This window comes from Rattus norvegicus, chromosome 15, assembly GCF_036323735.1.
Source record: "Rattus norvegicus strain BN/NHsdMcwi chromosome 15, GRCr8, whole genome shotgun sequence".
Lineage (NCBI taxonomy): Eukaryota > Metazoa > Chordata > Mammalia > Rodentia > Muridae > Rattus > Rattus norvegicus.
The window spans coordinates 103598682-103670770 of NC_086033.1; the positions used below are offsets into that span (position 1 = coordinate 103598682).

The 72089-nt window shown below is 42.6% G+C and overlaps 3 long non-coding RNA genes across 5 annotated transcripts in view; 1 reads left to right on the plus strand and 2 right to left on the minus strand.

Annotated features, from left to right (window-relative positions):
* Nucleotides 1-21413: 21413 nt before the first annotated feature.
* LOC120097084 (uncharacterized) lies at nt 21414-47349 on the minus strand. Of its 3 annotated transcripts, XR_010058072.1 has the most exons (4): nt 46136-47326; nt 39367-39466; nt 38505-38761; nt 21414-21514 (listed from the first exon to the last, which is right to left on the minus strand). It is a non-coding gene; the product is annotated as an uncharacterized LOC120097084 (long non-coding RNA). The 3 variants fall into 3 exon arrangements; XR_010058071.1 differs by lacking the exon at nt 21414-21514 and having other exon boundaries at nt 38447-38761; nt 46136-47349; XR_005494305.2 differs by lacking the exon at nt 21414-21514 and having other exon boundaries at nt 38447-38761; nt 46005-47341.
* LOC134482023 (uncharacterized) lies at nt 33941-34986 on the plus strand. Its single transcript, XR_010058073.1, has 2 exons — nt 33941-34584; nt 34775-34986. It is a non-coding gene; the product is annotated as an uncharacterized LOC134482023 (long non-coding RNA).
* A 12630-nt stretch (nt 47350-59979) lies between the features above and the next one.
* LOC102547244 (uncharacterized) overlaps nt 59980-72089 on the minus strand; it is an 18151-nt gene continuing 6041 nt past the window's right edge. Inside the window, exons 4-6 of the long non-coding RNA XR_001841468.3 lie at nt 69510-72089; nt 65441-68038; nt 59980-60605 (exon numbers count right to left, since the gene is read on the minus strand). The exon at nt 69510-72089 is cut by the window's right edge and continues 493 nt beyond it. This is a non-coding gene — a long non-coding RNA (uncharacterized LOC102547244). The remainder of the gene's footprint in view (nt 60606-65440; nt 68039-69509) is intronic.

The window sequence follows — 72089 nt, forward strand, 5'->3', positions numbered from 1 at the left end:
CTATGACAAAGCTGGAGAGTTAATATATCCCGAGTTAAAAGTGGAAATATATTCTGCCGGCCTTGCCAACTGAGAACAAATTGCTTCTGGTGGCCCTTTATGGACAGGCACCCAGAAAAACTATTGATTTACTATCATTAGTTTCATACTGTGTACAAGGAGATGTGTTAATCTTCTCAAGTAAGGACACCACATCTGGTACAACTGTAACTGGAGTCACTACTTGATTAAGTTTTTGATAGTTAACTGTCATTCCCTACAATCTGTCTTCTGCCCTGTCCAAATAGGAGAATTAAAGGGAGATGTGGTGGGAACCACCACTCCTGCATCTTTCAAGCCCCTGACGGTGGCACTAACTTCTTTATTTCCTCCAAGGATGTGACACTGGTTTTGATTCTCTATTTTACTTGGCAAAGGGAACTCAAAAGGCTTCCACTTGGCCTTTCCAACCAAATCACCCCTCACTCCAGGAACCAAAGCGGGAATTCTGCCAACTTCCAAGACTATCTATCCAAATTATATACTCTTCGATTAGGGGAATAACCACAGAATGCATTCAAGGACAAAATGGACCTATTTAAGTCGGACTTCAACCAAAACTCTATCAACCAACTGACCTCCACAAGTCCTAACTTTAACTGGAGGACCATGATGTTTCTTGGAGTCTCCCAGAATCGGTGTCAATTCAAAATTTTTTCTTAGAGTTATCATTGCTCTGATGAAACGCCGTGGCCAAAGTAGCTTGGGGAGGAAAGGGTTTATTTGGCTTACACTTCCACATCACTGCCCATTACTGAAGGAAGTCAGGACGGGAATTCAGATGGACAGGAAACTTGGAGCTGGTGCAGAGCCATGGAAGGATGCTGCTTGCTGCATTGCTCACCATGGCTTGCTCAGCCTGCTTTCTCATAGATTCAAGCACCACCAGCCTAAGACTGGTGTGAGACCTTAAAGACCTAGAGTTATAGAGGAAGTGTCAAGGGGACTTCAATCCTGGACACCTCAAACATGATGGTGCAGGGATTGTCTACCTGCCCACTCCTAACCTAGCACCACAAAGCCAGTTCCCTCACCATCAACACTAGCAAGAATGTATTACCCTGACAGACGTCACTCCTTGTTTGGACCCCACAGCCCCTGAATATGTAGGTGAAGCAATTTCCAACACCTCTGCCCTGGCCTATGGTACACGACCCTACAAACCTTGCCCTAGAGACCCTGGACACCTCCCCAGGGACATAAATACCCCTCCCACTCCAACAAATCAAACCATTTCTCCGAAGCTGTCCCCAGGTGTGCCATAACTAGGGCATTCACTAAAAACCGAGATTCTGCACTACAAGCCCAGCTGAGCTTCCCTCCCTCCAGCCCAGCTTGGTGTCCAATGGCTACCCTGAGGGGAAATCAGACACAGGGCAGCAGAGTGGGCAGCACCCACAATGGTCTGGGCTCTCCCCCAAGGAGCACTAATTAAGAAAATCCCCTACAGGCTCCCTTATGGAGGTATTTTCTCTATCAAGTTTCCCTCCTCTCAGATGATTGTAATTTGCATCAGGTTGACATAAAACTAACAACACATTCCTCACCAAAGAAGCTTTTTTTCTTCTGCAGCAGGCAGAAATCACTACATAGAGCCACAACTGGTCAAAATGCAGAGATTAACTGGCCATGAATGGTACCTCCAATTAATACATCTGTAGCATAACCCTTAAATTTAAAACTTAAGGCTTAGGAAACAATGTAAAAGGGGGGTGGGCAGAAAGATTGTTAGAGCCAGAGGCCTGAGACATTTGTTTCATGATAATGTCTGAGAGGGGCAGGGGAAGGGAAGGAAGGAGAGAGAGAAAGGGGAGGGAGGGGGAGGGAGAGGGAGAGGGAAAGAGAGATAGGAGTGGGTGTAGTTGAGGGAAGGAAGAGGAGGAAGCATGGTCAAGATACATTGTACAGGGGTTGGGGATTTAGCTCAGTGGTAGAGCGCTTGTCTAGCAAGCGCAAGGCCCAGGGTTGGGTCCCCAGCTCCGAAAAAAAGAAAAGAAAAAAAAAAAGATACATTGTACAAAGTTATTAAAGGTTCAATTAAATGTTATTTTAAAATATATATTATGGGTTTGGAAGATAAGTCGGTGAGTTATCACTGTGTACGCATAAAGAATAAGGACCAGACTTCCAATCCCCGGACCCACATAAAGGCTAGGTGGCTAACAACCTCTGTGTAATCTCAACACTAGGGAGGCACAGACAGAGATCTTAGAGCAAGCTGCCTAGCCAGACTAGCGAAGTGGGCAAGCTCCGCTTCAAGTAAGAGGCCCTGTTTGATTATCTATGGTGGAGTCAGATAGAGAGAGACACACCGGAAGTCAACCTCTGGCCTCCACATACACGCAGGAACATTCATACATGCAACCAGCACACAATACCCACACGCATGCTAAAATGCATATACAGGCAAAAGCCCATACCAAAAAAATCGTGCAGATTATCTGTCTCCCACCCTGGAACTACTCCATTCCTACCCAGCACAACCCACGGCAGTGTGTAACTCGACAAAGATTGCTTTAAAGTCCTGGGTCACCAGTAAAGAGAGCTCCAGACTGGCTGACCTGAAGGGGCGCCTCTGATGACTCAGAAAGGAAAGGCACCCTCATCCTCAGGAATCATGAGTGATTCACCCCAACATCTCTGACACCTAAGAGGAAGGGCGCATTGCATGTTATTTAATATGCTGAACACCGAAAGCAGTGGGCATCTGAGTAGAGCGCAGTGAATTCTGCACTCTAGAGTGGTGGTTCGTGCCACTTGGGCAGTCTCTGACATCGTGAAATGTCAGAGATGAGTAGAACACTCGCTGCTCGCTGTACAAGCCGTTAATAAGTGCTCGTAGAGCCGATTTTTTTTATTTCTATTAAAATTTATTCCAAAGAGATGGAAAGATAGCTCAGAGATTAAAGCACTTGGCGCTCTTGAGCAAGGGGTGGTTTGGTTCTTAGCACCCGCATGGCAGTTCTAGGGCTTCTGGTGCCCTCTGCTGGCCGCCATGGGCATTGCAATACATGATGTATATGCATAGTGTACCCATAAAATAGAAATAAATCTTTAAAGCAGTTTCAAAATGACAATAGTTATCAAATACACTATTACATTTTGTTACTATATATACAAAAATGTAACACATATCGGCTATATTTGTTAAATTTCAACAAAGGTAATTTCCTTTACATGTCTTCTTTTTTTAATTGGATATTTTTTATTTACACTTCCAATGTTATCTTTTTCCCAGTTTCCTGTCCATAAACCCCTTATGCCTCCCCCTCCCCTTCTTCTAAGAATGTGTTTCCCCACCCACCCACCCCTTGCCACCTCCCTGCCCTGACATTCCCCTGCACTGGGGAGTCCAGCCTTGGCAGGACCAAGGGCTTCTCCTTCCACTGGTGCCCAACAAGGCCATCCTCTGCTACATATGCAGCTGGAGCTATGGGTCTGTCCATGTGTACTCTTTAGGTAGTGCTTTAGTTCCTGAGTGCTCTGGTTGGTTGGCATTATGTTCTTATGGGGTTGCAAGCCCCTTCAGCTCCTTCAATCCTTTCTCTAATTCCTTCAATGGGGACCCTGTTCTCAGTTCAATGGTTTGCTGCTAGCATTTGGCTCTGTATTTGTCATGCTCTGGCAGAGCCTCTCAGGAGGCAGCTATATCAGACTCCTGTCAGCATGCACTTCTTGGCATCAGCAGTATTGTATGGGTTTCGTGACTGTATGAATATGGGTTGGATCCCTAGGTAGGGCAGGCTCTGAATGGCCAGTCCTTCAGTCTATGCTCCAAACTTCATCTCCATATTTCCACCTATGAATATTTTTGTTCCCCCTTCTAAGAAGGAGTGACACATCTGCACTTTGGTTGTCCTTCTTCAGCTTCATATGGTCTGTGGATTCTATCTTAAGTAATTCGAGCTTTTGGGCTAATATCCACTTACCAGTGAGTGCATACCATGTGTGCTTTTCTGTGATTGGGTTACCTCACTCAAGATGATATTTTCAAGTTCCATTCATTTACCTATGAATTTCATGAAGTCATTGTTTTTGATAGCTGAGTAGTACTCCATTGTATAAATGTACCACATTTTCTGTATCCATTCCTCTGTTGAGGGACATCTGGGTTCTTTCCAGCTTCTGACTACTATAAATAAAGCTGCTATGAACATAGTGGAGCATGTGTCTTTGTTGTATGTTGGAGCATCTTTTGGGTGTATGCCCAGGAGTGGTATAGCTGGGTCCTCAGGTAGTGGAATGTCCAATTTTTCTGAGGAATCTCCAGACTGGTTTTCACAGTGGTTGTACCAGCTTGCAATCCCACCAACAATGAAGGAGTATTCCCCTTTCTCCACATCCTCACCAGTATCTGTTGTCACCTGAGTTTTTGATCTTAGCTATTCTGACTGGTGTGAGGTGGAATCTCAGGGTTGTTTTGATTTGTATTTCCCTGATGACTAAGGATGTTGAACATTTCTTTATTTGATATTCCTCAGCTAATAATTATTTGTTTAGCTCTCTACTCCATTTTTAATAGGGTTATTTGGCTCTCTGGATTCTAACTTCTTGAGTTCTTTGTATATTTTGGATATTAGCCCTCTATCAGATGTAGGATTGGTAAAGATCTTTCCCCAATCTGTTGGTTGCCATTTTATCCTAATGGCAGTGTCCTTTGCCTTACAGAAGCTTTGCAGTTTTATGAGATCCCATTTGTCGATTCTTGATCCTAGAGCATATGCCATTGGTGTTTTGTTCAAGAAATTTTCCCCAGTGCCCATGTGTTTGAGACTCTTCCCCACTTTTTCTTCTATTAGTTTGAGTGTATCCGGTTTGATGTGGAGGTCCTTGATCCACTTGGACTTGAGCTTTGTACAGGGTGATAAGAATGGATCGATTTGCATTCTTCTACATGCTGACCTCCAGTTGAACCAGCACCCTTTGTTGAAAATGCTGTCTTTTTTTCCACTGTATTGTTTTAGCTCCTTTGTCAAAGGCTTTCCAAACAGAAATCTCATGGAAACCAGAGAGACCATCAGCCACATTTGGGAAAGTGAAGGTTTCAGAACTCTGAAACTAAAAGTCTTTTTTTTTCTTTTGTATTATAAAAGGGATGAGGAAAAACCACGTGTGGCAGTTTGAATGTGAATGTCCCATATAGACTCATGCATCTAAACACTTGGTTCCCTGTTGGCTGTGCAGTTTGGAGAGATTCTCACTAGAGGACAAACTGTGCTGAGGTCAGGCTTTGAGTGTTTACAGCAGTGGTTCTCAACCTGTGACCTTTCGATACAGTTCCTCATGATGTGGTGACCTTCGACGCACAATATTATTTTTGTTGCTGCCTCATAACTGTAATTTTACTACTGTTATAAATCATAATATAAAAAATTTGGAGAGAGCAGTTATCAAAAAGGGTCGGGACCCAAACATTGAGAAACACTGGCTTATAGCCTCCACTTCCTGTTTCCTCTCTCTACTTCTGGCTCGAGGTAAAAATGTGATTTCCCAAGGTCCTCCTCCAGCTTACACATCACTTGTGAACTGACTGTGATGTCACCACTGAGGTCACCGCTGATCGTGGACATCTAGCCCTCAAAATCTAAAATAAATTCTTGTTTAAGCTGCCATTTGTCATGATGTTTTGTCCCACAACAGAAATGTAACTAGGTCACCGTACCACTAGGAAAGGTACAGACGAGATGTTTTTAAGGTACATTTTGGAATATCATTTTTCAGATCACCATGGGTGAAGTCACAAATCTTAGCCCACTGAAGACTGGGAAAAGCTACCAAAACAAGATCATCAGTAGTTGTTGAAACCATTTGTGCATGTATGTATGTGTGTACACGTATGTGTATGTGCACGTGTCCAGGCGTGTGATACATGTGTAAAATGTGATTGTAGATCCTCAGGGTAAACGTTATAGATTGTGGCCACAAGGTGGTGATACAACATAATCTTTACCTTTTCTCATGGTGATAAAAGTCAAAGAATCAGGTTGTAAATCAAGGCAAGTCTCTGTTTCTCCATTACTCAAAGGCTCGCCATTAGTCTTCTTTCTTCTTGGAATACAATGATAACTCTGACCCAATATGTAGCAGAGAAAATATGCTTGTCGGGAAAAGCATGTTTTATGAAAATTGTGGTCCTTTAGAAATAATTTCTGCAACATTACAATTTAAGTTTGCTTTCCAGTTCTAGAGCCCTGGTATCTGCATGTTCTGGCGCCCCTGCCGTACAAGTGTGGAGGCATTCTGGTCCCTTCCGGTCCCCATTTATCATTCTCATGGTATCAAACTGAGCCTTTAAATCAGGTGGTCCTTCAGTCTTCCTCTGTTGTTTCTCTATTTTGTTTGTTTGTTTGTTTTGCATTTCTCATCTTTTATGCGTGTGTTTAAGTTAAAAATTTTGTGTAATATTTAAGAAGTATTTCAAAATATAGCAGTTGTTTTCTTACCACTATGGCCTCCCATAGCTAAGTTTCTAGAGTATATTGACATCTATCGTAACCTGTTAGATACTAATTTGAATGTGCTGTGTCTCTGAAGTATCTATATTCAGACAAAACTGCAGCTTCCTCGTCTTTGTAATATGCAGGAAGTCAATGTTTAAACGCACATGCTATCCTTACTGAGAGCTACATCAACAGTTCTGATTTTAAAATACCTGAAAACTAGCGAGAAAAAAACTAACTCGGCCATGTTAAAACAAACAAGCCAACACCATCACAAAATGAAGAATCACTGGGCACTGGCCTGCTTCCCAACAGCAGAGACCAGAAGACGGTGAAATCTGTCCTTCAGCTCCCGTAGGGAGTGATCTCTAGCCTTGAATTCCACACGGCTACCTGAAACGAACAAAGGAAGAAGAAAGAACAGAATTTATGAGATAAAAGAAAAAGATCTTTTCTTCACCAGAGCAGAGGAAATAGAAAACCGTCCCCTGTCCCCCACCCATCACCACCACTACACCATCCTCCCCACTCCCTGGAAGGAAAAAGAAATGATGTCTCAAAAAGAATAGCCGTTCTCATGGAGGGTTTAAAAGAAGAGTAGGAGGGGCTGGGGATTTAGCTCGGGGCTGGGGATTTAGCTCAGTGGTAGAGCGCTTACCTAGGAAGCGCAAGGCCCTGGGTTCGGTCCCCAGCTCCGAAAAAAAGAACCAAAAAAAAAAAAAAAAAAAAAAAAAAGAAGAGTAGGAGAGGACACACACAGCCAACTCAGCAAACAAAAGTAAAAATAAGGCCTTTTTTAACCACCCAGAAAGACCTTGTGAACAAAGAGCCGAAGACGTTGAGCTAGGTGGGTGGGTCCGCTGTGATAAGGCCGAGCATCGCAGAAGGGAGGAGCCAGGCCACCTGACTCAAAGAGAAATAGGGTACAGTGTTTGAGGGTACCCTGAGAGGTGGTAGAAAACTATGTTTGAAGATTTCATGGTAAGAACCTATAGTTTTCTGAACTTTTTTTAATTAAAAAAAATGAGGTTGTTATTCTAAGACATGAGCAAACTCCTAAGGCGAGCTGAACGAGTTATAAGGCTCCGAATAAAAATGGGAAGTCCCAAGCAATGCGACTTGTCCTCGGACATATGGATACGGCTGAAGCCAGGACACCCCTTCTCCCTGAGTGATGGCGACCATCAGAGGTCTTCCTGTTGCGATAAGGGAATCCTCGGAGCAGATGTGCGGGTTCCTGAGGCTCTTTGTATAACCTGCTTTTCTGTTTGTTTGCAGTCGTTCCAGAAAATGTTTCTCATCAGGTTGAAGCAGGCCTGCTAGCTCCTGCCATAAAAGCTTCCAACTATTAGAAAGGCTTCTGCCAGAGAAATGCGAGCATCAGTGAGAACTTACTGGGAAAAAAAAAATCTAAAGAACTTAGCAGTCTGTGTAGGAACGCCCTCCCTCACCACTACACAACCATGTGTGGTTTCTCAATAAAAGAAAAAAATTACACTTCGTGATATCTTCTACTTCTATCATTTAATAATTCGATAGAAATAACTCTATAAATCACAGGAGCCCTCTCGCTAAGTGCCACTTTCTCTGGGAAGGGTTCTTAAAAATTAATATCATTATAATATAGTAGTCATTTGTATTTTTAAGAATCTAATATTGAAATTGTGACTATGATAAATCCGGTGCTCATATATTTAAATAAAGTAGGATTCAAGAAGGATTGAAGCTGTGCGTGTTGAATATATGCATGAATAAGCCAGATCGTTCTAAAATTGGTGGCTTTCAATTTTAATGAGATGGAAGAGTCCCCGATCAAACCTAGCATGCCCAAGTTATTATATCAGCAGAATTGCTGCTGCAGACAAGTTCTACTCAGAGCGGATCTCTGGGAAGTTCCTCCTCCTCTTCCTCGATTTTTTTTTAAGTCTTCCCTCCCCCCTTTTATGTCTGTGTAAGATCGAATGTTAACTTTGTCGAGACAGTGTGTTCAATAACAGGCTCATGAAAAAGAACAGCCACATCGATTATCTCTGTTAATTACTGTTGTGCCTGGGATGTTGAATGTACCCCGAGAGGTCTGAGCGTTAAAAGGTTTGGTCCCCAGAGTTGTACTAATTGAAGGCGGAACCATTACAAAGATGGGCCAATGGGCGTTGTACTAATGGAAGGTGGAGCCATTACAAAGAGGGGCCAATAGGAAAAGCCTTAGGTCATCAGCAATGTATGCCTCTGAAGACTGTAAGGGGACTGTGAGATTTTGAGGACTCTCTGTCTTTTCCTCTGTTCCGTTTTACGATGTAACTGTTTTGTAACTACCCAATTCTCCACAGGTGTCCTGCCAAGTGCTACCTTTACCAGAGGTGGGACTTCGAACACTGGACTTTGAACCACCCAAACAGTGAACTAAAAGAAAAAAAATCACTTTTTCTTTACAATTTATGTGACTCGAGTAGGGTGACTAGTGCAATGAACCTAACGAATGGGTTGGTAATCCATGCTATACCTCTATTGAAAAAACATTACTTGTTCAAGGAACTGGGAGATGTGGCCAAGCAGTTAAATGCACTTAGTGTTCTTGCAGAAGACCTGGGTTCATTTCCCTGCACCCACATCGTTGTTTAGAACAATACATAACCACAGTTCCAGAGATCTGACTTCTTATCTCCATGAGCACATGGTGCACAGCCACACGTGCAGGTAAAACACACATACCCATAAAAAAATTAAGTTAGACCTTCATAATTTCACATGGGTTATTCTTTGTCTGCTAAGTTCGTCCTCCCTTGTCTACCCAGTCTATCACCATCTTTCCAAAGTGGCTTTGCATCAACTCCTCTGGCATTAGGTGGTCTCTCTCGCTATTCTGCCATTGCCAGACCTAGCGACCCAACATCCCCTGCACGTGATCAGATGCTTCAGCTCACCAGCAAGGACTTCTGCTGGGTTGTTTTCAGAATATGGCTGCTTTCCCGTCAGAGCATTGTGTGAGTCGCTTCTGTTGCCAGAATACTACAATCCGATTGAATCTTCTACCAAAACTAAAGTATGTGGTGGAAAATATTTCTTTGAAAACTAGTTCAAATATCCTTTTGAGAGTTGATGGCAGATTAAATCTCCAAAATTATACAAAGTTGCCAAAATAGGGTGAAAATCGGGGGGGAGGGGGCAAAATAGCAGAACTGGAAGACTAGCCAAAAGAGAAAGAAATCGAGGGACAGACAACAGTCATGATTCTAAAGAGCCTGCCTTGTTCACACACTGAAACCCCAAAACAGGACAGACTTTATAGATGTTATGTAAGAAAGAAGCTTCAAGGAAGTCTGTCAGAATTGACAGAAAGCCATAAAAAATTATTTAAATTCATAATGTTTGTGTGTGCATTTTTAACTAAGGTCTTGGGTTAGCCAACCGCCCATGATAACTTCAAATTCTAGAAAAAATGACTTATACTTCCCCAGTCGCTCATGCCTCTCAGTACTTCTCTTGGACTTTGTGTTGAAACACAACAGCCAGAGCGGTAGATTCAGCAGTGGGCCTCTGAGAGGATGGAGTGATGAGGGATGCCCTTCCAGAAGCCCGAGGAAACATGTTTATCTACCTGACCATAAACATGATGGGAGGGTGACATCTTAGGAACACAGACGCTTCAGCAAAGCTACTGGTACCACTGTGGAAATTAACCAAACTGCTTTTGTCTGTAAAGCCACCTGATTGGAATGTATTTTGCTTTAGTGATCCAAAGGAAATAAGATAAGCTAATTATGCCTTCAAGTTATGCAGTACTGGGCTAAATTCTGAGAGGGTTGTATAAAAAGAAAATGTAAGTTCAGATTTGGTGGTGTAGTCATGTAACCCCAGCGCTGGGGATGTTAGCCATGAGTTCAAAGCTTGCCTCAGCTATGCAATGAATTTAAGACTAGCCTGGGATATTCGATGCCCTATCTCAATAAATACCAGAGAGAGAGAGAGAGAGAGAGAGAGAGAGAGAGAGAGAGAGAGAGAGAGAGAGAGAGAGAGAGAAAAGAGGGAGGGAGGGAGGGCTGGGAGGTGGAGAGAAGAAAATATGTCCTGCCTTGTGAAGCTTAAAATTGTTCATAATGTTACATTTTACCATTTCATTGAAACAAAAATATTTACATATGTGTTTTCCTTGCTGTTTAGACAGCCTCTAGAAGATAAAGGCTCCACATTTATATTTTCAGTGCCTTACAAAGTTCCCAGAATTTTGGAAGAACAATATAGATGTTGGGTGAATTAAATTAACAAATAAAGCAAAAAGTTCTCCTATCTATGGGTTATCTAGATCCATACTAGGAAATAATATGTCAATTTATTTCTACTAAACAAACGGTAGCTGAAGGAATAGTACAACAATGTTTTTATGAGAAAAATGGGACTCCATGATCAAACAATTATTTACTAATCGGAGCAGGTGTGCAGCCAGGGACTACGTTTGGAAATTCCTTCACAGTTTGTGCTTAGCAGGTCCAGATCCAAAGCTTAACAGTGAAACAGGTTCCCAACCAACCATCGGAGAGCTCTGTAATGAATTCAGTCTGCACAAAGGTTAAGTTGGAATGAGAGTTCCTTCCTAGCAACGATGGGCCTGCTACACCAAGACTCCACCAATGTTTGCTTCTCCTTCTCCATTGCCTGATACACTCATTCTGTAGCACAGCCTGCAGCAGACATAATTATTCCTTTGGAGAAACTACCCATTTAACAGGTAGTTTAAAATGCCTTGCTCTCATGCTGAAGGGGAGAAAAATACGGGAAAAGTTGTATATAAAACAATCCTGAGAGAAGCCATTGGTGTGAGAAAGCTATGAGCAAGCCGTCAGTTTTCCTTCCTGCCTTGCCGCCTTGACACCAGCCCTACACCATCCACGAACATCAGGGTTTCTCTAGCAGATAGAAGTTTCTCACTTTCTGTTTCTCAGTATTGCTGAGGTGGCTATCTGGGCAGCATAAAGCCATAACTGACTAAAAATACAGGCACCTGTGTTTATTTTCTTGAGAAACGTCAAAGTATAGATAAGTGCAAATGAAAAGTCTGAACTTACCTATTACTGAGTGTTGATTGAAAGCTGATACTATTTTGGTATATTTAATCCAAATACTTTTGAAAGGGAAATGCAGTAAGTCGTTCTGTGTAAAGCTGGAAATCCTTCTGGTTGCTTTCCCTAGTATACATTGTGTCCTTTCCTCTCTAAACATTGCTTTTGCCAGGAATTCCGTGTATATTTTGTAGCATAATAAAAATGTATCCATACATATAAACATAAACACATCTTTATTAGGAATCTAATCCATCTGCTATTCTGTATCTTTCTTTCCATATTCAAAACTCTGGCTATTTTGAGAGCTCTGTATAAGCATTCACAGCATTCCTTTCACTAACTGTATTATATTCTATTAATCTAATATTCTGTGATTTGCTTAGTCATTCACCTGTGGATAAATTGATTTTCAAGCTCTAGCCCCACTATAATATATTGTAACTGTTTGTGACTTTGTATATAGACTAGTTATTTCAGACTGAGGAGACTTCGAATATGACCCATTACACACTGCCACCACCTATTGTCAGGTAGAAGTCTGTGCAGAAAAACCCCAGTCACGTCTCACAGCTCAATTGTACTTCTACATTTTATAGCAAGACTCCCTCCCTCAAGAGAGAGATTGTGCATGAGTTTACATTGTGTTAAATGTGCCCTTATAGGTCATGTACTTGAACACTTCATACTCAGACAATGGTACTGTTTTGTGCAGTGGTTTGAATACAAACAATGGCCCCCATAGATTCAGGTATGTAAATCCCTGATCCGTATGGAGTGGCACTTTTAGGAGGTGTGGCCTTGTTGAAGGAAGGAAGTCACAGTGGGGGTGGGCTTTGGAGTCTCCTATACTCAAGCTATACCCAGCGTGGTTCACAGTCTCCTTCTGCTACCCTCATATCTAGGTGTAAAGCTCTCACCTCCTTCTGCAGCACCCTGTCTGCCTGCATGCTGCCATGCTCCCAGCCATGATGATCCAAAACGGACTAAACCTCTGAAATTGTAAGCCAGCTTCAATTAAATGTCTTCCTTTGTAAGAGGTACAGTGATCATGATGTCTCTTTCACAGCAATAAAACCCTAAGACAGGAAGGTTGGGGACTCTTTATGCAGAGCCTCACTTGAAGTGCGTCACTGAGAGCTTTATAGATTGGTCCCATTTCCTGCTCTGTCTCTGTTTCTTGACTAGGGATTTGATCTAACTTGCGGAACCTGCTCCTACCGCGCTTCCCCCTTCCTTTTGTCTCCCATGCCTTCCTGTACCCTGATAGAAGGAGGCCCTGAGCTGGAAGCAAAATAAACACATCCTACTTTAAATTGTCTCTTGTCGGGTATGTCATCACAACACTGAGACAAATAACACATTCTTGGAGAAGATGCTGCTGGCTTCTGTCATCCCCAGTAAGAAGGGGAAGCATGACCACTGGTGAACCACTGGTAACAGCAGCCACTGTCCTTGGGGACATGTCACCACTTTCACAGGAAGCTCAAGGTCTCATGCCAGACATGATTGTTTTTATTTAGTGACGTGCCCCATCTGTATCACAAAATCAATTTTAGTAAAAGTCACAAAGTAAACTGAATATATTTCACATGTGAACTATCGACTTATCGACAGGATGCTATTCACTGAGATTTTTCTCTGACCTCCATTTCTGACTTTCTGCTGAAACACAGGAACATACACTGGCACCGATGTTGGTGACAAAGGGGACAAACTCAAGCCTCTCCCAATCATTAGAGCCTTCCTCTCCAACAGGTCCCATGGAGCTGCTTCCACACATGCTGAGGGCTGACTGGGATGAATGCACAAGCATGAGGTCTCTGAGTTCACTGCTGTGTAAAGTGTAGAAGTTATTGAAGGGTGAGTAATAAATGGTGGCTTTCAGGTTTGAGAGAGGAAGTGGAGATGCCAGCTGAAGGGACTCAGAAGTCTGTTGTCTGGGTTCCTGAATATAATTAATCAGGTTCTATATTTTCAAATTACTCAGAAAGCAGACCTACAATGTCCTCATCATAAACATGACAAGGGCATGTAGGATGAAACATTAATTAGCTTCTGTCAATCATTCCACAACATACAGTATAAATATATCAAAACAAAGACATCAAACATCGTGGTCTCATAACAAAACATGACAATTTTCCAATTGGAATAAATAAAGACAAGTCAAAATGTAAATAAAGATGATTTGGGAAATGCTAAGTTACTCAGAAGTGGTAACCAGGAGAGATAACGTACTGGGTAGCGTGAGCTAGAGTCAACTGCAAGGTGAATCCACGTCAAACGACCATGCTGCCTATCAAAAATATAATTCATGCTATGGAGTTTGAAAAATAAATACATTAGGAAAAATCCACTAACGTGCGATTAAACTGAGAAGGACTTTGTTTGTTTGTTTGTTTGTTTGTTTGTTTTCCCTACAAAGCATTGCTCTAATGTTAATGTTGATTAGAACTACGGACACACACAGGTACTATGAAGAGACCAAGGCTCGGCTATTCCTACTGTTGTTTCTAAAAATGAGTACACGGTAGGTACCCTTGTGATTATATAGACTCTCGGTGAGCCCATTTCAGCAGCTACCCACCCAGCACACTGGAAAACTAAAAGACCACAACCACGACTTGAGCTATCTAGTCCAACCTAGCTAGCTCTCGCCATCACTGGGCCTTCTTTGGCAGCCAGGGCTCCCCACTTCCTGCAGCCCAGCAGAGAGTTGAGGTCCAGGAGCAAACAACTCCATCGTGCACAAAGGGCGAAGCTGTCTTTACCCAACCTCTTAGTTGATGTTCTCTCTCTCTCTCTCTCGCTCTCGCTCTCGCTCTCGCTCTCGCTCTCCCTCTCTCTGTCTTACACACACACACACACTGGCTAAATGAAATATTGCTAGCTAGACTGCTGAGAACATTTTACTTACCACATCTATTTATCTAGCTTCAAAATGATTGACATCTCTTTATTTTAATAAATTGCCACATTCCCGTATCAACGACACACTCTAATATGAACTGGACTCCCTCTAGAGCCCCGTACCTCCAAACAAAGTCCATATAGAAACAGAAAATCTTGAAGTTCAACTATAAACACTGAGAACTAGCACCCTTTGGTGGGGCAGTAGTTCCCTACTTATGAAACATAAAATAAATTTAGCTTCCAAGCTATGCCATCACTTATAAAGAACCACGTATGTCGCGCGCCCAACGTCTCGCCAGCAAGAACGATGCGCGGACACCAGGATCCTTCTGCAGCAAAGCGTTTATTACATCTTGAAGAGGAGAGAGCGAGGCCCAGAATGGCGCTGCTTATATACACCCTAATGTGGCGTGTCCACGCCTGATTGGTTGCTTACCCATGATCTCATAGGCACGCCCCGGAGTGGGCAAAGACCTGGCACAAAGGCACTCTTGCACATGCGCACACAGTTAACTTCTTGAAAGGAAGTCGGCTGGCGCGGTGAAGGCTGGCGCCATCTTGTAATGGCGGAGGCTATCCTGGCCTTCCATGTGGGGCGCAGTGGAAGCCAGCGCCATCTAGCGGTGGCGAATGTTATTGCGGCCCTCTACATCTCACCCTTATAATTTATATAATTTATAGCAGTCATGATCACCCTATCGCGTGCAATGAGGAAACCTCAGCGATGTGCAAGGGCTGATCAAAGGATCACTGAGTCTCTCTCATCCCAGTGCAATGGATCCACAGATCCATGGGGTGTAAGAGCAGAGAACTCAGATACAGAGAGAGAGTCTCTCTCCTCCCAGTGCAATGGATCCACAGATCCATGGGGTGCAGGAGCAGAGAACTCAGATACCGACTAATTCCTGAGCACAGATAACCAAATTCCAGGGGAGGCCCCTTGTACAATGGCCACAAGTGCTTGAGTGATAACGGCCTTGTCACGTTTCTGTTGAGATCTGAGTTTGCAAACCAACCAAGTATGAACACTGATCCACAGCATAGGGCTGCACTAGACAGAGCCACTCCCAATAAGTAGTGGGCACCTCATTTGGTCCTCCTCAGCTGTTACCACCAAGGGCTGTAGTCAAGCCGCTCCTATAATAAAATTTAGCATTCCAAATTGTTAGTAACTACTCCAGAAAGTTCACCCACTGTACTTGTCTAACAATACATTGGGGGAGGATAACTAAAGACACTGCAGACACAATGTCTGCAGCAGTAATGGCTGCTACAATAGCAGCGAAAGTATCAAGGTCTTTTCCAGGACAGTTCAGGATCAGTCATTTTTCTCTGGAACAACCAGCAGACAATGGAACCATTTCTGAGATCTGTATAACCAGGACAGAGTTCCCCAGTCCACTGTAGCTTTATGCAGGTAGCATTCCTGTAAAGCTACAGTCTGTAAAATGACCAGTTAAGGCAGCAAGAGTCACCAGGGAAAATGAAGGGGGAAGCAATGGCTGGAGTCCAGTCTTCCCCAGCAAGCAGCAGTGTACAGAGGGTCAGAGAGCAGGCCATAGTGGGACGGGACACACGCAGTGGTAACACTGACTGCAGCAATGGCAAAATCTCTGTGATGACAAAGGATGAAGGGGAATCTTCTATCTTCCTCTCAGGGCAGAGGAATGACTCCAGGGACCCGAACCAGGGGAGCTGAATCTTTATGCAAGCAGGATCAGCAAGTCTCAGCAACCACTCAGGCAGCTGGCACACTCTTGTAGCATCCTGTAGAAAAAACACAAACATTCCCTCTTCCCCATATAAAATATCTGGACAGGATCATATCAATATGTGGATCTCTCTATTTCACCTAGGCAGAAGTATGCCTAGTTGTAGGGTGCCATAAACTTTGGCATCCAAAATTTTAAAATTGAAATAAAAGGAGCATTATTTAGCATACAGGGATAACTCCCCCTTTTTATTTATTAAGATATAGTAAAGATATTATTTATTAAGGTAAGTCCTCGAGGATTAAATTGAGGACACTGAGCATTTGTACTTATAAATTGACTTGTATACCAAATTATTGTCTCCAGCATAATTGTATTGGATATATAAAGAATGAGATTTTTTCACTAATTGCTCTTATGTAAGGACTATAATCTGTCTGGTATCTAGTCCTCCCTTGCTAAAGAGCCCAGGCAATCCAGTTTGAGTTCTTAAATGTCCTATAAAGGAACAGTATTTAGTGTTCTTAACCACTAAGCCATCTCTCTAGCACCTCACAAACTTTATTTACCTAAACATAAGCATTAATTAGAAATGTCAAATCTTGTAAATATTGTCCAGATTCAGTCGTACTAGAAATCCCTGAGCTGGCAGGGTGAGGCTGGGCATTGAAAGTAAGCAACTGGAGTCTTCCTCTTTTCGTGAGGGTGTGTTATCAACTCCATTACCATTTTTAAAGAGCTGGGTCTATGGTTTTGTTTAGTTGTCTGAGCCAGAGCACTGAAAGGACAGTGAGTTGTCAGACAATTTACACTGAAATCACTCACTGATTTTAAGTAGAAAACCTGTCTCTAATAAAGCATTAAGTAATTGAAATCAATTGTAAACCACAAGCCACACATTGGCTATCAGTATGTGAATTGAAAGTTTGATTTAAAAACAGTGGCTAAACTACGGAATTTAATAATCTGTGTTGAAGCAATAGAAACTCAAGAGAATAAACAAGTGATCCAATCGTACCTGTAGCCTTTTCATTAGATGAACCACCTATAAATACAGTAAGCACATTTCCTATGGGTTGTATGCACAAATATATAGGAAGTACAAAAGCATGTAAAGAGTAAAATTATCAATTTCGTCTGAAAAATTTGTATATGTAATAGGCCAAATATCAGTATTTTGTAATAACCAATTAAATGTTGTTTGGAATAAGATATGTTTCACCAGGTTTCTTTTTAAAATACTTCCATGACTCTAGTCTACAATTCTGTATTAACACAGCTGAAGCTTTATCTCCAATGTGCATAACAAAGACCTAAGTCCTCTGGTAGGATGAGGTACTTAGCCAATTAACATATCCTTAGAAGCTTAAAATTAGCTTCAAATATTCTTATCTGGAGTAGTGTAACAGCTACTCCCCAAATATTAAAGCTCATTTTGAGAGCAAAGGTTTGTAGTAAAAATTTCCATATACATTGAAAGATTTAAGGTTCTAACTTCTTACATCGAAGAAGCAACAAAATTACATAATATAAGGCTATTAGCCATTCTTATAGATATCACTCTATGGGCTCTCTAAAATTATAAGCAGGCTCACGAAATGAAAACTCAAAATCAATCCTCTAAATCTATCTTGAAATGGCAGTTGGAGTAAGTAAACTCGCTGTAATGTTCTCACAAGTTCCAAAACCTCATCAATCCTTCGTAAATCTTGTAACAATCTCTACCTGTTTGATTTTTTTTAATTAAAAATAAGTTTGAGTTAGTCAATGTAACACTGGCAATCCTTAATCACAATCTTTAAGTTCTTTTTGTAACACCAGAGCACAACCACAAGGTCACCTGAGTTCTGAGTACTTGATTAGGCAGCTGTCCTTGGGGCAGTGGGATTAGCATTATAATACAGATAGCTTCAGGGCAAACCACAACTTTGGAAAACAAAACTCCAACAAACTAGTTCAAAGTTTGACTGCCAATTCCTATATATGAACGCACTATGGCGTAGTCTCTAGTACCTCAACAAAGACATTGTCCTAATTTCTTTTAGAAGCCTGGTTTCTAGAATAAGAATTCCATAAAAATATTATCTCAATTTAGACCTGTTTCCTTAGGTTGGCTCATGCCACATGTTGTCTAGAAATAACTTCATCCAAATTACCAGCTTTATGTCAACTTTCTGTTACCAATATTATACCTTTTTAACCATATCCAATAACTTGAAAACCAATAGTCCATAACCAAGGCAAGTAGAGCATATTTACACATTTAAAACCAATGAGAAACAAAATTGAAGTGGCTACACATATCTTTAATATTTAGACCAAACACGATTTTTACCTTTTTAGCTATGATTTTAAGAGAAGCACCTTGTCACCTGTTGAGTCAAATAATAAGTCAGGGATTTTTCTAAGAGAAACAGCTATCAACTCTTGTATCGAAGAAGCTGAGAAGCTGTTGGCGCCTTTAAGATCAGCTCGTGTAGACGCTTAGCCTCTGGGCAGCTTCTCCAGCTAATCTAGATACCTGGCTCCAGGCACAGGGCTCCAAAGACCTGATTGAAACTGTTTTTTATTCATTTGTTCCTTTTTGAAACGAGTTAAAACCAAGTCAAGGTGTGAACGACCGGCAGATAAAGTTTTTACCATTTTTTTCTTTTGAACATGAAACATAAAACATTTAAACAACGAGAAATAAAAACCACAGACATACACTGACAGACATGGGACATCCTGGTGCACCAGAGACAAACAATAGACAAAGAGGGAAAAAACCAGATGGTGTTCACCGCGACTATCCACTCGAGTGGAGTCGATATGGGCGATGGATTGTCTCAATTCCTGGACTAGTCCATCAACGTGTTGAAACCCAATTCCTGTAAGATACTGAGATATATTATCTGAGCAGCACGACTAACATTCACCAATGGTATGGAAGTGAAACACAGTCCTGAGTATTTTTACTCACAACCCAATTACATTAACTCCATCAAGCTGTGCACGGGCACTGAGATGTCCTTTTGTTTGATTCTCCCGAATAAATTTTCAGGCGGTCTACCTCTATCAAGTCTAATCAGTATGACTCTGCAAAGCTTATACAGCCTGATCACACCTTTTACCAGCACAAAGACAAAATTTTTCTCCCAAAATACTGTGTTCCTTTTATCTCCTTTTCTTTTTGTTTTTTCTTTAGAGACCTTTTCTCCCTCCGACATACTTTCTTGTTGTTCTGTAAGGACCCTCTGACCTGTCCTAACGGCTGTAACGGCTTCCCACACAAAGAAAAAAATAAACAAAATTACCAGCCTTGCCCACAAAGGATCCATAACTTTCGGTTTCTTCACAGTGGCTCTCCACCTAGGCCCATATCTTTCTTCTTCATAGCGAGCTGCCTCATCTTCTAAATCCTCTTCCTCAGAGGGGCTAAGCTCATCTGTTTCTGAACTATCAAGCCCCAAAGCCTCTAACTCCTTTACCGGATAAAGGCTTTTCCTTTTCGGGGCTTTCTCCTCCTTTCCCTGTTTCTCTCCCGGGGCGTCCTTTCCCCTATCTCTCTCTTCCTCGGATCTAAAGTCCTTGGAAGGGCCTTTTTTTCTTATGTGCACCTTTTCTCTTTGAGCTCTTTAATCTTTCATCCTGCTCTGTTTCTGACATGCTGTATCAAGACCAAACATGCCTCTCAGAGCTTACCTCTCGACCTGCAGTTCTGGACCCTCTCCGCGAGCGGAGGCTCTCCTCGGCACCGGCGATGGTGTGGCATTTGTCCCGGGTTTCGGCACCAAATGTCGCGCGCCCAACGTCTCGCCAGCAAGAACGATGCGTGGACACCAGGATCCTTCTGAGGCAAAGCGTTTATTACATCTTAAAGAGGAGAGAGCAAGGCCCAGAATGGCGCTGCTTATATACACCCTAATGTGGCATGTCCACGCCTGATTGGTTGCTTACCCATGATCTCATAGGCACGCCCCGGAGAGGGCAAAGACCTGGCACGAAGGCACTCTTGCACATGCGCACACAGTTAACTTCCTGAAAGGAAGTCGGCTGGCGCGGCGAAGGCTGGCGCCATCTTGTAATGGCGGAGGCTATCCTGGCCTTCCATGTGGGGCGCAGTGGAAGCCAGTGCCATCTAGCGGTGGCGAATGTTATTGCGGCCCTCTACACACGTACATATGCAAGAAGCAGACTCACATTCTGAAATGCTATTACCCGCGGCATAACCAACAACACTGGTTTTCATGGAAACAGAATCCTGTGATTTTCAATATAAAGTATTAAATATAATTTGTCTGAATTCAATGAAAAATAATAAACAGGAGTGGAACCTGTGAGATCACCTAACCTTCATGTAAATGTTTCTTCCTTCCATGAGGTGTTTTCCAACCAAAGGCCCCTCTAAAATTAAGGAAAGCTGCTGAATAAAACATTGCGAGTAGGGAGTCATTATCTCTGATTAAATGCACAATGCGATTTTAGACAGTGCCAGCCAATTACCTGCAGAGACAGATAAATGCATTAGCAAGACCATTCTTCCTACTTGCATTAATATCTTGCAGCCGTAATTTCCAATACCACTTAGCATTTGTTTCCTAAGTACGTATACGCTAGGCTTGCAGCACCAGAGCAAAGTCTCCATCTACACTTTCAGGATTTGCCCTCACCTCTGGGTTTTGTCTCCCAGTGCTTTGCTGCACAAGGCCACACCAAGTCTTGTGTGGGCCAGCCTGATTGTTTGCTTTAGATTTGGAAGCGGGGAGCTCCGCTATAATACAACTTGTGTGGCAGTACAGGGTCTCACACTGAGAAAGACCTCCCACTTGGGTTAATGTTCAAATGTTACCGTCTTGAAATTCTCATATTTTTAAACCAGGAGCATCGTGTTTTCATTTTGCTTTGGGCCGGACAAACTACGGGACTACGTTCGGTTGGGAGATGTTTGGACATAGCAGTTCTTCATCGCTCTTTCCTCCATCAGAACACGGTTCTAATACCGTCAGGAATTCAACGTTACCAAGACAAGTTGGAGGTCAGCCGACGCCCCTCCCTGTTTGTGTCATTTGAGATCGCAGCCTGAAGCCCACAGCAATACTTAGAGTAGAAATGCGACCACTGAACCAGCACACATCTTGGTCCAGTATACTATAGTATGGGTTTTGAGACCAAATATGTTCCAACCTCAATCTGCAGATGCATTTCAGACAATTATGCTTCTGTAATATATTTAGGGACTTTTTTTAGGAAATAAAGAGACTGACCGGTCACCATGTGTTCTTTATTAAACAGCTTTCTTCCCTGGGATCTCAAATCTCCATCCTCAGGAGCTCAAAAATCTTCCTCCAGCGCAAGCAATGAGATCCCCCTAGAAAAGCAAAACAGAACCCTGACCCCGAGTTCCTGTCCAGTTAATTTATGGTAGAATTCCTTGAACAGGCTTTGCATTCCTACTGCCCTGGCTACAGAGTGCTGGTGGCTTCCCGCTATTCCTAATCTCTTGGCGCAGGGATACCCATCTGTCAGTGCAAACCTTACATCACACATGGAACCAATTTCTACTCCAAACCCCCACTATTCCCGTTCTAAATAATTAAAGTGGGTTCTTTCGCCTTGGCTGCCTCTTGCCAGACACAGGCAACTATCTCAGCACTGGTGGTTTGCATTGCACTTACTGTTTACATGATTTAAAACCCACGCCTTTTCTGTCTCTCTGCATAACAACCTATCTGTCAAGTGTCCTTGGACCTCTGTCACTTTAAAATATCTTAATGTTTACTAATGCATTATTCACAGCATAAGACTAAAATAGTTCCTTCTTGGAACTCCAAGCCCATTACTATACACCATGAAAGGCGGGATCTTTTCCAAGTTTCCCAGGGGAAAGTGTGGTTTGGGTCTGCACACCTCCTTTCTGTGCGAACTGTTTTTCTTTCTCTGGTTTCTCTGCCCGCCTCATCCTGTCTGCACTTTCTTCCAAATACTTCTCTATTTTTCTGGTTCTCTGGTTTCACATTTCATTTTCCCAGAAAGAGGCAAACAGTCTTTTCCACGGTATCTGTGCGTGTGAATGTGTTTGGCGTGCACATGCACAGATCTCCACTTCTGTGAAAAGTGGAAAGTGTGTTTATGGTTTTCAATTTCTTTGTCTGTTCTCGTACTTCAGAACTTTCTTGATCTGAGCACTTGCTGGTAAAATCATCCAGCTTACAGTTGGAGAAGTGTAAGTTCTAGTTAAGTTCTACTTACTGTTTATAGTAAGTGTGAGTTCTAGCTACTATTTATAGTAAGTAATAGTTCTAGTTACTATTTATAGTGTCAGTTTTAGTTACGATTTATAGTAAGTGTAAGTTCTACTTCTGTTTATAGTGTCAGTTCTAGTTATTGTTTAGAGTAAGTTCTAGTTACTATTTATATTAACTATCAGTTCTAGTTAGTATTCATAGTGTCAGTTCTAGTTTTTGCTTATAGTAAGTGTAAGTTCTAGTTTCTCTAAATAGTAAGTATTGGTTCTAGTTGCTATCTATAGTAAGTGTGAGTTCTACTTACTGTTTATGGTGTCAGTTCTATTTACAGTTTATTGTAAGTGTAAGTTTAGTAAGCATACTTTCTAGTTACTATTTATAGTAAGCATAGGTATTATTTACTATTTATAGTGTCAGTTCTAGTCACTATAATAAATGTAAGTTCCACTTACTATTTATAGTATCATTTCTAGTTACTATTTATAGTAAGTGTATGTTCTAGTTACTATTCATAGTAAGTATAAGTTCTAGCTACTATTCATAGTAAGTATAAGATCTAGCTATTCTTTAGAGTAAGTGTAAGTTCTAGTTACTATTTATAGTGTCTAAGTTCTAGTTACTGTTTATAGTGATAGTTCTAGCTACTATTTATAGTAAGAGTAAGTTCTACTTACTATTCATAGTATCAGTGCTAGTTACTCTTCAGAGTAAGTGTAAGTTCTAGTTACTGTTTATAGTAAGTGATAGTTCTAATTACTATTTATAGTGTGAGTTCTAGCTACTATTTATAGTAAGAGTGAGTTCTACTTACTATTCATATTATCAGTGCTAGTTACTCTTCAGAGTAAGTGTAAGTTCTAGTTACTGTTTATAGTAAGTGATAGTTCTAATTACTATTTATAGTGTGAGTTCTAGCTACTATTTATAGTAAGAGTAAGTTCTATTTACTATTTATAGTATCACTGCTAGTTACTCTTTAGAGTAAGTAAAGGTTCTTGTTACTGTTTATAGTAAGTGTAAGTTCTAGTTACTGTTTATAATAAGGATAAGTACTAGTTACTATTTATTCATTTTCTACTTCTTTTATTTAATAACTCATAGTTCTATAGAAGTGAATTTCATGGAGATTTTTCATTGCTATTGCCCTAATTCTGATTTAATTCAAATATGAAACTCTCCCTGAGTTTTCTTCATACACAAAATCTGCTCAAAGGTTATCCTGTGTGGTTTTAAATGTATATTACAAAAGCCATCTAAGCACATTGCCAGGAGTCTACATTTTTCTCATTAATATTTATTACAAATTACTTGAGTGGCAATTTAAACTTTCTCCAGTAGTATAAAATAATGACCCTTCTCGCAACCCTTTCAGCAGTGACTATTACCAATAACTTTTAATTGGTACCAATCAGGACTGGAAATGTTATCTCAGTATTTAAACACACATTTATATAACTACTAATGATACTGACCTTTCTAGTCACAGGACCCATTCCATTTCCTCTCTCATAAACACTCTCTGGGCCACATGCCTCAGTTCCTTGCTCATGGATAGCTATGGACACTGAATGTGTTTGGCACATAAACTTCATTTTCCCTGTTCACTTACATCCATGAAGCACCACCTATTGGCTTCATAAATGAACATTATGCACACCATGGTCTCCAGTCATGTTCCAGAGACAAGAGCCAGGAAAGAAGGATGCTGATGCACAGAAACTTCGGAACATCGAGAATACCAGGAAATATCAAGACATAGAAATAGAGAAAATGCCAGGGGTGGAGCCTCTCACTAAGCCGCTCAGGCAACCTTGCAGAAGAGACACATAGACGACATGTTCAAATGATGTGAAGGGAAAATGACATAATTCACACTATGCATTCAAAGCGGGAGCACACACTGAGGGCTGAATCAGTGTGTTCAAAGAACAGCCCAGAATTCAGTGGGAAGGCCAGCAGGTGGGCAGGTTGAGTCTGTGGGAGACAACTGGCAAAAATAAAAGTATGTACAAGACTGTCAGGATGAAAGCCATTGGTTTCCATGCTAATCTTAAGAAGAATAATAGTGACTGTGATTACAGTAAAAAGCAAGACACTGGTGCAGTGTCCAAAGCGGGAGGGATGAGCAGGGTGACAGGGAAGTGATGAGATCAGGACATGGGCTGTCTAGGTCACCGTAAAAAATGATCAGATATGTAAGGCAGACATGCAGACAACTGTGAGGGTTTGTATATGCTCGGCCCAGGGAGCAGCACCATTAGAACATGTGGCCTTGTTGGTGTAGGTGTGTCACTGTGGGCATGGGCTTTAAGACTCTCATCCTAGCTGTCTGGAAGCTAGTATTCTGCTAGCAGCCTTCAGATGAAGATGTAGAACTCTCAGCTCCTCCTGCACCATGCCTGCCTGGATGATGCCACGTTCCCACCTTGATGATAATGGACTGAACCTCTGAACCTGTAAGCCAGCCCCAATTAAATGTTGTCCTTAGAGGAGTTGCCTTGGTCATGGTGTCTGGGCATAGCAGAAAAACCCTAAGACAATGTGTTGCAATGATCTTTTTGTATTTATGTCAACTATGTGGGTACCATGTGGAGGATACCGAGAATCAGGTGAGACATGAATTAAGGAGTTTGGTGAAAAGCAGATGGCTCATTATGATACTCAACCATCAGGATCCTGGCAGCCGGACCCTGGATATAGGTCAATGGTAGACTGAATCCTCACCACACACAAGGGCATGGGTTTGAGCCCCCATACCACAAAAAGGAAATAGAAAAGATCTGGTAGATAAATGTTGATACAGGGTTGAGAAGGATGCCACTTGATTAAGCAGAAACTAGAACTTGGAACAGGGTCAAAGCCAGTTTCGTGAATTGGACATCGAAGGTAAGATGTTTACAGCAGTCAGGGTATGTCTTGGGTATGAAAGATCAGAGATTCGGTGCCTGTAGGAAGGTCCCAGATGGCGGTCGGAAGGGTGAATCTGTCTCTCCGGGGAACAGCAAAGGTGGAAGTGTTGAGTTGGAATCATTGAAGCATAAAGACATTTGGTGCCACAGGCTCCCACGGAGCACCCGGAGACACAGGGACTGCTGAGAGTGAGCTCTTGGGCTCTCTAAGAGAGAGAAACGAAGGCATGTATTTGACTGAGAAAGCCAGTCCGTGGAGTAAGAAAGACAGCAGAAGCTGAAGGGGCCTTATCTGACATCAATGGGAAGAGAGGCCCTTGGTCCTGTGAAGGCTCAATGTCCCAGTATAGGGTAATGCTAGGGCAGTGAGGCAGAGGTGGGGGGTGGGGAGGAGCACCCTCATAGATGCAGGGTAAAGGGGGGTGGGATAAGGGGTTTGCAGAGGGGAAAGCAGGAAAGGGGATAACATTTGAAATGGAAATAAATAAAAATTTTAAAAATTATTAACCAAAAAATAAAATAAAGGAAGAAAGGAAAACAGCAGAAGAGGGTCATGCAGAGAATCCAAACCCTCAGAATATCCCAAGTGTAAAGGTGCAGTGAGCTTCAATAATTGCGATATTGATTTAAGATATACATTCTGGGTAGAGTCTTAATATTCTAGAAGATTGATTTGCCGTAATCAGAAAAACATAAATTCATGAAAACATTTTTAACCTCATGGTTCTTGAGTTCCCTTGTGTGAATGAGTTCTCTCCTAAAGCCACGCAAATACATGGGGTTCCTTCTCGCACGTTTATTTTCATTAAGTTAGATATTCGCAGCTCTTTCCTGGGGGGGGGGGGTCCAGCTTCGTCTCTTTTAAGTAGCAAGCTTGTTAGGCCAGCACCAGAGTCTCAAGCAATAGCATGAGTCGTGGTCCAGCTGGCTAGCAGTTCAGTATCATCAAAGAAACAAGTACCAAATAAAGTACTCCTCAGCAGAAGCAGGTTATGTTCTGATCAGCTGACCAATTTGTTGCGAGAGCAGAGGTTCATGGGAACCTCGAGCTGTCTCCCCGAGGAACAAGGATGCAGTAGCTGTTAATCTCGTGCGCACCCCGACTCTGTAAATCATAGTTAATGTGGACAATAATAATTGACTCTGAGTCTAGAAGGTGAACACTTTAGGGGCTTGTTTTATAGTTGTATCCATAGAATAGATAAAATGTGGTTAATTACCACCCCGCCCCAGACAAACGCACAACAACTCCTTATCAAGCTGGTGTTTTAATTGCAGTGGCCGGTGTACTTGCTATTCCCTGAGCATGAATGCGCCTGTATTTTCAACAGTCACTTGTGAGTTAAACTGAATTCCTATTCCTTGATAGAAACACAAATCAAGACTAGATTCAGGGTTGTTTTCTAAAGGAGTTTCAAGAGACTAAATATAAAGTGTGGTGTGCATGTTGGGACCAGCTGGCCTTCTGGGTCCTCTGTAAGATCCGGGTCCAGCAAGGACTGAGTGCTGGGTAGAGGGGGAGGGGAGTGTTACAGCGCTTTTGGACGATACTCAAAGAAGCAGCTCTCTTAGCTGATTTTCAGTGAAACACCAAGTGTGCATACACTTCATTCAGGGTGGCCAAGAACTACACACGAACCTTGGAGAGTGGGAAGGATTTTTTCGGGGCGAATATAAAATCACTGGCTAGAGTTTAAAGTAATGTGAATGCCTTATTTGGATGGGAAGGCAATCCGGGAATCCCATACACTTCATGGGTCTTATCCAGAAAAAAGAAGTTGAACTTGTACATTTGCCAAGGACTACATGACCTTCCTCGGGGTATAAGACTGATGGTCGGGCTCCTCACATAACGCCTACTGGAGAAAGGGAGTCCTCCAATTTGCACCGAGCTCAGAGGACCTATTAGGACATGGTAGACTTTGACCTTAAATAGCAGGGTTTCCCGACAATAAAGAATAACTTCGCTTAAAGTATTTTCCCCGTTGTCCTTCTCTGCCTGTCCTCCCACCCCACTGCCATTTCACCGATGTAGGGATAATCTCTTGTGAACTGTGTGGGAGCATCACCTGCCAATAAAAATCTTACAGCCAATAAGCTGAGGCAGGAATTAGAAGGCAGGATATCGGCAGAGAGAAAGGAACTCTGGGAGATAGTCAGGCTCGGGAAGATTCGTCACCCAGACCCTGAGGAAATCAGACGTGAAACTGAGGAGAAGTAACAAGCCATGTGGCGGGCATAGAATAGGATAAATAATATATGAGCCAACTGGGGAACAAGCCTAGTTTAAGGCGTAGGCGTTTATTTAAAAAAAAAAAAAAAAGCCTCCTAGTCATTACTCCGTTACCAGTTCATGGGTGGAAAAGCCTATGGTAATAGTTGTCACCTGGCAACCCACAGAAGCACTATATTCCAGGACCCACAGCCAACGTCGGTGCCACAGTAGGCAACAGCAGTCAAGGAACAGAGCACTCACCAAAGACAAGATTAGATATCTGTACCAAGAACACCTCAAACATCACAATTCCAGATTCCTAGGTGCCAGCTGAAAAACACGGATTTCCAAGGCAATACGCCTCCTCCAGAAACTAGAAATCCTACTAGAATAGGATGCGAGGATCCTACTGCAAGAAATGTAATCGCAGAAGCACAGGACAAGGACTTCAAAACAGAGATTATGAATATGTTCAAGGACCTTAACGAGCATATGAGTAAATGCCTTAAAGAAGACCATGAAAAGACTAACAGTTAAAAGAAAGGGGAAAAAAATTCAAGACATGAAAGTAGAAATCAAACCACTAAAGAAAACCCAAACTGAATAAAAGTGGAAATAAAACACTCGGGGTATCAAACAAAACCCTCAGAGGTAAGCCTCGCCAGCAGATTACAAGACATGAAAGAGAATTTCAGGTATCTTGAAGACAAAGTAGAAGAAATGGATAGCTCAGTCAAAGAAAATATTAAGGCTAGGGGGGAAAAAGCCCAGGCACAAGACATCCAAGAAATCTGGGACTCTGACATTTCCAAACCTATGAATAGTAGTAGTAACAGCAGCAGCAGCAGCAGCAACAGCAGCACTAAACAGAAGACATAGGGAAGACCATTACATATTCATCAAAGCGAAAATCCACCAAGACAATTTTAATTCTAAACATTTATGCACCAAGCACAAAGCCACCAAAACTCAATGAGAAACGCTACTACAGCTAAAAAAAAATCACAAATTGACCTTCATACAGTGTTAGTGAATGACTTCAATACCCCATTCTCACCAACAGATAGGTTATCCAAAAACTAAGCAGAGAAATGCCGGAGTTAAACCATCCATAGAACATTCCACTTAAACAGTACAGAGTAGACTTTTATGTCTATCTTTTATGTTGAGGTCTTTGACCCACTTGGACCTGAGTTTTGTGCAGAGTGATAAATATGGATCTACTTGCATTCTTCTAAGTGCAGACATTCAGTTAGACCAGCACTGTTCGTTGAAGATGCTTTCTTTTTTCCATTGTATACTTTTGGCTTGATTTTTTTTTTTTTTTTTGCCAAAAAAATCAGGTGTTCAGAGGTGTGTGCGGTTCTTTTCTGAATCTTTGATTCAATTCCATTGAACAACTTGTCTTTTCCTATACCAATACCATGCAGTTTCTATCACTATTTCTCTGTGGTCCAGCTTCAGGGATGACGATCTTCCCCAAATTCTTTAACTGGTCAGGATTGTTTTAGCTATCCTGGATTTTTTATTTTTCCATATGAAGTTGAGAATTGCTCTTTCAGGGTTTGTAAAAGAATGTTTTGTAATTTCAATAGGGATTGCATTGAATCCGTGGACTGCTTATGGTAAGATGGCCATTTTCACTACGGTAGTCCTAACATAAGCATGAGAGATATTGTCATCTTCTTACATCTTCTTTGTTTCTTCAGGGACTTAAAGTTTATGTATTACAGGTCTTGCACTCCATTGGTTAGAGTTTGTCTTAGTCAGGGTTTCTATTCCTGCACAAACAGCAGGACCAAGAAGCAAGTTGGGAAGGAAAGGGTTTATTCAGTTTTCACATCCATGTTGCTGTTCATCACCAAAGGAAGCCAGGACAGGAACTTACAGAGTAGGAACTTGGAGGCAGGAATGAATGCAGAGCCCATGGAGGGCACTGCTTACTGGCTTGTTTCCCCTGGCTTGCTTAGCTTGCTCTCTTATAGAACCCAGGAACACCAGCCCAGGGATGGCCCCACCTGCAATGGACTGGGCCCTCCCCTATTGATCACTAGTTGAGAAAATGCCTAACAGCTGGATCTCATGGAGGCATTTCCTCAAGGGAGGCTCCTTTCTCTGTGATAACTCCAGCTTGTAACAAGTTGACACACAGAATCAGCCAGTACAGAGCTACACCAAGATATATTTTTGTTGTTACTGTGGTTGGTGGGGTTTTTTTTCCCTAATTTTTTTCTCAGCCCATTTATCATTTGTATAAAGTAGGGCTACTGATTTCCTTGAGGTAATTTTGTATCCAGCCACATTGCTGAAGTTGTTTATCAGCTGCAGGAGTTCTTTGATAATATACATTGCTTACATATACCCTCACATTATCTGTGAATAGTGATACTTTGACTTCTTCCTTTCCAATTTGTATCTCCCTGATCTGCTTTTGTTATTGCTCTGGCTAGAACTTCAAGTGTTGAAAAGATAGGAAGAGACATGGGCAGCTTTGTGGTGTCCCTTATTTTAATGGAATTGTTTAAATTTCTCTTCACTTAATTTGATATTGGCTATTGTCTTGCTGCATGTTGCTTTTATGTTTCAGTATTTCTATTGTGTTTGGATACGTGCCTTGTAGCTCTGATCGCTCCAAGTCTTTTAACATGAAAAGTGTTGTACTTTTTCTAAGTCATTTTTAGCATCTAGTGAGATGGTGATGCAATTATTTCCCTTTGGTTTGTTTAGCATGATGGATTACGTTGATGGATTTTCATATCTTGAACCATCCTGCATCCCTGTGACAAAGCCTGCCTAATCATGGTGAATGATGTTTTTGATGTGTTCTTGGACTCTGTTTGCAAGAATTTTATTGGGTATTTTGGTATCGATGTCCATAAGCAAAATTTGTCCAAAATTCTCTTTCTTTGTTGAGTCTTTATATGGTTTAGGTATTAGGGTAACTTTGGCCTTAGAATGAATTTAGCGGTGTTCCTTCTGTTTCTATTTTGGGGAATAGTTTGAGGAGTGTTGGTATTAGCTCTTCTTTGAAAGTCTGCTAGAATTCTGCACTAAAACCATCTAGCCTGGACTTTGTTTTTTGTTTGTTTGTTTTTGTTTTGTTGTTGTTTGTTTTTGTTTAGGGTTTGGGTTTTTTGTTGTTTTTTGTTTTGTTTTTTGTTTGGGGTTAGGAGACTTTTAATGACTGCTTCTATTTCCTTAATGTCTGTTTAGATAATTTACCTGAGCTTGATATAACTTTGATAAGTGGTATCTGTCTAGAAAATCATCCATTTCATTTAGATTTTTCCAATTTCATGGAGTACCAGCTTTTGAAATAAGACCTAATGATTTCTCTTTTAATTTCTTCCAAGACATAACTAATGTCTCCATTTTCATTTCTGATTTTGTTTGTTTGGAAACAACAAGAAACAAAAACAGGTTTTCTTGGAAACCCTTTTTCCAGACCTTTACTCTGAGGTAGTGTCTATCTTTGTTGCTGGGGTATGTTTCTTGTTTGAATCAGAATAATGGATCCTGTTTGCATATCCACTCTGTCAGCCTGCGTCATTTTATTGGTGAATTGAGTTCATTGATGTTGAGAGATATTAATGATCAATGATTGTTAGGTCTTTGATATTGGTGGTAGTACTGTGTGTGTGTGTGTGTGTGTGTGTGTGTGTGTGTGTGTGTGTGTGTTTCTCTTATTTTGGTTTTGCTGTGAGATGATTTTTTGTTTTCTTGGGTGCAATTACTTTTCTTGTATTGGACTTTTTCTTCTAGTATTCTCTGTAGGGCTGGATTAGTAGAAATATGTATTTTATTTGTCATGGAATATCTTGGTTTTGCCATCTTTATTAATTGAGAGTTTTGCTAGGTATAGTAGTCTGGGCTGATATCAGTGATCTCTTATGGTCTGCAAGACATTTGTCCAGGATCTTCTGGCTTTTAGAATCTTTGGTGAGAAGTCAAGTGCAAATTTGATATGTCTGCCTTTACATATTATTCGAACCTTTTCCCTTGCAGCTTTTAATATTTTTTGTTCTGTACACTTGTGTTTTGATTATTATGTAACAGGGGGTGTTTTCTTTTCAGGTCCCAATCTCTTTGGTGTTCTATAGGTTTCTTGTACATTTATGACCATCTCTTTCTTTAGGTTAGGAAAGTTTTCTTCTATGATTTTTTTTTTTTTTGGTGATGTTTTCTGTCCCTTTGAACTAGAAATCTTCTCCCTCTTCTATTCCTATTATTCTATAGGTTTGGTCTTTTCATTGTGTCCCAAATTTGTTCTGTGTTATAAGCAATTTAGATTTGGCATTTTTTTCTATGACTGATGTATCAATTTATTCTATTGTAGTAATCTTCTACACCTGAGATTGTCTGTTCCATCTTCTGTATTCTGCTGGTGATGCCTATGAATGCGGATCCTGTTCCCTTTCCTCGGTTTTTCTTCTCCAGGGTTGCCTCTGTTTGTGTTTTCTCTGTTGCTTCTATTTCCATTTTTAAGTTTTGAACGTTTTATTCATTTCCTTCACCTGCTTGACTGTATTTCCCTCTAGATCTTAAGGGATTTATTTGTTTCCTCTTTAAGGGCTTCTACTTGTTTGATTATACTTTCCTGTATTTCTTTAAGGGATTTATTGATTTTCTCCTTAAAGGCCTCCATTATCTTCATATAATGGGATTCAAGGTCTTGCTCCTCAGATATGTTAGGATATCCAGGGCTTCCTGTGGTAGAAGAGCTGGATCTGATGGTGCAATGCTGAAATGGCTTTTGTTAATTTTGTTCTTGCACACTTGTCTTAACAATCTGTTTATCTCTGGTGTTGCCTGGCCTGGTAGTCCCAGGGAGTATCAAGCCCATGGGACTGGTTGTCTTGGGTAACTGCAGGCCTCCTAAAAAGACAGGCAGATCTGTGGGCTGGTCAGTAGAGTACTGATCTGTGATTGCAGGTAGGTGTATGGGCCAGAAGGAAGATGGAGCTTGGAACCCATGTTTTTATTGGGATTACTTCTGGGAATATGGGCAAGGGGTTACTTACACAAGTAGAAATGATACAGAGAGTTGCCTCACTAAGGTACCCCAGCATGGGTAAAAGCTCACAAAAGGTGGGAATCTGGACCCCACTGGATGTTGCTCAACAGGTTGGAGAGGGTCCCTTGCTTTAAACCTCTTCCAGACAGTCTGGTCTCAGTCTTCCTTGCCGCTTGGCTTGTCTGAGATTGTTTGCAGAGTGTCTCTGTTGGGTAGAAATCTTGGCTCAAGTCCAGACAAACCACAACAGGCCAGCATGGAGTGGAAGAGTAGAGGATTAAAGGCCGGCCACCAGCAGGTGGAGAGAAGAGAGGAGGGGAATGGAAGGGACAAGGGGGAAGAGGGCAAGAACAAGAAACAAGAGCAAGAGAAGAAAGAAGAGAATGAATGAGGAGGGGGCAAGCAGCCTCTTTTATAGTAAGCAAGCAAACCTGGCTGTTGCCAGGTAACTGTGGGGCGGAGCATACCTGCTGTTGCCAGGTAACTGTGGGGCGGAGCTTAGACAGAATGCCAACAGTCTCTGTTAAGACTCAGGGTCTTTCAGCTTTTATTTCTTACTCTCAAAAGGAAGGTCCGAGTGAGTCTGATCAGTTTCAGGGACTTCTTGAAGCTATTTTGAGTTGTATGTCTTCCTATTTAAGGAGCTTCCCTGCAGGATGGAACATTTTGATCTCCCAGGAAATCGTTACGCAACAGAAAGTGTCAAATTAGCAAGGAAATCTGGAAAATCTAGAGGCACATATTCAGGAAATTACTTTATAGACGAAAAGAAGTATGTATTTCAGGGAAGAATTTCTACCCATTTTGAAATGACTGTAACATTTCCCTCCCAAACTATACAGGGTAGCATTTCTAAAACTTCAATGGTAAGCTGCTTTAAGACCATATAAACTTTGCGATGGTGTGGAATACTTTCGTGTATCGACACAAACTTTTTATTTCTCCTCCTCCTCCCCTTCTCCTTCTCCACCTCCATCTTCTCTTCCTCTTCATCTGTCTCCTCTTCCTCCTTTCCATCCTCTTGTCCTCATCGCTTTCCTTCTTCTTTTTTGAGGTCTTCTATGTAATTTTTAAATTTAATTTTTAATTTTTTTTTTTTGGTTCTTTTTTTCGGAGCTGGGGACCGAACCCAGGGCCTTGCGCTTTCTAGGTAAGCGCTCTACCACTGAGCTAAATCCCCAGCCCCTAATTTTTAATTTATTATTTGTGGATATCTAGTATATTTCTTATTCTTTCTCATCTCTCAAATTCTCAAAGATCCTTTTCCTCCTTAGCCACCCGCCTTCATGCTCTTTTCTCTCTTTAAAAGAGAGAAAAAGAAAGAAGAAAGAAGTTTATTAAAAAGCCACTAAAGATCATTGAGTCTGATTTGTTTTGACCATCTACTCCCGGGTGTGGGGCTGGCCTGGAATGTGGTTATTAAACCCGGGGTCACTCCCCTAAAGAAAACAGATTTCCCCGCTCCTGGCCAAGAAGTTCCTCATGGAACTTTGTACCCACTTCCCCTCCTTCTCACAAGGATTTAAACTCTCTATTTCTAGTGGGTTGTTTCAGGGGGCTGATGAGATACATACTACACAAGCACAAGACTCTGAATTGGGCCCCCAACACCCATGTAAAATCGGGGCAATTTGTATCTGTAACCCGAGTGTTAGAGGGCAGATGTAGGCAGGTCCTGGGGACTCACTTTTCAACTAGACTAACACACACAAATAGAAAAACCGCCAGTGTAAGTCTACAACGTCACTTGTATTGAAAAATAATTTCCCAGCCCTGTGCATCCCCCACAGAGCCTTCAGCCTTCTCTCCTATTATCTTAAATTAACAATGTAACAAATCAATAAATGTTAACAATGTAAATTCCGCCCCTCCGAAGTGTATGCTCCGTTGAGTAGAGGCTGCAGAGGGAGAGTCCTGAGACTCAGACCATTAGGAAATCGTTAAGCTGTTGATCTCTTGTGGCCTGCTCCCTCTCTACAGCAATAAATCACCTGTCTGCTCAGCACCTCAAGGGTTCCAGGAATGTGTGATCACCAGACTCTTCCACCATTGCTGGTCAGAAAAACCTCATGGGTGGGGTTTGCTTCCTGGGTTCAATTTGCTTTTGGAACTACAAATGGGTAAGGGGTGTGGTTAGTTCCTCTTTGGGACCCGCAACAGTCTGAGCAAGAATAATAGAGACATATGAATCCTGTGTTTGCTGCTCATTTTGTGCCTACAATTTTGTTTACAATTCTGCCCTCAGATTCTCTACAGGAGTAAATGCCCTGGACAACCGGGAGGACTTGTTGACAGTCAAGGCCACACAAACGCTATGCCAATTGAGGTGCATCATCTCTCCTTTATACTAGTTTCCACCCTTTGAGCGGAGCATGCTTCCCAGAGAAGAGGTACCAAAGCCCCCAGAGATTGTGACCTGTGGGTGTAACAGCCAAATAAAGATCTCCAATAAGCCAAGAAGTGCGTGGGCAAATTACCCTGTGTTTTATCTCTAGGGCAAAGTATGACACCTCTTCATGGAAATGCCCTGATTGCATTTCGGTGGCTCTCCCAGGCTGCCCTTTCTGGCTTTCCGGCTAATCAGCTTTAAGCAAAGTGGTCTGGGTCGGATACTAATTCAAGACTAGACTTTCCCTTGCAACTGTTAGATGGAGGAAGGTCTTAGATGGAGGAAGGAAGCTGCACACTTTTGGCAGGTAAAAGAAATGGATCCCCACCCCACCCCCAACCCCCATATGAGATCTAAAAGCCTAAAACATTAATCTCTCCCAATGCCACTCCTTTTTTGCCTTAATTGGGCTCTTATAGGCAAACAGTTTAGCAGTGAACTCAGCGAACTTCGGGCATAGTGGTCTTCTTATCCATTATCCACTTAAAGCACACTTTTCTATTTTGGGCGGCATTTCCATTTTCCCTCTCTTCCCGTTAGGCTCCTATTTGACTCAAGTTGCTGTAGCAGCAGCCTCTGGAATTCAGAACTTGGCTGCCTGTCTTTCCTGATGTCTATACTCTGAAACTTGTGGATATTACTCCTCCGCATGGCTCTTGGTGAGGTGGAAACACAGCAGGCGGCGTCTATTTGGAATAGACACCCCTTGACCAGCAAGTGAAGGACCCTAAAGGTTTTCATCAGCCTTACACCCACCTGCCCTGGGTCAAGGCTAGGCCAGTTTCCATTCTCCACCCACAGCACCATTCCCGAATAAAAAATTCTCGGAATGTACTGACTGGTACCTGACCCTCCGGAAGTCCTAAGTAGATTTCAAATGTCCATGCTTGCTAGCCAATAGATTCAAAGGTCAATATGTTTATAAAATAAGTTTGAACTGTAACCTTGCTGAAATAACCTGTGCTCCTAAAAAGTACAAAAACTCTTTGTAATATCCATTCGGAATCACCTTCTCGTCACTTGCCTTGAGGGACTGATTGACGGTCGACCCCGACAATGCTGGAAAATAAACCTCTCCCTTTGCATCGATCTGTGTGCATCTCATTTTCTCGCTGTGGGTGTCTCGACGTAAGTACCACTGACTGAGGGTGGGGGTGTGGGGTCTTACACAGGCAGTTCAAAAGGTAATATTTACCAAAAATAACTTAGTTCGTCACAGGAAAGAAGTTCAAAAACCCCATTCTACTCCCAGCCAGTTTCAGAAAAACAGCTGACCTTCTCCTGCCTGATGGCCATCCCTGCCAGTAACCACACATGCCTTCAACTGACTAGACAACTCCCTAGTTATGGGGGAGGGGTAAAATAATAATGGAGAAAATATGTGTTTCTGGTAGTGTCCAGTTGAACTTGGCCACGTAAGGAGTGACTTGTTCCATGTAACAGAGCCATCAGGGTCTGGGCCTCCACAAGTGCTGATGGTTGCTGTGGGCGTAAGGCTTGTTTGTGTAAAAATATACCTATTTTATTTCACGTTCCTCTTCAGGAAATATTCTCCCTACCAAGGTTATCTGGAATGTTCTCCCTGCCAAGGTCAATGACTCCGCAATAATTAGAAATAGCATGAGTCCAGGAGTCAAGGGTGTGTCTGATGTCTCAGCAAAGTGGTAAATGCTGAGATATTCAGGACAGCCCTTAAGACTGTGGGAAAGAACTCTAAAGACATGAGTTCAAATACATAATTTCTCAACTATGCAAAATATAAGGATGACATATGAATGGTATAAGGAGCTTCACAGATCTAAAGGAACAGGGGCAGCTGCACTATGAGCCCCTAGTCAGGTACATAAGAAGGAGGTGAAGAGATTTAGGGAGTGGTAATCGAAGGGCAAGACCCCACCCAGCTAAGTTATTTGTGCTTACAAAGGCCTGAGTTCAAGGTCAGCTAAGGACGGAGGGAGTTTAGGTCCAGGCTTGGGTGCTGTAGGAATGGTAATTTCACGTTGCGGTAAATAATAAAAAAGGAATCTACCAACCCATGCAATTGCCGGCACCTTAAGGCCACATGGCATCTACGGGGTATTTTCATCTTAACAAAGTGTCTCAACCCAAGTCACTAAGTTTCCAATTTCCATCCCAAGCTGTCACCAGCTACTCTCTGGACCCTGCAGCAATCTCGCTGCCATGGCTAGCCCCACACTGTCGCCTCTGGCTACTCTCTGGCCCTAGCAGGAGCCGCCCTCTTAGGACTCTCTGCTGTGAATTCTGCTCACATTCCCAGCATCCACCCCCTGTGGTTATAGTCAGAACTCCCAGTCACCCGTTAAAATCAAAAAGCTTATAATTTATCAATCAGATTTATATCAGTGAATCCTCACCCCACAAAACAACCAAACAATAAACTCTGAACCAATTAATATTAATATAAACTGCCCGCCTAGATAAGACAAATTGTCCTGTAATAACCCATCCCTGATGAAATATTCATAACTACCTGTGGCCCTTTAAGGCCACACAGATCTCCTCCTCCATCTTGGTTCTTCTTCCCTCTTCTTCTCTCTCCGCTCTCCAAAACTCTGTGCCCACCTTACTTTTTCACTGCCCAATCACAGGCCTTCTCTTACCTTGTGCCTGCCTTCACCTGCGTGTGGACGACAATCCACAATTTCAGGGTAGTGATCCCATGCAACTAGCTTAGTGTCTGTACTTACAAAGACAGGCAGACCTCTGAATTCTTATGCAATTAAAAAAAAAAATGTTGTGCTTGCTGTCTCCTAAGAATTAAGGGGCTGCTGGGTCCTGCTAAGACTGAACCCCCAGTGAACTAGACTGTTGGGGGGAGGGCGGCAATGGGGGGAGGGTTGGGAGGGGAACACCCATAAGGAAGGGGAGGGGGGAGGGGGATGTTTGCCCGGAAACCAAAGAATTATTAAGTATTAAATAAATTAAAAAAAAAAAGAATTAAGGGGCTGGGGCTATAGGCTTTAGGAGATAATCGAAAAGGAATAGGTGATGACTAAATTGATATGTGAAACACTGGGCTTTTGAGCTTCAAGAGATGAGCTACCCAGGGAGTGTTTTAGAATTGCAAGGGGAAGCTATCTGAAAAGCTGCCTCTAGCAGACTGTCCCACGATTTGACGACGTGAGTCATTTGTTTCACTACACCCAGAAACCCTTTCTCTCAGGAACTCTTCTCCAAGTGGAGGCCTGTCCTTGGCAAGGTAGCCTCTTCTAAGTGTTTGCCTTCTGGGAGGCCTACTTTCTTTGAACACATCTATTGGAGCCTAAATATCCGATTTCGTTGGAGAGAATGCTCACTGATCCAAAATTGAAAATTCCTAATCCTTCCACCCGGGGAGTCTGGTTTTCCACAATTTTTATTATGTCAGCAAATTGCAGTGCCATCCTAATCATGTTGGAGAAAAACTCAAGTTCATCTCTGACTCATATTCCTTCTTTCATGCTTATATTTTCCTCTACTTAAAAAAAAAAAAAAAACAACTCTTGTAGCATTGAAATATATCCAAAATGTATGAACTGGCTTCTCCCACAGAGACTTTTATTATCCAATCTGGAATGTTACCTACCATGTTGAAAGGGATCCATACTTGTCTGCCAGATGGGGAAGCATAGATTGTGGTGAAAAAGGAAAGGATCGTGTAGAGTTATGAACATTGTTAGAACATTTGTTTCTCCATGGTGTGATGATTCTGTTGTTAGTGCCGGATCTACTCAGCCGTCTTTCAACCTGATCAACTGATAATTACATCTTAGCGGAGGACAGGTCCATATACGTGAAGACCTTCTATTTTGATCACACAGAACCTAAACGTTTGGTGTTGACCTGAAAATGTTAAAAAGAAAGAAAATGGGTTATAATTTTGAGTTCACATTCTTCCCCACCCCTTATCAAATACCATTACTCCCCTGCCCAAATTTTACCACAAATGAAGGTTTTTACTGACAAAGAAATTTAGACTACGAAGCCAAGCTCAAATTTTTCTCTCTAACGTTTTTTCACTATCTCAAGTAATTCTGAGTCTTTAAATACTTAACTCTTCAGCCTTTGTGGGCCACTTCCTCCCACATACCTAGTCCTTTAAACGATTGACTGAACGGTCCAAACTTTAATACATGCAAAAGAAACTATGTTGACATTGCTTGCTTGTAACTGTTTTGCTGATTCAGGATGAAGAAAAAAATATACACGACTCAGAAATAAAATGTATGCTCGTGGAGAACAAACATGTGCTCGTAACCAACAACCCATCAGGGACGAAACCATCCCTAACGCCTGAAGCTGAATCTTCACTAAGCTCGCCCATGGCGGGTATCTCTTCTCACTTCAGATGTCAGCGACTCGCTTTGTTTATTTTTGAACTGTAAATAAATGGGATTACGCCTTACCCAGTTGATTTTACATTGTTTATGGAAGCGTTTTTATCGTACCCAGTTGTGGAGTTGCAACGACTCATTCACTTGCTCAAAGCAGTCCACCATTTGGACAGTCCTCACTTCTGTCCACCTCTGCCCATGGACCTCGTGGCTGCTGCAAATTTAGAATTGCTGTGAATGCAGTTAAAAATGAACATTTTCGTAACTGTCTTCATGTGTTTACAGAAGCATACTTGGGAGTGGAATTGCTGTGTCATCGCGTATTCCTACGTGAAGCTTTTATAAAAGCCATCATAATGATTTATTCTCCCATGAGCAGTTTGTAAGAATTACCAATGTTCTAAAATTTTACCAACACTTAGTAATGTCAGGCTATTATGTCATAGTCGTACTATTAGGTTTATGATGAGATCCTACTCCGTTTAGGGGATTTGGGAATGTGCTTGTGCACACAGTACACATGTAAGTGTGTGAGCATGTGTGTGGAGGTTAGACGTTGGTGTTAAATGTCTTTCTTGATTACTCTTCAGACAGGGTCTCCTGTTGAACCCACACTTCAACAATTTGGCTAGTCTAGCTAGCTAGCTTGCCCTAGGAATCCCCCATCTCCATCTCTCGAATGCTGGGTTCCGGGGATCCAAACTCTGACCCTTACCGTTTCATGGCAAGCACGTAATGTGTTCAGTTATCCTCTTAGCCCTTACTTCAGCTGTAATCAGTGTTTTCCTGTGATTAATGGTGCTTGAGAACTTCTCACTTTCATTAGTTATTGGTCCTTGGGATGTCGTGTGGGGGGCATGAATGTGTGGGAATGCAAGTGAATGGATGAGTGTGTGTGCGTAATACATGTTCTAATTCTGCATTAATATCTTATTTAGCGTGTGTTTTTGTTCCTTATTAGCATGTTAATTGCTTGAAATGCTGTGTATGTGGGTTCCCTGCTACTAAATGCATTGCAGTCTTCTCACTGAAGTCTGTCTTTGCCCTCCCTGTCTTTGCCCTCTTTAAATGGGAACAGTCTTGCAATTTATTAATGATTTCCTTATAATCTGTGCTTTACATGTGTGTCATGGAGAAACCCTCGCCTGTTTTGGGGTCATGAAAATATTCTCTGGCAGTGGAAGCTCCCACTGCTTTCTCTTCCACAGTCTTATCAGTCTTTAAACAGTCTGAAGCTGGCTCATTGATTTTTGAATGTGGGGCATATAAGTCAGCTCTCTCTGGTACAATATTATGAGTGTAGGACATCTAAAGGTGAAACCCCCAAGCACCATGTATTGGAAAACTGTGCCAATAGGTTCCAAAACAATTTATTAACTTGGTAATTTAGTATCATTCTGACTAGCTAGGTGGGAAAAAAAAATTAAGTCTTCCCTGAAATGGTCCAATTGCTTTCCCCCTCCCCCTCCCCCAATCCCAGCTTTGTATGAGCTAAGGACTGAGTGTGGAGCTGCTCAGACAAGAGCGCTCATGAAGCTTGCACCTGGCTCCAATGTCATTCCTAGCAAGGGACAGCTGGGTTTCTTTAGTCACCTCTCATTGGGATTATACTTTAATCATTTCTCCTGGCAGGGTGCTGAATCCAACATAAGCTTCCTCTGGTCCTCCCCCCCCACCCCCCACCCCCGTGACTTGCTTCTGTGCTGTCCCACACAAGTCACAGTGGGAATAAAAGCTATATAGAACAAGGAGTTTCAAAACAACCACGGTTCTTAGTAGACTGTTTGGCTTAGGGGAGGAAGGCAGTTTCATTTTAAGGTCCTTGGAGCCTTGACAGTTTATGTGTCTATGTTAATGCGTACAGACACACCAACATAGATATAAATTTGTAATAAACACATGTTGTGTGTTTGTATATATGTAATATGGCCTTAAGGATTATTCACCAATAAGTATGAACACTTACTAGTATGAGAGAATCAGATTGTTTTGTTATTTAAAACTCTACCTAATCTTGGGTTGGGGATTTAGCTCAGTGGTAGAGCACTTGCCTAGCAAACGCAAGGCCCTGGGTTCGGTCCCCAGCTCTGAAAAATAGAAAAAAGAAAAAAAAAAAAACTCTACCTAATCTTACAAACGCATCCTAACAGTTCATAAAAAAGAGACAGTAACTATTAGAAATGACCAGCTCTGTAATTTTAACAAGACTTCCCACTAGGCTTTTCGAGATACTTAATGGAAACATTTCTCTGTATGACCAAAGTTTGTCAAAATCAAGAGATGTTTAATTCCCAGAATTGACTTCATCAATGTGGTATTGGGGTACAGCCTCTAAGAACAGCTGAGAGCCCTTTCCTCAGAACAATTGACACCGAGGAGAAAGCCATTAAAGTGAGGATGGGTGGGCGGTGGGCTGGCCAGCCTGAGACATCTCAAGACACTCAGGACAGAACAATGGCACTCCCTGTGGACAGACGTCACAAATCGAAGTCAGCCGTGCTCAGTGAGGCTTCAACCTGCGTGGCCTCTTTGAACATCTCAGCCCACAGCTCAGACACTGCAGGAAAACTTATACACTCAAGGGCTGTTGAAGCTTCTTCCGAGAGCCTCCAGGCAAGATGAGGCACTAAGTGTAGAATTAGTTAGAATATTACCAGAAGTCCATGTTTTAATTCTTACTTGATGCCTCTTAGGACTGAAGTGAACCAGCGGTAGCTTTAGTAGTGAATGTTGGGTTTGGAAGCCCAGGATCTAACTCATTTGATAGAATGCTTGCCCAACATGCACAAAGCCACGGGTGCCACATAAGCCGAGGGCGGTGCTCACATATGAAACCAGCACATAGGAAGTGCAGCAGGATGCACTTGTGAAGGAATTTCAGGATCATCCTTGGCCTTAGAGTAAGTTGGAAGCCAGCCTGGGACACACGGTACCTAATGTCCAACAACAACAACAACAACAACAAGACTTGCTATCTTGGAATAAATTTAATAGATTTGGCACCAGCCCCTGTCTTAATGTGCTACTCTTGGGTCGGTCAATTTATTTTTATTAATTTCTGCCCCCGACTTTATCATTCTCATCATCATTATTATTACTATCATCATCATCATCATTACTATTTATAATTATCTCCCTTAGGCGTTTACTTTTTATTGGTCTGTAGTTTTTGAAAAATATTTATTTTAGCATATGCTCATGAGTGTCTTGCCTGCAGACAGGTATGCGCACCACCTGTGTGCCAGTAGGAACCCCAAAGTTGGGTTGTAGATGACTGTGAGCCTCCATATGGGTAGTGGGACTCGAACCTGTGTCCTCTGTCCAGCCGTTTCCTCTTCAAATTTTAAGTCGAAAGCTCAGCCTATACATTTACCATTCATTTATTTTTTTTAACAGGGTTTTGCTACTTAGCCCAGGCTGATCTCAAATGTATGACCCTTCCACCTCAGCCTTGGATTAAAAATTACAAAAACAATGACTTTATGAAATTCGTAGGCAAATGGTTGGAACTGGAAAATATCATCCTGAGTGAGGTAACCCAATCACAGAAAAACACACATGGTATGCACTCATTGATAAGTGGCTATTAGCCCAAATGCTTGAATTACCCTAGATGCCTAGAACAAATGAAACTCAAGACGGATGATCAAAATGTGAATGCTTCACTCCTTCTTTAAAAGGGGAACAAGAATACCCTTGGCAGGGAATAGAGAGGCAAAGATTAAAACAGACACAGAAGGAACACCCATTCAGAGCCTGCCCCACATGTGGCCCATACATATACAGCCATCCAATTAGACAAGATGGATGAAGCAAAGAAGTGCAGGCCGACAGGAGCCGGATGTAGATCGCTCCTGAGAGACACAGCCAGAATACAGCAAATACAGAGGCGAATGCCAGCAGCAAACCACTGAATTGAGAGTAGGACCCCCGTTAAAGGAATCAGAGAAAGAACTGGAAGAGCTTGAAGGAGCTCGAGACCCCTTATGAAAAACAATGCCAAGCAACCAGAGCTTCCAGGGACTAAGCCACTACCTAAAGACTATACATGGACTGACCCTGGACTCTGACCTCATAGGTAGCAATGAATATTCTAGTAAGAGCACCAGTGGAAGGGGAAGCCCTTGGTCCTGCTAAGACTGAACCCCCAGTGAACTAGATTGTTGGGGGGAGGGCGGCAATGGAGGGAGGATGGGGAGGGGAACACCCATAAAGAAGGGGAGGGGGAGGGATTAGGGGGATGTTTGCCCAGAAACCGGGAAAGGGAATAACACTCGAAATGTAAATAAGAAACACTCAAGTTAATAAAAAAAAAAATTACAAAACGTTTCCAGCGTGCCCCACCATGTCTGGCTTCTAATACATTTATTTAACGAGTAGAACTTTCTCTAAGAGGTGGCTCTCAGAACCACAGTGTTGTGGCACTTTGTCTCTTCTGCCATTTAGACATGTCTCATAAAAATATGTACATATACTGTTGGACATATATCTCTATATCTATCTATATCTATATCTATATCATCTATCTCTATATTATACAATATATATTCATATATACATACATATACATATACATATACATATACATACACACAGCCAAATCACCCATCCTATAGTTACTCCCATTCAAATAAATGAGCAGCTACAAGTATAGCAGGGTTAAAATCAACATTGTATTTTGTTTTTCCTGAGCTTGCTGTCTCTATATTTTTATTCCCCCTTCTTGACTTTGACTGCTCTTAAGCTGATTGTATCTGGCGTATCATAATTTTCTGTATTTTTAGAAATTTATGATCTACTTTTTTATCCGTTACCTTTTACTTTGGAGATTGAAATGCAGATTAATTCACCCAACCCTAATGTTACTTGATACTTTTATTCTCATCTTAATACAAATATCTTTTTTTTAAAAAAAAATTAACTATTTACCATTTTCATCTCTTGCCACTTTGTCAAAATCATAATTATATAATTTTTAAATACCAGAAGCACTCCCTTTTAATTTTGACAGCTGAATTCGTCTGTGGAGTTACCCACGTATTTCCCACTTCCTCTGCTTTGTGTCTCTTGTTACAATTCAGCTCCTCCATCTGGAATCGTTTCCTTCTACACAAAGTACAGATTTTACCATGGCCCCTAATGCTACTTTAATGTGTCTTAAAACTTGTTTCATCTGAGTCATAAAAAACATTTCAATGGATGAAGCATTCTAACTTGCAAATTATTTCCACCATGTATATGGAAGACAACATTCCACAAACTCTGTTTCTCCCTCCTTCCCTCGTCTGCCCCTCCCTTGTTCCCTCCCCCCTCCGTCTGTCTGTCCCTCCCTCGGTCCATCAGTCTATCCATTCCTCTCTCCCTCTCTTTTCCCCAATGCTGCTAGAGACAGAAACCCAGCCCTTGGGCATGCTGGTCACGTGATCCACCACTGAGCTCACTCTCACCCTTCTGAGTCTGTGCTTTATGTCCAGAATTTGACTGTCACGGTAATGATAGCTTCTGTGTGGATGAGCTGTTTTATTCTCTGCCTATTTTTAAGATCTCCCCTGTCTCTGATTTTCTCGGTAATTTGTCTAAGTGTATACCTCTCTCCACATATCCTGTTTGGGAGTCGTTGACTCCGTGGCACCCGTGCACTGGAGGGTTTCATCACCTCTGGGGTACACTTAACTATCATCTCGTTAAACAAGACTGCGCCTCGGGTTGGGGATTTAGCTCAGTGGTAGAGTTCTTGCCTAGCACAAGGCCCTGGGTTCAGTCCCCAGCTCCGAAAAAGAAAAAAAAAAAAAAAAAAAAAAAAAGACTGCGCCTCACAGTTTTGCTCCTCTAACCGCGGTGATGAAGACGTACATGCTACATATTCACCCTCCGCCCCACACCACTAATGCTCCGTTCTGTGACTTAAGTTCTTTCGTTCCTCTGTGGTTTTGGTTCAGACACATCTACCTGTCACCTTATTCAATCCTGTCTCCACCACGTCTAAGCTGTTACTGAGGTCACAGGCCCACTCCACGCTTCTTCCGTGAATTCTGGATCTCTGACGCTACATCTTCTGTCTTCTGTAACGTAGTTTGGGCCCTTTCTGTTATACTCTACTCTATACAACATATTCTAATATATCTTCCAGGTCAGGAATTCTCTTTCCTCCCGTGTGATGGTTTGCATGTGCTCGGCCCAGGGAGTGGCACTATTAGAAGGTGTGGCTTTGTTGGAGTGGGTGTGGCTTTGTTGGAGTGGGCATGGCCTTGTTGGAGGAGGTGTGGCTTTATTGGAGTGGGTGTGGCTTTGTTGGAGTAGGTGTGGCCTTGTTGGAGGAAGTGTGTCACTGTGGGGTGGGCTTGGAGACCCTCCTCCTAGCTGCCTGAGGATGCTCAGTCTGTTCTTGGCTTCCTTTGGGTATAGATGTAGGACTCAGCTGCTCCTGCACCATACCTGCCTGGATGCTGCGATGCTGCCATGCTCCCACCTTGATGATAATGGGCTGAACCTCTGAACCTGTAAGCCAGCCCCAATTAAATGTTGTCCTTTATAAAACTTACATTGGTCATGGTGTCTGTTCACAGCAATAAGACCCTAAGTAAGACACCTCGTGCCAAATTTGTTCTTAAAGGCATCTTTTTTTTTTAAATGCCTGTTTCTTTCCCATTTCTGAAACTCTTATCTGCATCCGGTCTCCACCGGCTTCGTCTGCAGACAGTTGAGCTGAAGCACCTCCTAGCTTGCCCGGTAGTCCCCCCTCTGCCCCTCACCGTCAACAACAGGTTTGAAGTCTCAAACTCTCAGAGTGGAAGTGTCTTCTGTCCTTCCTTAGCTTCTGAGGGATCGTTCCTATCCGATTTACTTAAACCTTCTCATACTGTGATTTTAAAATGTACCTCACCTTCCCAGTCTTCTTCAGCAACGAATGTTAATGACACAATGCTCCGTGACGTCTATCCCTTCTCCCCATGACAGTTGATCAACGAACTTGGAAGTTAAATGGAACTATCTGAAAATTCTGAGGAAAAAAAATTTAAAGTCGAAATCGATGTTCTGCTTTCTGTGGGTGATGTCAGCCTTTGCTTCCCGACTTGCCTCTGGCCTACCCCTTCCTTTTCTGCCACTGCTTTCCTACGCAGGATCTTGAAGAACTACCCTGCTACCTTGCACTCTATCTCTTGGGTGTTTTCTTTCCCTGTCCTTTTCTCTGCAGACTTGCAGCGGTGAACTCAAGCTGGATGACTACAAATGTGTGTGCTGACGGCTTTTTCTGTACTTTGGGGGCCTCTCTGTTGTCATTTTTAGTTTCATGGTCTCTCTGGAAGTAATCTTCCTGGTATTCAAATTGTCTCTTTTTCATTTATATAATATCTCATGGGCTCCACTGGGACTGTAAATTAGATTCCAGACTCACTTTTCTCCTGGAGCCTCTTGGTGGGTGACCTGGAACATCACAAGATCCTCCCTCTCTCAACTCAGGTACATAGATATGTTATTGTTTTGAAAATACAGGGTTTTTCCATACATATTGTTTTTTAAATCTTTTTCATATGCTCATTTGCAATTCAAATAAATTGTCTTGGACATGCATGTGCTACCCCTTACATAATAAACATATATATTCAAATATGTTTAGTCCTGTGGAAGGAAAAAAATCTATGTGTACATTATTTATGCCTGTAAAGACTGTGTCAATCTTATTTATTTATTTATTTCCACAAAAGGTTTCACATACCTGTGGAAGTAGTGTCCAGGAGAGAATTTCTCTGCTCTTGGAAGACTTCCTTCAATGCAGTGCCTTGTGTTGCCCTGCATAGGAGTACTTGATCTGTCTCCAAGATCTCCAGTGTTAATGAAGTCAGTTCTCTCTCAGTGCTGCTAAAGCTGGTTTGACACACACTGAACAATCTGACAGTGCAGTACTCTGTGCACACACTGAGCAATCTCACAATGCTGTACTCTGTGCACACACTGAGTAATCTCACAATGCAGTACTCTGTGCTCACACTGAGTAATCTCACAATGCAGTACTCTGTGCACACACTGAGTAATCTCACAGTGCAGTACTCTGTGCTCACACTGAGTAATCTGATGATGCAGTACTCTGTGCACACACTGAGTAATCTGATGATGCAGTACTCTGTGCACACACTGAGTAATCTCACAATGCAGTACTCTGTGCACACACTGAGTAATCTCACAATGCAGTACTCTGTGCACACACTGAGTAATCTGATGATGCAGTACTCTGTGCTCACACTGAGTAATCTGATGATGCAGTACTCTGTGCTCACACTGAGTAATCTCACAATGCAGTACTCTGTGCTCACACTGAGTAATCTCACAATGCTGTACTCTGTGCACACACTGAGTAATCTCACAATGCTGTACTCTGTGCACACACTGAGTAATCTCACAATGCAGTACTCTGTGCACACACTGAGTAATCTCACAATGCAGTACTCTGTGCACACACTGAGTAATCTGATGATGCAGTACTCTGTGCACACACTGAGTAACCTCACAATGCTGTACTCTGTGCACACACTGAGCAATCTCACAATGCTGTACTCTAACGCCCTTCTCTACAAAGAAGAAAAATCTTCCCTGTTTATGTCACTTTCTCAGAGCACCTCTCCTTCGTGCCCCTTGGGGAAGCATATCACTGTTCCCTTCACATCACTGTGAAGGAAGCAAACTTCACAAGGAGCAGGGTGGACATTTAATTTCCATACAGTATGTTTTGATTATATTGTTTTCCTCCTCCATTGTTCCCCGATTCTCCCCCACCTCACCACCCACCCAACTTCTTGCTCCCTCTCTCTTGATTTTACAGGGGTGTTGTGGTTGTTATTGTTGTTGTTTTATTTTTTCTTTAAAGATAGAACACAGGTTTTTGCTTTCAACTGCATAGACATACCCTAGGCAATAAAAAAATTACATACTTGATTAGAGATTAAATGTACAGGTAGCATCATGTATCTTAATAGCTTGAGAAACATAGCTCGCCGTGAACTGACTGCCAAGATGTAGACATCCCACTGCATTGCTTATTCTCTGGAAGAAAACAAAGAACAGAAACAAAACCAAGTCATCACCTGCATTCTTCCAGGAAGGTCTTTGACTTGTGTTGGGCCTGGTGATCTTTCTGTTTGTGTATCATTGTTTGTGCTTTGATTTTAGCTGTGCGTACTGTTGAGCCTTTCAGCTGTGTACACTATGATGAAGAAGATACTCTCGTTAAAATTACCCAGTAGATTCACCATCAATTTGTCATCACAGGCTTGATGTCATCAGCAATTTTTAGGTAGTCAAGAATATGAGTTTCACTTTCTGGTGTATGCGTCTAAATTACAATAAAATACATATCTTGATCATAGCAATGGGAATTTGGAAACCTTCAGAGCCCATTAGGAAAGCCAAGTTTTGGGTTGGGGATTTAGCTCAGTGGTAGAGCACTTGCCTAGCAAGCGCAAGGCCCTGGGTTCAGTCCCCAGCTCCGAAAACAAAAAAAGGAAAAAAAAAGGAAAGCCAAGTTTTAATGGGTTCATGACATCACTATTAAAACCTTTGGGAAATAACGACATCATTGGGAAAAGACAATACATGAAAATGCCAACAGCTGGCTTCATGTTCTGTAAGTATGACACCAAAACTCATGGGGATAGGCGACGTCACTTTTCCGTATTTTCTGTTGAGGTTAACAAAGAGCTATTTGTGTAGCTGGTACAGAATGTGGCCACTGAAGACCAAGGGACAACAGGTACCATGACTTTAATACACGGACAACTCTACCTGTTTCTGGGACAGAACAGGAAAGGGGAAAAGTTGGGGGAAGCCAAGTGCTAACCTGGGCACATCAAATGATTTCAAGTCACAACACGCTGAATTCTGAATCTGGCAACTTTCATCTTTTTATTTTTAGAGATTATTCACTTAATTTTGTGTGTGTGTGTGCGCCTCATGTGAGCACACCAGGCAGCTGGGGGCAGAAGAGGCATGGGATCCCCTGAAACTGGAGTTACAGACAGTTGTGAGCTGCTGTGTGATAACCGGGAACTGAACCTGGCTTCTCTGAAAGAGCAAAAAGCATTCTTGGCTATCGAATCCTCTTTCCAGGCCCATCATGAATCTATTCAAAATGGAGGTAGATCTTATTTTACTGTGTGATATTTTGTAGCTATAAATTCACCTTAGAGATTTAGAATAGTTTTATTTATTCAGGGCAGTTACTGGTACTCAATGTGTGTCAAATACGTTTGTCAAAATACTTGAATCCCAAGCTAGCTGTACATTGTGGGTAATTATATACATAAAACCACTCTTGTAGCCATCAACATCATGATCAGATAATTTGAAGTGATGTATGAGAACTTCCGTGTATAAGAGTAACAGTTGCTACTTCCTGGAGGCTTTACATGAATGGATCAACACTATGATAATTTACATGTTTGTTTGTTTGTCTGTTTTTCAAGGCAGGATTGCTCTGTGTAGCCTAACCCCTTGCTACTTTATGACCTGGTTTACAAAGCAGAGGACTGAGACTTAAATGAGGTAGGATACATTCGCATAACATAAGCACCAAAGCATAGAGTTTTGAATGTATCTCTCTTTCTGATTCTGGAGTAGGCACCATCTTCACTGAACTTGGTTGCTTTATTTGTAGAATTCTTATAACAATCCCTTGCTCTGTACCACACTTACACTGAGTCTTTGGTCACCTAACCTCTAGTTAATTTTAGAATAGTCAATAAAAGATCATATAATAAACATTCACGTGCTGTCACGGTCGATCACACATAGCTACTTGGAAAGAAGGCAAGCCACAGTCATATTATGCTTACAAACACTGGGGATGCTTTCCTTCAAAGGATGTAATAAGCCTGAGATAAGATGTACAGTAAAGCTCATATGTATTTTAAGTTTAAATACTGGCAAAGTTAGGTGCTGAGCAGGATACATGACTCAAGAATATTTAGTCTCCAATAATTCTAACTACCTCAGGAGAAAATAAATACATCAACGTCTGATACACTCCGAATCAGTTTCTTTTCTATTGCTGTGATAGAACACCATGACCAAGGCAACGTAAAACAGAAAAGGTTTAATTGGGCTTACATCCTGGAGAGTTAGCATATATGATGTTGGAATGAAGGAAGGGCAGCAGGAAGTTGGAGTATCAGCTGAGAGCTCACATCTTAGTCCACTAGCAAACAGACCAGAGCTCAACCCCATGACACACCTCCTCCAACAAGGCCACAGTTTCTTATTCTTCCCAAACAGTTCAACAAAGGATCAAGTATCCAAACACATGAGCTATGTATTTGTTCAAAACCCTACATTTCCCACTTTGATACAGTATCGGAGGAGAACTTTGTGTGGGACTGAGTGGCGATGTGGGATAAATTTGTATGGCCTCAGGAAACCACTTTGATACAGTATCGGAGGAGAACTGTGTGGGACTGAGTGGTGATGTGGATAAATTTGTACGGCCTCAGGAAACCAAGTTACCAAATGCTTAGGAAGTTTGCCTGCACATTTTGTGCACAGCTAACATTAAAAAGGAGTCACACAGTCTTACAGGGATTAATGTACTAACTAGTTGGTTTATTCCCTCTCAGTACTGTCTGCAGCCATGCAAGGTATTCCGTTTTGTCTGTACCATGGACACCGCATACGGTGCTGCACATCACGGGTCTCTCCTAAACTCCAAGTTAGGTGACATCAGCCATGGTGAAAGTTTTATTTGGCCAGTTTAGCAAACTCACAAAGTGAGGGTTGGATAAAGGGATTGTTAATTTGCAAACTATAGACTCTGGATCGTTTTATGAAGTAAGATTATAAATTTAAACCTCGTGAGTTGCTATGGAGTTTCACTAGAATACCCTCTTATTTCCTGTTGTCTGTGCTGCTTTTAAAGTAACTGTGCATAGCAGCACAGACTCAATGAAGATCCCATGCACCACAAATTCAAAAATACTTATTATTTCATCAATTAGAGAAAAAATTGCCAATAGCTAGTCTAGGTCTAAGAGGCTAATTGACAGAATGTTAATTTTATAGTTTAAATATAGAAAGAGCATCGGGTATACAGCAATCACATTCTGGCTAGGATAAAGACTTGGCAAATTTTCCTTTCAATACTCAAAACAACTATCAAACTCAGGGAAACAGTTGCCTGTGTAAACTAGCCAATGAGTAAAAGGGCAGTGTATACAATCATATACAATGTAACACCAAATGTAAACTCATTTGGTTTACAGTGTAATTTATTGGAGGATGAGAAATAGTTTAAATGGGCCATATGTTAATTTTAATGATGATAAATGGATTATAAAAAACTAGTCAATTTAGCATGCGACTCTATTTGTCAAATCAAGGTTGAATGCCCATAATGTGTTGAATATATACACACAGGAGTTTGGCAAAAATCAGTAAAAGTTTTCTGTGACTCGGTCGTCTAGGGAAACCTCAAAATGCTGAATGGCTTATCATTATCTATAAATCATGTGCCATGCATCAGTAAAATTGATAAACACACTCACATGCTCATGTGTGCATATGCACACACACACACACACACACGCATGCACACATGCACACACACATACACACACAGAGACACACTTTTCTTTAGCTTGTCTTTAAGTGACAAAGTGAACAGCATCAATCAGGAACCAGTGTGCAATTTCTGTGAGTCTCAGTGACATTAGGACACTCAAGTTCTTGTGTTGATTTCCCCTGTAAACCAAGCCGTGCAAACCAAGATTGGATAGAAAACAGTACCGTGGACAATGATAAAGCAGAACAAAGTAAGGAGACAAACTCCCATCCGGTTTCACCCAGCCTGAAGGAGCACCACTCTGAGCAGCCTTCCTCAGGGCCAGAGATAAAGAACGTTGGGTCCTAGGGCGATACAGACTGACAGCCTGAGCTTTAAAGCGCTCCAGAGGCTCCAGGACACACGGACTTGCTTCTACACTCAGATCACCGCCCAGCACAGTTTAGTGGGTCGGATGCAGAGGGTTCTATTCCACATTCAAGAATGGACCTAGGATCCTTCTGCTTGGGAGCTAAACCAACCCCAGGCATCTTAGAGGATCTTGGAATGTCTTGTTTATGGGCAACCTACAGGTGAGTGTGTACTGACCATCGCAAGAGGTTTGGGGATAATTCTGGGGGATTCTGCACAAAAGGAAATGGTCATTTGTCAATACAGAGTATTGCCTTACTGCAGTCCCCACTCCCTTTCTTTGTGGACCGGGAATTTGCAGTACATGACACATCCTAGAAACGTGCTGGACTCATCCAAACGGCATAGTAACCTGAAACGGTCCAGGCAAATTTGCCAACAATAGTCTGCTGCAGATCCGCAGGGCTTGAACTGGCTCTGTGAGGAGATTGTAGAAAGGGTGAGGGGAGATGAGGTTAAAGGATCCTTATTTCTCTGATTTAATTACCGCTCCACCTTGACTTTACAAATAGTGACTCCGATGACTGGCTGCTTGATGTTTATAACCTGAGGAGAGTACGTGCTTTATATTAGGGGAACTTCCCGAGTCTGTTCTAAAACATTGTGTAAGGAAAAGCAGGTGCTCATAGGAGACGTTAGGACAAGTAAGTGAAAGCATATGGAAGGCTGAATTACAAAAGGGACATCCTGGAGAATGGGATAGCCCCGAGCAATTATAGTTTCAAAGACCAATCCCTGATGGTGGGAACAGACTGAGGTGCCTGCAAGGGCATGCTGCCTTACTGTGTGCATTGGTGGATGCCTGCAAGTACATTCTGCCCTACTGTGTGCACCAGTGGATGCCTACAAGCCTATCCTGCCTCACTGTGTGTATAGATGCCCGCAAGTGCATACTGCCTTACTGGTTCATGTCTGAGAAACTCGCCAAACTCTATTTCCAGAACATGATTCTAAGGACAGCAGGCAGGAAGTTGCTCCTGGAACGGTGTCAAGCAAGCAGGCCACCTTCCTCCCCCCAGCGTGGGTGTCAGTAGTGACATGCATGTGAGGGAGATGCTTACACACACACCTCTCCATCTGCTTCCTGGCCTCTCGGAACAGAATGGGAGTGCTGAGAGCCGTGTCAAAGCCAGAGCCACTGCTGTCAGTTGGCCCAGACACACTTCTCGTGGAGTCTGGCACACTTCACGTCAGGCACACGCTTTGGTGAGAGCCACACTCCGGTGTCGTCTATAACGTGCGTTAAAACACTGTTGCTCACAGGTCTCCCTTAGTAAAGCAACGAGGACAGGAAGACCAGAGAAGAGAGCCCAGAGACCCACATGTGGACTCTACCCACCATGGGATGGAGGTCTTCCTTGGACCCTGGTGAGTAGGCAAGTTGCCGCCTGTGGTGGCCTTGGTCTTCTTCTTTGGGTGTTTCCTGGTGTAGATCAACCATCTGTTGTGTGGAGTATTCTGGGAGAGGCCCTCCTATTCTAGCAACCTGCGGAGGAGTGGCAGATGAGTGTGGGGGAGGGGAGCACATGCCCCGCTCTCCGAGTGGGCTTGTGTGACTGCACGTCAAGCAGAGCTATAATTACAAGTGAGCTTCTGGAAAGAATACATTTCCAAATGTCAAGGGTTGTAGTTTCTTTCATTGTCTCTCTATGTCTCATCGTTTTTTTCCCCCCATGAATTTATTTTTTATTGGTAAAGAAAAAACAAAATCTTAGAGCCCTTAAGGACCCCAGAAAGGTAGCCTTTTCTTTTTACAAAATAAAATTGAAACCTTAAGAGAATTCATAAAGGGTAGCAAACGTTGCAGCCCCTTTATGAAGAAAACAGTGCCGTGAAAAGAGCATGCTTCTTTGAGTCAACTGCCCTGTGCTCTCCAATATCCAATATGGCGGCCTGCAGTCAGATTCGATACATCTTGGAATGGGAGGATCACAGACAGCTCTGAGAATAAGATGTACAGGTATCGTGAGCACACTCCATACAGAAAGAAAATGTAATCTCTTGAATAATTTATATTGAGTTCATGTTCAAATAGTACTTCTTTTAGTTGCAAGAGACTAAATAGAATTCATAATATTTAAATTTTTATTAAGCGGTTTTAATTTTTTAATGTGGCTGCTTAGAAAATTTAGAAATACATTTGCGGTCCACATATTTCTGCCAGACGCTGGGAGACAGCCGGCAGAGTAAGGGAACTGTGGCGTGAATAATTAGTTTAGAAACTCCCTCGCTGGTTCCCTCTCAAGCTCACACTCATTACCCGTAGCTCATAGCTGGCGACCGCTATATTTTCTTCTTATTCCTTCTACTTTAGAAAGTGAGAGGTGCATCCTATTGTAACAGTGTAACTCCTAAACCAGAAACTTCAACCTTTCTCTCTCCTAACGCGTCTCTACCCTCTCTAGCCAAAGCACATGGTGGGGGTTGGGGGGACTGCAGGTGCCCCCATGTGGAGCTCAGAGGACAACGTCCTGTAAAAAAGGGAGTAACCGAGTTATGTTAAAAAGTAAATAACCAAAAATCTTTCCCACGAATATGATATATTTCAAAACAGTTCACGAAAGGATTAAACCCACGTTCAAATTTCCCAACTTGACTGGCTCTCCCGCTCGACAATGTCTTTGCCATCCCGTGACGCATTCTTATCCTGTTCAAAGATGGCGTCACTTCTCCTGTAAGAGTTATCATGGCTCTAAGACAGTATTTACAACATGTCATGAGATCGATGGGGGCCCGGGAAGTGTAACAAGAACTTTAAGGGGGCTATGCTGACCCAGGAGACCCACGTTTCCTGTGGACTTTAAATGATTACGGTGACCGTTTGAATCAGTGCCGCACTTCCTGTTTAGCATGATGCAAGGCATTGAAAAGTCTGCGTCGTAACTGTTTTGAAAATCAGAGATTAATGTGGTAAGCAACAAATTAAATTGAGTTTCAGTGAGTGACAAGTTCCTCTAAGGTAAGATGAGATGGAAGAAACGTCAGCCACATCCAAGTTTTTCCAAACAGGTGTAAGAAAAAAAGGGAAAACTTCAATTTGATTTTTTATTTTAGTATTATTGTTGTTGTCATCACCACCAACACCATCACCATCACCATCATCATCATCACCACCACCACCACCACTACCATCATCATCATCATCATCATCAGTATTACTTGTGTGTGAGGAAGGGGCTTGACAACTTTCAGGAGTTGCTTACAGGACTCAATCTCAGGTCTTCGGACTTGGGCAGCATGTGTTTTTAATTCAGTCTCACCAGCCCTTTAATCCATCCTTAAAGACCAACCGGAGGGACAGAGACAACAGACATACACACATTTGCGATCCCTCTGTCAAGCATTCTCTTGCAACGTTCTTGTGAAAGACTGAGAGAAAGGAAAAAAGACGTGAAGGGACCCTGCAGGGCGTGCAGGTACAGAAAGAGCAGGCACCAGTGTACACAAGAACAAGGGAAAGAGAGATGCATAGTTCTCAATAGAAAACGAACGTTTTGGAGAACGGGACTGAAAACTACCAGAAAGCCTACATCAAGGTAGCTGCAAACATGCAGAACAGGGGCCGGAAGGACTGGAAGGCGCGATTATTGCTAACTGAAAACTAGAAGCTACACCTGTAAAGTTCCACCCACGTGACTGCCCAAACATGAGCTGAACAGAGCATGCATGCCAAACTGAAGAGAGAGAGTTCCAAAGTCCCCAACCCTCCACGCAGAATGGCCGGCGCCAGAGCAAAGCTGGGAGCAAGAGAAGTGCTCCCGCTAGTGAGGGGCATGAAGCGCCAATTAGTCAGCCCCCAAATCACACGGAGAAGGAACGGTGTACGGACTCAGCAAGTTAGAAATATATATGTATGCACAGATTCATACAGGCACGCAATAACAATTAATTTTTTTAAAAGCCATGAATTTAAAGGAGAGTGGGGAGGAGCGTATGGGAGGACTTAGAGGCAGGAAAGGGAGGAAAACTGAATAATTTACAATCTCAGAACCAAATGACAACAGCAATAAAATGAACAGCTGTAAAAGGCACCTCTTTTATTTTCCCCCATTATAATACAGTAGGTGGCATTAAGCAGCCCTAGAAAGCATATGACTCCTAATACCTGAAACTAGATCTGTGACCAGATGGCTGGAGAGATGGCTCAGTGGTTAGAGCACTGACTGCTCTTCCAGAGGTCCTGAGTTCAATTCCCAGCAAGCACATGGTGGCTCACAACCAACTGTAATGAGATCTGATGCCCTCTTCTGATGGATGTGAAGACAGCTACAGTGTACTTATATATAATAAATAAATAATTTTAATGTGATGAATAAAAATAAAATAAAATAGAATAAAATAAAGAGAAAAAGAAGAATTAAGCTTATCTGAATCAGTGGTAAAAATGTTCTGGATGGTCTATAGACACGAGAATTTAATAATAGATTTTTACATACCCAAAGGTTCAAAGATCGCATCACAAGGAAAAACAGAGAACTCTCTGAATTATATAAGTAAAAGGATATGAAAATGCATGAGACCCAGATAAAGCTGTGTTTGGGGCAAATTCGTAGCACTAAGGGCTTGTATTAGAAAACAGGGGTGCTTCCAAATCCACAGTCTACGTGAAGGGCCAGAACAGTCTTCCTGTAATAGGCCAGATCATAAACATTTGAAGCCTTAACTAATATATGGCCTCTCCTATAAATATCCAACACTTCTTATAGTGTGAAAGAAGCCATAAATAACAGAAAAGTAAACAATTTTGTCTGTGTTAAAAATCATTAATGAGCACTGAATTTTTTTTATCAGTCATTTTTTATTAGATATATTTCTTTACTTACATTTCAAATGTTATTCCCTTTCCCAGGTTCCTGTCCATAATACCCCCAATCCCCTCCCCCATATGGGTATTGCCACATCCATCTCCCTTACTGACCATCCCCCATATTCCCCTGCACTGGAGGTCCAACCTTGGCAGGACCAAGGGCTTCCCCTTCCACTGGTGCCCCAACAAGGCTATTCTAATTTGTTGTTGTTGTTGTTGTTGTTGTTGTTGCTGTTGTTTATCTTTATTAACTTGAGTATTTCTTATTTGCATTTTGATTGTTATTCCCCTTCCCTGTTTCCAGGCCAACATCCCCCTAACTCCTCCCCCTCCCCTTCTATATGGGCCTCCCCTCCCTATCCTCCCCCCATTACCGCCCTCCCCCCAACAATCACATTCACTGGGGGGTTCAGTCTTAGCAGGACCAAGGGCTTCCCCTTCCACTGGTGCTCTTACTAGGCTATTCATTGCTACCTATGAGGTTGGAGCCCAGGGTCAGTCCATGTATAGTCTTTGGGTAGTGGCTTAGTCCCTGGAAGCTCTGGTTGCTTGACATTGTTGTTCATATGGGGTCTCGAGCCCCTTCAAGCTCTTCCAGTCCTTTCTCTGATTCCTTCAACAGGGGTCCAGTTCTCAGTTCAGTGGTTTGCTGCTGGCATTCGCCTATGTATTTGCTGTAATCTGGGTGTGTCTCTCAGGGGAGATCTACATCCGGTTCCTGTCCACCTGCACTTCTTTGCTTCATCCATCTTATCTAGTTAGGTGGCTGTACATGTATGGGCCACATGTGGGGCAGGATGAGCACTGAAATTTGAATTCCGTGTAATGTTTAGGAACTACTTAATATTCTTAGAAGTTTTAATCAGGTAGAAACATAAAAAATATTCAAAATGATAAATGGACTTAACCCAATGCCAATCAAGTGTTTAAGAGGATTCTGTTGTATAAATTAAGTTAAAACTATATATTGGAAAAATTTTTAAAAATACTGAAAAGGGAAAAATTACAGAACTCACACTGTCCAAGTAAACTCTTACTATAAAAGAAATATCCTGGTCAAGAAACTCTTGTATCAGCATGAGGGTGCACATAGAAGAATTGGATAGCACACAAGACACATGAACATCTCGTTTGATTTTGACAAGACTGCCTTAGTAATTCAGTAAAGAGGATTTTCAGCAAGTTATATTGGAACTGGATAGTCAGAAATAAAAAATAATTAGTACTGCCCATATATGCTGTACTAACTGGTTGTTCATACAACACAAATTGGTTGTTCAGTGCCGAATAGTAAGGCCTAAAATCACACATTATATGTAACACTGTATGGATTTAACAGGTTAGAAGTATATGTGTATATACAGATGCATATAGGCACGCAATAACAATAAAAAGGGGGGCAGAAACTTAAGGAAGAGTGGGGAGAAGCATATGGGAGGATTTGAACGGAAGACTAATTGGGTGTGGCAGGGTTTTAAGAATGAGATGATGAGAAACAAGAGAAGGTGAAGTTGGGAGGAAGATTCGTTCGAGGACTAGAGGAGAGTTGGAGAAAGTGTAAGGGCGGGTGTGTCACCGTGCACATGCATGAAAATCTCAAACAAACAGAGAAGAGCCATCCTAAACCATATCTCATTATAGGAATAATTAACTACAGCTGGATCATAAACCCAAACACAAAGCCTAAACTGGAAAGGTCCTGGCCTGGAGACAAAGACTGATGTCTTGAGCTTGGAGCATGTGTTTGGTAGACAAGGCACAAAGCACAAGCCACAGAGGGAGATTTTGATTGACTTGACTGTCGTCATTTAAAGCTTCTGCTCATATAAAAAAAAATACTGATAAAATGGACATGCAAGCCAGAGAGTTTAAGAAAACAACAGAAAAAAAAAAGGTACACCTGATAGGAAATGGCACTTAGAAGAAATGGAGATTTACTAAGTTCTAAGGGTGGACAGCTGGGTCTGAGGGAAAGGTCTCTGAGTGAATCAGTTGCTGCATCATCAGGAAGACCTGGGCTGTGTTTGTGTTCCCAGTACCACATAAGAACCTGGGTGCAGGGAAAGAAGGAATGGATGAAAGAATAACCATCCAGACAGGAACTTCCTGAAAGAAAAGGTAAAAGGCCAATAAAAAGTAAGGAAACGTGCTCGACAGCACATGCTCTTGAAGTCATCGTGGGGGTCTCATTACAACCTGGTAGAATGCAAAATCTAAAAATAACGGCACTGGACAGAAAGGGAGGGTACGCTTGAATGCCACCCTCTCACGTGGCTGAGCAGAAGGCAGCATGGCCAACAGCAGTGGAAAGGACTAGAGGACAAGTCTCACACAGCGAAGCACACACAGGACCAGCTATGCAATCCCAAGATCCTACTCTTGGGCCTTACCCAAGAGAGGGGAATGCTATGTGCACACAAAGCTCTAGTCTGAAATAGAAGCTTGACCCACACTTTCCCTGAAGCAATTGTCCATCACCTGACGAGCGGGGTAAGCATACCCTGTCATCCATCGGGACTGCGTTATGGGTTAGCGGTCAAGAGCATGCACCCACTGGAGTCAGTCTGCAGCAAGATGGACAGATCCACAAGGTGCAGGGAAGACAGACGGCTCAGCATAGTTCCACGTGCCACACAAAGCCAAGCCATGGGGACAGAAACGTATGTCCGAGATGGAGCAGCGAGAGGGTGGCCTTCAATGGGACATTTGGAAATTTGAAGGGGAAGAAATGATTCTCTGTCTTTATATTGGTGGTGATGTCATGACTGTACACACATGAGTCTACTCACCATGTGAGAGCCCTAACATGGGAGGTTCTGCCTTGGCCAGTTGGTGAACAGGAATAAGGTATTATTGGGAATTATACAAACTCACAATGTGCTTTCAATGGAGTGTAAGTGCAAGCACACACACACATACACACAAACACACACACACACACACACACACACACACACCACATTCCTCCATTCTGACCACCTTGTTTATTGAGATACGGTCTCCCACTAGCCTGGAACTCACCGGGAGTGGCGTGAGGGGGTGAAGCTGGCTCACTTGCTAGCAAACTCCTAGGATGCACTTGCCTCCTCTCCTCCCCAGTGCCAGCATTAGAGTAAGCACGACAGCCGGAACATGCTTAGTTGTTACTGCCCTCATTGGGATGCCTAAAGGGGGAATGGATTTTCCAGTGGTCCGAGTTATGCAATGCTCTCGTTTGACTGATTTTTCCTCAAGTCTCTGCTTTCCACACGTAATGCTGAAGCACTCTGGAGCAGCAGAACGCTCAACAAGAAGTGCCTCGTCCCACACAGGTGGGTCCCACGGCACAGGTAAATCTGCAGAACCAGGATTTCTGTGGGAGTCTTCAGGGCCTCTGCTTGCCGCTTTTCATTCCACTTCGTTTTATTCCAGCTTCTCATCGCTAAGGAAAGATACTCTCGGGCAAGATCAATGTGTGATTTGCAGCTCCCCAGAAAGCCTTTGTTCTTCCAGGCCAGCTCTGACGGCTAGGTAGAGTGAGTTGTCTGCAGGTGCCATCCCCGCCTGGGTTTTTATTAGCAACTTCCCGGATCCAGTGAGCTCTCAGCGAGGCTAATGGACAGGAAAGGTGTGACGAAGATATCAGAGGTAAAATGAGCACATATTGCACAACAGGGCTAGATTTACAAGAGACTGAGCCCAGGACTGTCCTCCTTTATAGCTGCCTGGTGTGTCTGTGTGTGTGTGTCTGTGTGTGTCTGTGTATGTGTCTGTGTGTGTCTGTGTGTGTGTGTCTGTGTGTCTGTGTGTGTCTGTGTCTGTCTGTGTGTGTCTGTGTCTGTCTGTGTGTGTCTGTGTCTGTCTGTGTGTGTCTGTGTGTCTGTGTGTGTGTCTGTGTGTGTGTGTGTCTGTGTGTGTCTGTGTGTGTATGTGTCTGTGTGTCTGTGTGTGTATGTGTCTGTGTGTCTGTGTCTCTGTGTGTGTCTGTGTGTATGTGTCTGTGTGTCTGTGTCTCTGTGTGTGTGTCTGTGTGTGTATGTGTCTGTGTGTGTGTGTCTGTGTGTGTGTGTCTGTGTGTCTGTGTCTCTGTGTGTGTGTCTGTGTGTGTGTGTCTGTGTGTGTGTCTGTGTCTCTGTGTGTCTATATATCTGTGTGTCTGTATATCTGTGTGTCTGTATATCTGTGTGTCTATGTGTCTGTATATCTGTGTGTCTGTGTGTGTGTCTGTGTGTGTGTGTGTGTCTGTGTGTCTATATGTCTGTGTGTCTGTATATCTGTGTGTCTGTATATCTGTGTGTCTGTATATCTGTGTGTCTATGTGTCTGTATATCTGTGTATCTGTGTATGTGTGCATGCACACCAATTAAATAAGACTTCAATAAATAAGTAAATATTTATATATGTGTGTATACATACATAAACACATATAACTATGTGTATATATATTCATATATGTATATATGCATATATATTTAAGACCTATTGTCAAACTCTCAGTGGTGTTGGCTACTTTGGCATATAATAAATAATTTATATTGTAGGCACCACCTGAATTTTCCTTGCCACTGCCCCACCTGATGAGGGAGCACCACGCATACCAGCAGAAGGACGCAAGGTTAGCCTGTTGTGAACAGATGTGAACATCTGTTTATATTTCCGTCTCCAGAGTCTGTCCAAGCTAGTGCAGTTGCCTTCATGCCATAAACTTGTGTACGGGGGACCTTGGATCTTTCCAAAGTCACTGTCAAGATCAGACAGTGAGATGGTCAGACGATGCAGACAAGCCAGGGTCTACCCTCCACCCCATAGTTTCTGATCCTGAATCCAAAGAGACGAGGTGACAACCTGATGGTTTCCTACCAGCATCTGCCACTCTTGAGAGTCATCCCACTGGTAGCCAGGACTTCACATCTCCTTAACATTGACCCTCGTGCTCTTCTTGTTCTCCTGGACTTTGTAAGCCTGGAGGCTTTGCTAAGTTTTCAAAGAAAGCAACTGATGCTGAGTCACAGTTTGAGTTTCTGCAGCTCTCTCTGCTGAGTCATGCCTTGGGAACTGTGCCTTGTGACTGGCTTCACAGAAACTATGTGCTGAATGCCCAAAACTGGCCTTACTTCCCTCTCGCAATTTAAATGACAGTCTCTAATATGTAGTATGATTCTTTTCCCTTTTGCCAAAGAGAATCAAGGATACATTGTCCCCAAAGTTATTATCTATCTCTTGCTAAAGGCATGAAGGGAAGTTCTTTTCACAACACACTACAGGGAACTAGAAGCATGCAGGTCTACGCCAAGACATTTAGATATGTTCTAGGTCACCTGGGGTTGCTTATCAAACGTTCCGCCTCTCTCGGGGACTTCTGGGTGGTGTTTCTAGACTGTTGCTGTCTTGCACCTATGATCACAGGTATGGGACCTTCAGGAGATTGGGCCTGTCCACATTCCCTTGTGAAGGGAGGGAGGCTCATGATGTACATGGGTTCCTCATGTTCATAATACTCCTCCCTTCTAACGGTCACACAGGAGAACAATTGACAGAAGAGGGGAATTTTGGTAGGGTAGCTGCCTGGTATTTGTCGGGGGATTCTTTAATGCTGTAGCTATTTAAGAGCACTTAATGTTACACAGGACCGTTCACTGGCGTGGCCGCCTGTCATTACCCTGATGAGCTCCCAGCAGTAATGTTGACTCTGGGTCACCCATGGTCTCATAAGTAACCCCAACCCCAAGATGATTTTGGACAGAATCCTGGCTCGGCCACTGCCCTTCAGGGTAAACAGTCAATTCTTTGTCTTCTCAGGAGAAGTCACAGGGCACCTCCTAGTTCGAGTCCCTAAAGGCCACTTGGAAGAATCAGAAATGTTTTAAAAGGCTGCCCTAGCGTATAAGATGGAGAAGTCTGTACGTTAGATGATGCTTCAGTGTATCCTGGCTCTGACTTTCCCTGGTTGTATTCCACTCAGAAACACTGGTGAATATCAATACCAGAATCTTGAAAGAATAAAGGTAATTACTTCTCAGGCTTAAGTGTGACTGTCTGAAGTCACCGTAGTCTTTAATCATTTCACTTGTGGTCTGAGAACCAAAACTGACATTTCTCCCTCTCTCCCTCCCTCCCTCCTTCCCTCCCTATCATCTTTCTCATATGTGGTGTATATGTGTGCAAATGTAAGTGTGTGCTTATTTACTTGAGAGTTCATGTGTGCACACAGAAGGGTTCAATGTCAGGTGCTTTCCTCAGTCTCCCTGCACCTTTTTATTTGAGACAAGGTCTCTTACTGAGCCTGAAGCTTGTGGATTTGGCTAGACTAGCCGTCCAATGAAGTTCAAGTATCTAGGTATCTTCACCTCCATTCCAACCTTCCGATTCCAACCCCCAGCCCCACCAAGCACCAGGCTACAGATACAGATGCAAGCTACCATGCCTGGTTTTAGACCTGGTACAAGAGACGCCAATTCCAATCCAACTTGTGCGACAGACAGCTTTACCAACTATTGGGTTATTTGATTAGAGTCTTTAACTCATCTTCTCAATCAATACAATTGTCTCTCAAAATGAAAATGGTGATTTTTTTTTGAAAGAATAGGATGGAATTCTTGTCACTGCAGCACTGATGCCCAGTTAGCTGGGGCACTGCCTTCCATTATGGATAGGAAATGAAGGCAAGCCATCCATCAAAACCGCGTGCCGGTATCTATGTGTGATGGCTCAATCAACAGACAAGCCCTACACCACCGAGCAAAAGCTCTCAGGGAAGCTGTACCACTCTCTGAAGCCATCCGAAGAGCATTGAGAAACATAAACAATTCTGATGACCCATCAGCACAGCACAGCAATGGGGGGGGGGGCTGCTGTGAGGAGGGAGGAGTGGAGTGGTTCTACCTTGGCTGAGTGTTAAGCCTTTAACATTTCAAACAAAGAGAAAGGCATGGGCGCTGTTTAACTTTACCATCCAATCTCTGGAAGTCATTACCCGGCCTTCTTCTCAACCTCTGCCTTCTTGATGCTTTGAACTTATACCTCCGTTGTGGGGGACCACCTTTGCCATATAAGATGGGAGACAGCACGTGCCTCTTTCCACCCAAAACATCTCCGCACGGCGCCAAGTGTCCTCTGGCTTCAGAATTGCTCCCGCTGAGAAACACCCGAGCCACAAGAAAATTAAGGAGACTCCTCGAGGTGTTTTTTGTTGTGTTTTATAAAAAAGATAAAGAGAGAAGGAATATGTTTGGTGGACGTGTAGGGGGAGGGGTGTGCCTACGTGGCGAGAGAGAGAGAGAGAGAGAGAGAGAGAGAGAGAGAGAGAGAGAGAGAGAGAGAGGGAGGGAGGGAGGAGGGGAATGGGGAGAGAGGAGTGAAGAGGTGAGAGGACAGAGTGGGAGCAAAAAGGCAAGAGCAAGAGTGGAGGGGGCGGACACACGAGCAGCTCCTTTTATAATGAGTCAGGCGTACCTGGCCGTTGCCAGGTAACTGTGGGGCGGAGCCTAGGCAGAGTGCTAGCAGTTTTAAAGGTCTACATTTATTTAAGTATTTGAACATTCCAGAATCATGTATAGGAAGTAGTCTCTATGTTTGGGGTGACACCGAGTTCTCTCGGTGTGAGCGAAAGATGCAACTGTTTGGATTCAAGGCAAAATTAGTTTAAGCTCCTTAGCGTCTCTGCCTGTAAAGCAAGGGCTGGACTTTCATAAACACGTGGACGGGATACAGAGACTAGAGAGGAACTCTGAAGATTATATTAGTGGGACATCGACGAAGAGTTCAAATCTATGCACCCCCGAAACAGCCTGCTCGGTCTTGACCTTAACATCTATCGACTTCGACGCTTTTTTCTGTGACAAGAAGAAAGGAGGACACCTCACAGTTCACTCCTGGTGCAGGCAGCTGCCCTAGGACTGTCTTCCTCAAAATCTCCCAGCATTCCCTTGCCTCCATCATGGTCACTCAGGGCAAGTTGGATGTTTCAGTCTTAAAGCTATATCCATCCTCACTCATATGGAAATCTAGTCTGTTTTTTAAGGACAAGGCAGGGGGACTCGACGTCAGGTAACAGCTAGTGACTGACGTCTGCCTCACTGACTGTGGTTTTCGTCATTTCTGCCCATCTTAACGACAGATGCATAGCGTTCTGGGGCTTTTAGGTGCTCTGTCACTTATTTCCACGGTGCACATAAGGAACCTGACAGGTGCCGCTCAGCCCCATCTCAAAGGAATAAAAGACACGGTTTGTTATGGAGCAAAATGTGACAGATGATGGGCCAAGAGACAGATTTACATCTCCCTTAATTCAATGTCCCCATGTAGAAGCTATTTCATGCAAGGCAGCTTTTGTAGCAACAGAACAAGACAACTTAAAATATATTTGCGGAAACGTCAGAGAGCTGTGTTTAAGCAAGACGGGAGAATCTCAACTACTGGACTCGGGTGTTACCTGGCTGCGTTCTTACCTTTCCGTTGGTGTGTCAACAGAATCGTCAAGTTCAGACATTCCAGAGGTTTTTATTTGTTCATTAGAATGTTAGGTCTGCAACCCTGGTACACAGGGCATGGCTCTTTGGGAGCTAAAGAGACCCCAAGAGAAATGGTCGTCTATTGGTTCAGCACCATTCTAGGTTCCATAGTCACTGAAGTATCATTGGTTAGTGCACCAGCCTGGACAGACAATTTTTTTTCTAGGGATTCTCATGGGCCGTTGTCAGACGACTCACTGAGGGTTTTACCGGTGAGTTTGCTGTTTATCGCCAGTGGCGGGTTTCCACTGGAGAGACATATCAATTCGCTTTCCTTATTGAAATGCTGTTTCTGCTACACGCCTCCGTCTTTCCCTATATATTCTAGCACCATTTTGATGAGTTAACAGAGAAAACTCTTGAGTTGAAGAATTGGATTTTATTTAACATCTTCAAATCTTTACAGTATTAAGTCTTCTCATAAAGAAATAGAGCAAAATTTTCCACATCTATGTAATCCTCAGTACAGTAGAGTCATGCATAACATATTAATTTCCTCATGTATTATCCATGCATAGTTTATGACTTCTTTGGTAGTATTAATAGGGAGGTTGGTCCTTATTTTAAATTCTCAGTGATGTATATAAAGAAGCCGTTTTCTATGTTTGCTTCACATGCACCTAATTTACTGTCTTCCCTATGTATTCCAAAATAACACATATATACATATTTTATTTTTAATAATTTTCATATTCTGAGGGTATTTTTATAACATGTTCTTTTCCCATTGCTAGCTAGTCTTCATTAATATTAATTAAATTAGCCATATATTCTATAATGTTGCAAATTAATCATGATAATGTGCTTCCTGCTTATGATTTTAACAGTAATGTTTGTAGTTTGCACAACTAAATACACTGCTGTCTATTGGCTTGGGGGAAATTTCTGTATGCTCTTGAAAAGTATCTTTCTATTCTTTTATATATATATATATATATAGTAATTGTTTTTAAGTTTTATCAAAAACATTTTCATGCTCATCAATACATTTTTTATGATTAATAACATAATACATAATCAAGTTTTCAGGTATTAAATGGTGTTGTAGGCTACAGTAAATTGTCATTTTAAAACTGTTAAAAAAATGTTGCTTTCTGGCTGGCCTGGCATGGTGGTACATGCCTTTAATCCCAGCACTTGGGAAGCTGAGTCATTTGGGTCTCTGTGAGTTCAAGGACAGCCTGCTCTACAAAATGAGTCCAGGATAGCAAGGGTTATTACACAGAGAAACCTTGTCTCTAAACAAACAAACAATTTGCTTTAGAGTATTTAATAGGACGGTCTTGGTTACTGTTCTGTACCTTAGAAGAGGTACCATGACCACAGCAACTCTTACAAAGGAAAGCATTTCAGATATTCCATGCGTTATCCGCACGGCAGGAAGCATGGTGGCATGCAGGCAGGCATGGTGCTGGAGAGTAAGCTGAGAGCTCTACATCAGGATCTGCAAGCAGCAGGGAGAGAGAGACACTGGGCCCGGTTGAGCTTTGAAACCTCAAAGCCAGGCCCCAGTGACAAGGCCACACCTCCTAAAAGTACCACCTCCTGTAAGCCCATGGGGCCATTTTCATTTCAAACCACCACAGGTGTTTATAGAAATCCTGAGCTATCAACTCATGCTTGTCAGTATGTCTCTGTGTGTGGGAGAAGAAGAGAGAAAGAAAGAAAGAAAGAAAGAAAGAAAGAAAGAAAGAAAGAAAGAAAGAAAGGAAGGAAGGAAGGAAGGGAGAAAGAAAGAAAGAAAGAAAGAAAGAGAGAGAAAGGAAGGAAGGAAGGAAGGAAGGAAGGAAGGAAGGAAAGGGAAGGAAAAGAAAAGAAAGGGAAGGGAAGGGAAGGAAAAGAAAAGAAAGGGAAGGAAAGGAAAGGAAAGGAAAGGAAACAGGGAGAACAATTTGGAAAACTGGAAGGTATTCACTAACAGCAATATTCTGCTTATTAGGGAATACGTTAAGATTGAATTTATCTACATTTTCCCTGTGTTGTAAAAACATTTATGAAAGATAGTGAATTATATACTTAAAATCTTGAAATAATTCTTTGATATAATTTGCTCCAAACGAATTATTCAGGGGCTAATAACAATGTTTTGATAATATGCTTAAAAACTTGTAAGATAATTGAATTATTTAGGTGTTTTGATTCTTCTACTGCCAATTTTTTTTTTTTGGTTCTTTTTTTCGGAGCTGGGGACCGAACCCAGGGCTACTGCCAATTTTTAATAATAAACATTTTTCTCAGCACTCTTTTGGCCTGGATTTCTCTTTCCCCCCTTCGATACTCTGCTCTTTATGGAGCCCTGTAACATCCTCCTGTCTTTGTCTGCTGTGCGCTGACATATGCCCCAACATTTTCCTATCTTCCCAACACTACGGTCTTCTGAAAGCAAAGAAACAAAACTTGAAAATGGAATGGCAGTGCAGATACGGAGGTTAGATCCGCTTACTTTATGGTCTCCTCTCCTCTTCCTTCCTTCGTCTCCTTTTTCCCACTCCACAGATTAAACGATGCCATCCAAGTTTCCAAAGGAATCAATGTCTGCCAATACCATAGAAAGTGGGATTGGAGCGGGTCTCCACATCACAGGTCAACTATATTTACTTAGTGCCATTGAAATATCATGTGTGTATACACACACACACACACACACACACACACACACACACACACATACACATACCACACCCACAAAACCACATGAACACACACACACACACACACACACACACATGCGCACACACACAAACACACAGGCACACACACAGGGTTGAGGGGAGGTTCCCTAGGCAACCACTAATCCACTTAAAGTCTCTGTAGATTTGTTCTTTATGGACACTCTACAAGCAGGACAGTAAGCAGTGTTTACAACTGGCTTCTTTAACATAACATGTTTTTCAAGCCTCATCATGAAGAAGCTCAGATCAGTACTCCTCGCCATCCTTTCAGACAATTTTTTTTTTTACTTTTTGACTTAAACCAGTGACGATGAGGGTTTTGCACAGCCAGTCATTTTGATAGTGGGGTACTTTCCTTGTAACTGCCAGCCTTTTACTGTGTTCTTGGGATCAAAACCATTACGGATAAATAGGAACGTTCACACCTTTGTGGTTTCTTGTACCAGTACTGACTGTGCTACACAGACTCCTCTCTCTCTCTCTCTCTCTCTCTCTCTCTCTCTCTCTCTCTCTCTCTCCTCCCCCCCTCTCTGATAGACCTGTTAAGATCATGATACAATTGAGAAATTAAAAATGGAAGTCAGTCAGCCCTGCCTGTGTGTCTTGTATCTGCTGAGGTCTGCACCCAGCATGGACAGCAGACACCCTTCTCATGGTGTCTACCAGGCCAAGCAGGAACTAGAAGGCAGAGCCTCAGCTGCACAGTTCAGTTGGGGACAAAAGCAGCTGACATCAAACTCCCAGCTGCCTTGTGTTTATTCACAAAGTCTTACACTGCCAACAACTGAGGGCATCCTCTGTGAGAAGAATCCAACCAAGCCAGCAGTTACAGTGGAAGTGGAGCTGGGTCACTTGCTCTGAGACAGAGAGAAGAGGCCAAGTCTGGTAGGTGATGGCCTGGCTTTTTCTGGGCTGCCATGTCACAGAATAGAGATTTGAGTTCCCACTTCCAAAATGTTTTCGCTTACAACATTCCTGACACCAAATGTGTGGGCTCTTTCTTCACACCAATCAACCCTCCAACTCTCCAGATACCATCTGGTGTCCCACAATTCAGTTCAGTTCTAACACTAACAGCATGGAGTCAGTGACAAGCCCCAGAGGGAAAGGGTTCAGTCACGCAAGACTGTCTCGTCTACTTCAGACACCAGCTGCAAGACCAGGTCACCTGTACCCGTGACCAACAAGCTGCAAAGTCAGAGTCCCATGCTCTGCCTCTTGTTTTACAATTTGTCAGAATCACACACACACACACACACACACACACACACACACACACACACACAATAAAAACATAAATAAAAGAACAAGAGATGTGCTTCCTTTGGGCTTACCAGTTCACTTCAAAAGATACAACTCAGGAACAGCCAACTTCAAGGAACACGGGCATTAGGGGTGGTGAGCACAGAGCTCCTGTGACCTCTGTAGGTAAGCAGCTCTCCCCGTTGAGGATTTTGTACGGTCTGTAGCAGGGATCAGCTTACAAAGTCATTGTTGATTGCTGCTCCACTCAGTTCCAGGAGGTCAGGCTGCAAGTCACAGCCCTCCAAATGCAGCGTTGGCGCAGTTAGCAGCCTGGCCCCACTCTAAAGCTATGGGGGAGGGGAGCACCAAGAGGCTCTTTAAGATAACCTCAGTGATGTTAGAAAGGACTTATTATGAGTTACAGATGCCCACTGTCTGGTTTTTATGGCGTAGATCAGATCACCAAGGATTTACACAGGTGTCCAGGGCTATTTTTGTCCACTAATCCATCGCCCACTCCCTGAGCTCCACTGTTCAATAGTTCATTCATCCTGAACTCAATCCACCTTCCGTACGCCTGGAAACTCTGCCGGATAAGATCTCCGAATGTGTGTCAGCGGCGTCTAACTAAGGAGGTCTGATGATGTTTTATCTGCAGTTCAGGGTAGACATCTTTGGGCTTTCTTGGTTCGCTCGTGTGAGGAATCATTTATGTCATGAGTACAGTCTTATGCAATTCTATTTACGAGTTTATAATACTTCTGTGTCTTCCAAGAACACACAAACTATGAGCTATAGATATGTGCCTAGAACACAGCCTGGGTTCCTCCCAGGACTTTCTGACATCCCCACCTCACCCTTTCTGGCATCAGGTGTGCCTGGCTGTGTGTGTCGAGCATCAGGTGTGTGTGTGTGTGTGGCCATGTTTTGAGCAAATCCCAAGTTTTACCTTTCCCTCGACCTACCTGGTGTAAACCACTGAAGCTCATACTAGTAAGGTAGCTTAGCTTTTGAAATTGCTGCTACCAAATGCCCAGGAAGAAGCACACTGAAGGAGAAAGGAATTTTCACCCCTGGGTTGAGAGTACGGGTATTGGTGGAGGTGAACCAGAGCAGAAGGAGTGTAGGAGAGCTTGCTCACTTCTTGACAGATGACACACAGAGAGACTGGGTCCAAAAATAGGGCAGAGCTGTGACCCCAAAGACCTGGCTCCCAGTGACCCCAGCCACAGTTCCATAACCCCCCAAAGATCATCGCCAACTGCAAGGTCAAGAAGCTTTCGAACACATGAACTTTAGAATCTTTTCCATTGAAACTATCTCCTAAGGAAAGCAGCAGGTGAGACCAGAAAAGTAAGGGTGTAGCTTGTGGGGGGGTATTATTTTGTTATTTTGTTATTAGTTTTATTATTTTGTTTCCTTTCGCTCTGTTTTAAGGGTGTAGGAGGAAGGGTTTTCTCCCCGCTGCATCTAAGGCATTCAGTGCCTCCTCCCCACAGTTCTTCCCTGAAATCCTGTGAGGGCGGCTCACAGCACCGCACACTGGCAGTGCTCCAGCACAGCTTACCAAACTTTCATTCACTTCTGACGGTCAAGGGTTCTGCAGCCAGAAACTCTGCCAGATACAGTCTCAGTCTGCATATTGGCTAAGGAGGTCAGGTGTCATCTATCACCAGATCAGGGTGGACGTCTTTGGGCTTTCTTGACTCATGTTGGGTATTGCATTCTCATGAGCAGAGTGTCCAGGTGCCCTGTGCAGACAGAGAGTAGTTCTGGGAGAGGTGCTAATGTATGCTTGGCAGTGGCTACTGAATATGATAATCAGGTTCAGACTCTGTGGTGGTGACTCAGCTTTCTCCCTTCCAGGATGTGAAAGGTACCATCCAAAGACTGGGAAAAGACACGTGGTGGTCATCTTCTCATCTCCAGAGATCTATTCTTACTTGGTTGAAAAGCGCAGAACATCGTCTACAGAATAAGAGAATGGTAGTGCCTTGGAATCTCTATGACAACTTTCAGTTCCTGTCATTTTTAATTTTGAAAGTTCCAGTCGAGCTGTCGTAAAGGCAGCGATGCTTCATAACCCCGTGTGAAATAAAAATTTTAAAATATTTTATGGGCTGGAAAACACCATTAATCCACATCCAGATTGGACAAGAGTGAACGGCCACCACCACCACGACCCCTCCTTCACATCAGTAAAACCCCAAAAGGTAAAACTCCAAAGGGTCGGTCCAAATAGAAGAAAAATTCCTCTAAAGATATGGTGATCCGGACGAATACTGGAAATATCAAAATGTTTATTATTTCTGAACAGTAAAAGGAGGGAATAGCCCTGCTCCACCTTAATATGCCTCTCTATAAAGCCTTCACTGTGTGTCTTGTTAGGAAAGACCAACCCACTGGATATGGTTCACCAACAGTCAGAGTTTAAAACCTTGAAGGTCACACAGCTAGAAGATCTATAACCTTGAAGGAGCTAGAAGATGGGGCTGCACTCCGGAAATGAAGCACTGCCGCCCACCATGTCAGTAGCTGGTCATGAGGTGCGGCGTCACTAGAAGACCATACCCTGCGGCTAATCTTTACACTGCTTCCTTTCAGTTAGTCCACTCCCCTTACACACGCGCCTCCAAGGCTGGACACATGCGTGCTATTTTCTAGTCTCC